The sequence below is a fragment of the Opisthocomus hoazin genome, chromosome 4 (genome assembly GCF_030867145.1).
Source record: "Opisthocomus hoazin isolate bOpiHoa1 chromosome 4, bOpiHoa1.hap1, whole genome shotgun sequence".
In the NCBI taxonomy this organism is placed as follows: Eukaryota; Metazoa; Chordata; class Aves; order Opisthocomiformes; family Opisthocomidae; genus Opisthocomus; species Opisthocomus hoazin.
Window position 1 is genome coordinate 94,809,354 of NC_134417.1, and position 69,325 is coordinate 94,878,678.

Consider the following 69,325-nt stretch of genomic DNA (forward strand, 5'->3'; position numbering starts at 1 on the left):
GTCAAGGTGTGATCAGCAGGACTCGCTTATCCTTTACCACTCCCTTATGGCCAGGGCAAAAGTGTAATGGAGAGTAGAGACTTGACAGTGGTCTATGGTGGCCTGAATGAAGTCACGCTGCCCCTGAGTACTGCCATGACGGACATGCGAGAACTTTGATATCAACTGGAGTCCAAGGCAGCCAAGTGGTATGCCACCACTGACATCGCTGATGCATTTGTCTCAAGCCCTTTGGCTGCAGAGTGCAGGCCAGCGCTTGCTTTCACTTGGAGGGGCGTCCAGTACACCTGGAACCGACTGCCCCAGGGGTGAACACACAGCCCCATCATTTGCCATGGACTGATCCAGACTCTGCTGGAACAGGGTGAAGCTCCGCAACACCTGCCACCTGCCATGCATTGAAAACATCCTTGTGTTGGGCAATACAGCAGCAGCAGTTTTTGAGAAAGGGGAGAAAATAATCCAAATCGTTCTGAAAGCCAGTTCTGCCCAGTCCAGACTTCCACATCCTGTAGCAGGGGATAAAGTCCCCGCAGTGCACCTGAAGAATATGTTAGGGCAGCCAGGCTTGGTTAGTCATGCCACGGGCAAAGGCCAGCCCAGCTGTGGGATCGCTTTTGCTCAAGAACCTGGGTGCATTTGGTGGGTGATGCGGCAGGATGGGGAAGTCCAATGTGTACTTCAAGGGGATGTGATTTTGGGTGAGAATAGCCCATCATTTAAACTCTATGATGTTAATTCAGCTTAGTTCAGCTTTTGAGGTTTGTTCTGCTTAGAGAAGAGAAAACTGAGCAGTGCATCAACATCTTCAAACCACAGACTGTGGGCATGGGCCGCACCAGATACACTAGCCACGAGTTCCAGATGCAGCATGTGACCATCCAACAGCACCCACCATCTCTCCTGCCCTGCAGGACTGTTATGGCAGATGGAGCCCAAAGTCATGGACTAAATGGACTCAACGGACAGTTTAGAGGGATGGCCCGTAGACTAAGGGATGATATCTCTGGGTGGGTATCTATCTCTCTCTCTGTCTCTCAAAGACAGGAGAAGTGGTGGTGATTTATTGGAAAGTACAAGAACATAGAATCATAGAATGCTTTGGGTTGGAAGTAACATGCGGAAAGCAGACTCCACTATCTGTAAGACTGTAAAGTACGTATGTTGATTCAGCGCCAGGCAGCACGGGGGGTAGTCCCACCAAAGTCGTGCGCGCCGAGCAGCAACTTGTCTCTTCAATTTATACAATCGAATATTACATATACATTAGATTTCCCAATACCCCTACACATATGCATCTATCCCCATTTCATATCAAAATCAGTTCCAAGAAGTAATTTCCATAGACTTCTCCCAGCTGCACTTGCGCAGTGCCTCCTGGTAGTGGTCGTTGGGGGTCCTAAGATGAAGGCCCATCCACTTCATCACGGTGTTAGCTGATTGACCTTTGTTTCTGCGCAAACTCAGTTCTCTTCTGGCTCCCATCCATACAGCAGGGTCAGTCTTAACCGGTTCTAGGCGACTCCCAGCCCCTATCAGGAACTGACCCCTTTGTATGGAGATGCAAGACTCTGCTTCAGTTAATTTAGACAATAGATAGGCACTATCAGTTCTCTTTAAATGCACCTCAACTATTAGATAATTGTAGTTCTACCAAAATCCCTTTTAACCCCTTCCTTCAGAAGGAACCTTTGGAAGCCATGTGGCAGAACCCGCTGCAGTGAGCAGGGACATCTTCAACTGGATCAGGTTGCTCAGAGCCCCGTCCAACCTGGCCTGGAGTGTTTCCAGGGTTGGGGCCTCCACTACCTCTCTGGGCAACCTGGGCTAGTGTTTCACCACCCTCAATGTAAAAAAATTCCTTCTCATATCCAGTCTAAATCTACCCTCCTTTAGTTTAAAACCATTAATCCCTGTAGATCTGAGCATGGGAGGGGACACAGCCAGGAGGGCTGACCCACAGCACCCAAACAAATTTGGTATTCGGTACCATGTGACGTCTTGCCCACGACTGAGCTGGCGGAGCTGGTGGGGTAGAGGAAAGGCTGCTCCGGAGGGAGCTGGGCATCGGGCGGGGAGAAAACAGCATTGTGTGTTCCTGGCTTTGTGTGTTCCTTTTATCAGTATTACTGTTGTTACCGCTCCCTCCCTTTGCTGTTCCGTCGAGCTGTCTCCATCCCCACCCCCGAGTCTCGCCTCTTCCTTCCCATTGCCCTCCCCACCCCAGCGCGGGAGCAGCGGGCGAGCGGCCGTGTGGTTCTTTGGTGCTGCCCGGGCTGAAGCCAAAGCTCAGCAAGTGCAAGCAAAAACGCGCCAGCTGGTTTTCCCCTGGGAAGAAGGAAGGAATGGCTCTCCCCGAGGCAGCCTCTTTGGAGTGGGCCGAGGTGGGCTCGGAGGTGACGGCGGCAGCTCCGGAGGGTGGATTCAGGGATCGGGGCGGGAGCAGTGGGGATATGGTGCTGCTGGCTTTTGCCGAGCCCCTGGGAGCGGGGTGTGGAAAGGTGGGTGGTGAAAAGCATGCGGGGGGCACTGGCTGGTCCCCACCACACCAACCCCTTTCCTGGCTGCATTAGCCCAGTGCTGCAGCAGCCCGGATAGCTGCCGAGGGGCTACCAGGCTGCGGACGGGGAACAGACGGGACCCGCCGTGCCCGCGTAGGGGGTTGATTCGAAGGTCTGATAGGAAAAACCTAACAGTACAATGTATACTGTTAAGCACGTATTCTTTATTGCGGCGCCGGGCACACGGGTGATTTCTCCTCCAAACGTGCGCGCCAGACACCCTGTTGCTTCAGGTTAAATACAATCACACATGTAAATATTCATTATATTTCTAGGAACTAATTAGCATATGTAAATATCTTTCACGCATGTCTGTTAGCATCTTTTGGTGGTCTTTGGAGGTCCCAAGATGAAGGCCCATCCTCTTTATCATGCTGTTCACTGATTGACATTTGTTTCTGCGCAAACTCAGTTCCAGGATCACGTATATCATGTCCTTCAGGTTGTTTTGCTCCGGTCTTGTTGCTCTCTTGGTGCGTCCTTATCTCTGTAGCGTGGCGCATTTGCCCTCCCAAGGCCGAGCTATCTGGAGTGGAATTATTTAGGAGTCTCTTTTATCCCACAATTATCCCAATTATTTGCTGAAAACCAAGACCGCTATTGTTTCACTTAATTATTTTGTCTAACAACTAAGTGATAGCTTGTGCCCATGTCCTTCTACTACATTTCTTAATGAGAAAGCAGGGATTAGTGTAACAGTTATATTGTTAGATCACCATGCATGCAGAAATACAAGTTACAGTACTAAAGACTACTAAAAACTAGAAAATATTAAGGCTTTTTGTTATAGTTTCACATTTCTTACAATCCCCTCTATCATTCCCCCCTTTTCTTTTAAGACTTTTGTTTCTTTTAGATCAAAAAGTCTTAGTAATCATCAGATCAGTCCATTCTTACATTCCCAACATAATCGATTACAGCACTTGCAGCATTGAATCATTATGCAAGCCAAAACACATACACCTACTATCACAAGAGCTAGGAAAAACAGGTTCTTTATATAGTGCATCTGCTCCCCAGCGAGTTTTGTTGTGTTCTCTTCTGACTGCTTCCCATACTAGATTTGAAGGTATAACTATACGATTATCTGGTGTTAAATACATCTTACCTTGTTCACTTGCTCCCAAATCTTTTACTAATTTCATATCTTCTTTTGAATATTTAAATTCCATTTCTGTATCTACGAGTTTACCGCCTGGTACCAGTGCCAAGGTTTTTACAGAATTTCTTTCTGCTGCCCTTTTAGCCTCTTGATCTGCTACCCTTTTAGCCTCTTGATCTGCTAGTTTATTTCCCAGTTCCTGTTCAGTGTTACCTTTTTGATGCCCTCTGCAATGCATTATTGCCACTTGTTCTGGTAGATTTATAGCTTCCAAAAGCTGTAAGATTTCTTTTGCATGTTTGATCTGTTTACCTTGAGCTGTGAGCAGTCCTCGTTCTTTCCACAATGCTCCATGAGCATGGATGACCCCGAAGGCGTATTTGGAGTCTGTCCAAATATTTATTTTCTTTCCTTTCGCCAGTTCTAAGGCTCTGGTTAAAGCGATTATCTCTGCCTTTTGAGCAGACGTACCTGCAGGTAAAGGTTCTGCCTCGATTACCTTGTGTGCGGTAGTTACTGCATACCCTGCTTTACGAGCTCCATCTTTTATGAAGCTGCTTCCATTGGTGAACCAGGAGTCCTCTGTGCTTTCCAGCGGTTCGTCCTTTAAATCAGGTCTGCTGGAATAGACTGTTTCAATAGTCTCCAAGCAGTCGTGCGTTAGAGGTTCCATAGTGGCGGAATCTTTACTAAGAAAAGATGCTGGATTTACAATGTTGGCTGTCACAATATTAACATCATCTTGTTCCACCAAAATAGCCTGGTACTTTAGGAATCGGGATGGTGAGAGCCAATGGCCCCCCTTTTGTTCCAATATTGCAGAAACTGTATGTGAGACTATGACTGTCATTTTCTGGCCCATAGTGAACTTACGAGCTTCTTGAATGTTAAGGACAACTGCTGCAACAGCTCGCAGACACCCAGGCCATCCTTTGCTTACCTCATCCAATTGCTTGGAGAAATATGCCACTGCTCTCTTGTACGGCCCCAGCTGTTGAGCGAGCACTCCCAGGGCAATGCCTTGTCTCTCGTGAGAAAATAGCCAAAAGAGTTTTACAACATTTGGAAGTCCAAGAGCCAGGGCTCTCATAAGTTCCTTTTTTAACTGTTCAAAAGCCCTTTTTGCATCTCCGGTCCAAATCAGGTATCTGGCATTATTTTTCAACAGTTCATACAAGGGCTTTACCATTAGTCCATAATTATATATCCATAGTCTGCACCATCCTGTCATTCCTAAAAAGGTTCTTAGTTCTTTTACCGTTTGTGGTTCTGGAGTCCGGCAGATTGCTTCTTTCCTCTCTCTTCCCAGTTCTCGTTGTCCTCTTGAGATTTTGAGTCCGAGGTAAGTCACTTGTTGTTGAATTATCTGAGCTTTCTGTTGAGAAACTCGATAACAATTAAGTCCCAGAAAATTAAGAAGACTCACTGTCCATTTTTTGTAATCCCCCTCTGTTTCTACAGCGATGAGGGGATCATCGACATATTGTAACAAAGTCCCCTTTTGTGTCGGAGGATTTCATTTTTCGAGATCCCGAGCTAGCTGATTTCCAAAGATGGTAGGGCTATTTTTGAAACCTTGGGGTAACACTGTCCAGTTCAACTGTGTTTTTCGTCCAGAATCTGGATTTTCCCATTCAAAAGCGAATAGGTTCTGACTGTTTGAGGCCAGAGGTAAACAGAAAAAGGCATCTTTTAAATCCAGTACGGTAAACCAGCCCTGGCTATCTTCCAGTTTATTCAACAAGGTATAGGGATTAGCTACTACTGGGTAGAGATCTTCCACGATTTTATTAATTGCCCTCAAATCTTGTACTAACCTGTAACTTTTCCCATCCGACTTTTTCACTGGCAAAATGGGGGTGTTGTATTCAGATTCACATTCTATTAACAATCCAAAATTTATAAAACTATTAATTATTTTCTTAATACCTCTTCGGTCCTCTAGCTTAAGGGGGTATTGTTTGATCTTAACTGGTCGAGCTCCAGGCTTCAATTTTATCTCTATTTGGGTCTGCATTTTTGGCTCTGCCTGGAGTTCCCGAAGCCCATACACCTGGATACACTTGGTCCAGTATATCCTGAGGTATTTCTCCTTTTTCTATAATTTGAATCAATGCCAGGCTCAGAATTTCAGTTAATTTAGTATTCTCAATTTTAAATTCTATTTGTCCCTTTCTGAAAATTATTGTGGCATTCAGTTGTTCCAATAGGTCTCGTCCTAGAAGGGACTTAGGGGCCCCAGGCAGGTACAAAAATCTGTGTATTCCAATGTGTTTACCTAATTTGTACTTTAATGGTTTTAGAAAATAGGCCTTTTCTGATTGGCCTGTAGTGCCCACAACGGTTATAAAATCCTTATCCAAAGGCATCAGTTGTTGATTTAAAGCAGAAAACGACGCACCAGTGTCTACCAAAAATTCCACATTCTGTTTCCCTAGCTTTATGTTAGCCAGTGGATCCGCTAGGGTGGATTCCCCAGGTCCCCGTCATTCAGTATCCTGTAGGTCAGCAACTATTCTGGGGCAGGGTGCCTTTTTCTTCTGTGGACATTCCCTCTGCCAATGTCCGAATCCCTTACAACCAGTGCACTGATTGCTTTTTAGTCTCCTTTGATCGTAATTCCTCTTATTGTTCTCATCCCTGTTACGATACACTCGCCACGCCTCTTCCACTAGTTTCTCTAAATTCCTTACATCTGGTTCTTTAAGTTTCTGCAGCTTCTTTCTAATATCATTATCAGTCTGTCCTATAAACAGAGATACCAGCTGCTGTCTAGCTGCATCTGATGCTGGATCTATGGTAGTGTATTTCCGCACTGCTGTTCGTAATCTATCCAAGAATTCTGTTGGAGTTTCTGTCGGACCTTGTTTTACTTCATACAAGGCTGACCAGTTTACTGCTTTTGGGATCCCGTGTTCCAGCCCATACTGAACCCAAATACGGTATTGCTGTAACAGTCGATACTGGGTTTGATCATTAGGGCCCCACCCCGGGTCTCTGAGTGGAACATGTTGTTCCTCAGTCCCTTGTAAAGTACCTGCACTAATTTGTGCCCTCACATGATCCCTTGCTGTTTTTAACACAATTCCTTTCTCAGTCTCTGTCATTGCTTCTAACATCAAATCCACATCTTTCCAATCCGGATCCAAATTCTTAACTATCCATTCAAATTTCTTGGCTACCCCGCTAGGATCTTCCCTGTATTCCCTTACAGTTTCTCTCCATTTGTCTGTATCTTCCATTTGGAAGGGTGTTCTTATCAGGGTTGGCCCCCCCCGGCCCCATCGCCTGTCTTAAAGGGGCTTGGATGATGGGTCCCACCCTACTACGAGTCCGAGCAGTGATGGGACTTGACCCGCTAGATGGCGTTCCGCCCTCATCAGAGGCCTCGTCCCCGTCTGCGCGGGCGGGGGTTCCCGCAGCCGACCCAGCATCAGGGAGGGGGGCGGTGACACAAAATCCTCCATACGCTCCTCTAATTTCTTCCGATTCCCTTTTGGTTTTAGACACCTTTGCCCTATGCTGCACGCAGAACAACACCGCTTAAGTTTTCCCGGCTCTTTCTTTCTATCCCTTTCTAATGACAACACAAGCAGATCCTGCGGGGCTAGATTTATACCACTTTCTTTTTGCCACTCGGGGTGATTTCACAAAGTGAAAAACGTATCGGCATATGAGACCTCATCCCATTTTCCTTCTCTTCTCAAGAACAACATTAGCTGTAGCAAAGTATTATAATCCAGGGTCCCATTCTCAGGCCACTTTGCCTCATCATCTAACTTGTATAATGACCACCATTGATTACAATACTTAACTAACATCCTTTTATTCACACTACCTCCCGGGGGTCCCCCTATCTCCTTCCAATGTTGCAAAATACAGCCCAAGGGGCTCTTCTTCAGAATCTCTTTGCTCTGTGAAGTTCCCATTATGCAGCATATCCACCTCTTTGTTCCCCAATCAATGTACAGCAAACCCTAACAAACAAACCTAAACAAATCCTTCTAACGCCGATAGCTCTAATTACTTAACCAAAATTCTGTACTTTAAGCTAAGAGAAATAGTTACTGAACCGCGATTTTACACCAGAACGTTATAACACTTATAACAAAAACAACTATTATAATTATCACTAGTAGTATTCCGTCAATAACAACAATGGGATAATTACTTTAAAATAAACATTCACTGTTTTCGTTCTTTACCGGCTGCTTCCCTCGCGGTAGAACACAACCGCAGGTCAAAACTCCACACTCACCCTTGTTTATATGTCTCATTCACACAGAGGCCTCACACACAGTCACACAACTTTAACCCGGAGTTACCGCAATCCGAACTGTTTGCCAGAATCGTAGTCAATTTCCAGAATAATGATCCATATATCAGTAAAGACTGTGTCCAGTGGGGACTCAAACCCCTCCAGTGGGGACTCAAACCCCTCCAGTGGGGACTTGAACCCCTATATACCTCTAAGGTGCTAGCAGCCCGGTATACTCTCCCTGCGTAATTAAATTACAACTTAGGGGACTCGAACCCCGTTGCTTAGTAAAAAGTAGTAAAAGAATACCTTTACTCACGGATGGTCCTTGTCTGTTCCCGTGGTGATCCAGATAAGGCGAGGAGCCCCTTCGGGAAAAGGCTCCCGAGGGCCCAAGGGGGTCCTGTTCTTACCGGGTCCCGCAGCCGAACAGAGCTGTTCGAATTATTTTGTCTAATGACTAAGTGATAGCTTGTGCCCATGTCCTTCCACTACATTCCTTAATGAGAAAACAGGGATTAGTGTAACAGTTACATTGTTAGAACACTATGCATGCAGAAATACAAATTACAGTACTAAAGACTACAAAAACTAGAAAATATTAAGGCTTTTTGTTATAGTTTCACATTTCTTACAATCCCCTCTATCACTGCGTAGGGGGTAGAGATTGGCCCCAACAGGCCGGGTCCCCTGAAGAAATGCAGACAGTCCTGGGGCACCCCGGCCTTCCCACTGCACCCACTGCTCCCCCACGCAGCCGGCGCTGGGTGATCTGCACCGCTGCCCCACGCCCTGCAACCCCAGCACCCACAGCCCCCCATAGCTCAGCAGCTACTCCGCCCATGCCCTGGGCACCCCTGAAAAGCCAAGGTGCCTTTGCACGCCTGAAGCCAAACCTAGGACCCAGGCTTTGAGGGACGTGGCCTCCAACTTCACCTCCAGCCGTTTGCGCGAATAGAGGGAAACTTTGGGCAGAAGTGAATTTGTGCTCCTGTCTGACTGAAAAATAAAATTAAAAGCTGATGGGAAAAGCAGGCGGTTCCCAGCGAGGTCGTGAGGCCCCAGCACAGTTGCTTCCTCTCGTGGAGATGAGCCCTCACCCACATCCTCACAGCTCCCTCGGGACCCTGCTTCAGCCCCAGCTGCCCACTGCAGCCCCCTGGCAGATCCCAGCCTCTCGCTGTGTTCCAACAAGAAGGGGCCAGCAAAGGGCTTCTCTGCTCACGAGCAAGGGGACGTCAGCCCTGAGGTGCTGCCACCAGAGAGCAGTAACACACGCTGTGCTGCCATGGAGCTCACTGCTTCTTGTCAGCAGCAAGAAGCTTTTCATTTACTATCTGGGAGCCAAAATAAAGCAGCATCTTCCCCTCTGTCCCACAAACCATTCTGACTGCATTGTGATTCATTTATTGTATTTCTCCTGCCCTGGCAGCCAGTCCTGCACCCACGTCTCTCCCGCAGAAGCTGCCGGCACCACGGGGCTCAGCAGAGGGGAAGAGGCGCTGGTGACTACCCTACTCCAGCTGGCGAGTGTGATGGTGGCTGTGCAGGACATCCCAAGGCAGCAGCAAAGGACGATCCAACCCACGCCAGTGAGGAGGCTTCTCAGGCAGCAGCTGGAGCTGGACGCAGTGCTGAAGGGGACACGGCCACCACTCTCTCCCAGCCCATGGGTGGATACTCTGGTGGAGATTGAAGTCCTTACTCTGGGTGACTCCCATGCAGACACCCCTGCAGTCGCCCCCACTGCCATGTGGGACTGTCAGTGGCTGTTTTGGGGGGCACCTGGGTGCAGAGGTGGCCACAGGCTGGGTGTGCTGGGGCTCTACTGGTGACCCAGCACGATAACCTCATCCCGCAACTGCTTCTCACAGCCACCGCACTTGAAGGCCTTGGGCTCCACCTGCCCTCCCACCAGGGATGGACACCCCTCATCCCAACGGATGCCCTCCGGAACCACCAATGGCCCTGATGCACCCGCTGGTGGCTCTTCTGGTGCTGCTTCTGACTGCAGGTCTTGCCACACTCACTGCACTTGCAAGGCTCCTCATCGGTGTGGAGGAGCTGGTTGGTGGTGAGGGTCTCCTCATCCTGGAAGGCCTTGGGGAAGTGGGCACAGGCAAAAGGATGCTACCAGGAGTGGATGCACTGGTGCCTGACTAGGCGGCACTTCCAGGTGAAGCTCTTGCCACACTGACCACACTTGTAGGGCTTCTCACCTGTGTGGATGCGCTGGTGGGCACTGAGGACACTCTTGGATCTGAAGGCCTTGGGGCAGTGGGCGCAGGTGAAGGGGTGCTCCCCACTGTGGATGCTCTGGTGCCTGACCAGGTGGCCCTTCTGGGTGAACTTCTTGCCACACTGACCACACTTGTAGGGCTTCTCACCTGTGTGGATGCGCTGGTGGTCTGTGAGGAGCTTCTTGGATCTGAAGGCCTTGGGGCAGTGGGCACAGGTGAAGGGTTGCTCCCCAGTGTGGATGCGCTGGTGGCTGACCAGGTTTCGCTTCTGGGTGAACCTCTTGCCACACTGACCACACTTGTAGGGCTTCTCACCTGTGTGGATGCGCTGGTGAGCAGTGAGGTCATTCTTGGCTCTGAAAGCCTTGGGGCAGTGGGCGCAGGTGAAGGGGCGCTCCCCGGTGTGGATCAGCTGATGTCTGAGCAGGTGGCTCTTCTGGGTGAAGCTCTTGCCACACTGACCACACTTGTAGGGCTTCTCACCCGTGTGGATGCGCTGGTGGGCAGTGAGTTCATTCTTGGCTCTGAAAGCCTTTGGGCAGTGGGCGCAGGCAAAGGGACGCTCCCCGGTGTGGATCAGCTGATGTCTGAGCAGGTTGATCTTCTGGCTGAAGCTCTTGCCACAGTGACCACATTTGTAGGGCTTGTCACCCGTGTGGATGCGCTGGTGGGCAGTGAGGACATTCTTGGTTCTGAAGGGCTTGGGGCAGTGGGCGCAGGTGAAGCAACGCTCCATGGTGTGGATGCGCTGGTGGCTGACCAGGTTGCGCTTCTCGACGAACCTCTTGCCACAGTGACCACATTTGTAGGGCTTCTCACTTGTGTGGATGCGCTGGTGGGCAGTGAGGACATTCTTGAATCTGAAGGCCTTGGGGCAGTGGGCGCAGGCAAAGAGACGCTCCCCGGTGTGGATGAGCTGATGTCTGAGCAGGCTGTCCTTCTGTGTGAACCTCTTGCCACACTGACCACACTTGTAGGGCTTCTCACCTGTGTGGATGCGCTGGTGGGCAGTGAGGACATTCTTGAATCTGAAGGCCTTGGGGCAGTGCGCACAGGCGAAAGGACGCTCCCCTGTGTGGATGCGCTGGTGGATGGTGAAGGTCCTGCTGTCCCTGAAGGCCCTGGGGCAGTGCACACAAACAAAAGGACGCTCCCCTGTGTGGATGCGCTGGTGGACGATGAGACCCTTCCTTTCCCTGAAGGCCTTGGGGCAGTGGCTGCAGGCGAAGGGCTTCTCACCGGTGTGCACACGCTGGTGCCTGGCCATGTTATGCCTGGAGGTGAACCGCTTGCCGCAGTCCGTGCAGCTGAAGGGCCGCCCGATTGTGTGCCTCCGCTTGTGCTTGGTCAGCGTAGTCTGGCTCTTGAAGCTCTTGCCGCACTCGGGGCATGTGGCAGAGGTCTTCTCCATCCGACCAGGGGCCGGGATGGGATGGAACAGGGAGCAGCCCAACAGGACCTCCTGGCTCCCACCCGGCTTGGGCATCCCCAGGACCAGGGCACTGGGTGCTGACAGCTCCTCAAGGACTTCCTCAGCCTCCCTCCTCACTCCAGGGCCACCAGCTGCTGCAGAAGAGAGGCCGGGGTCACAGTCAGTGACAGGGCAGGACGTGGGACGCTGCACCATGGGAACTGGCACAAGCACCAAGCCAGCCACCCACTCTTCCTGCCTGAAGCACACAGCTGATGGTCAGCAGCTCCCTGCACCATGGGACAGCAAAGGAACCTCACCTGGCAGCACCCGGGCACGGAGCATCTAGTGCCAAGGGGACAGTGCTACAAGAACCCCTCACCCCACCATATGCCCCCCCCGGTACCCACCTGCAAAAGGGGTCTGGTGCATTCGCTGCGCACTGAGAGGGTCTGGCATGCACTGCATCTCTTCCTGCTCCATCTTGCAGATGATCCCTGGCTTGGGGGTGGGCCAGCCTGTCCAGAGCAAAGACAGAAGCAACCTCTCCTGCACTGCTGGGACAGCAGCACCAGCTCTCCCCTGCCTGCAGCCCCAGCATCTCCCCTTGCTCTGCTCCTCTCTCCTGCCCCACTTCCCGGCTCCTATAGCCTCCTCTCGCCTTGCCCTTGTCACCTCAGCCACTCTCCTGCAGACTGGACGCCTCGGAACGGCACAGACCTGCGCCAGGGGAGGTTTCAGCTGGACACGAAGAAGCATTTCTTTACCGAGAGTGTGGTCAAACACTGCAACAGGCTTCCTGCAGAGTTGGCTGATGCCCCAGTCCTGACAGTGTTTGAGAGGCGCTTGGACCATGCCCTTAGTGACACGCTTTAACTTTTGGCCAGCCCTGAAGTGGTCAGGGAGTTGGACTAGATGATCCTTGTATGTTCCTTCCAACTGAAGCAGTCCATTGTATATTATTCTATTCTATTCTGTTCTGTCGTATCCTATTCTCCATACCAATGACCACTCTCTGCACGGTAACACCTGCCATCACAACAGCTACGTCAGGACTTGGCCAGTAACAGCAGCAGCGGGATTTTCCCTTTCAAGGGCTCCAGCTCAGTCAAAGACCTGAGCTCCGGATCCACCCACGCCCGGCAGTGCCAGAGAGAGTCCTCACCCAGAGAGACGACCGCCTGGTAGTTCTCCAGCATCACCTCCCGGTACAGTCGCCGCTGCCAGCCCGCCAGCTCTGCCCACTCCTCGGGGGAGAAGTAGATGGCCACATCCTCAAACGTCACCGACATCTGCAGCAAGAAGCACCACCGGCTCAGCACACTCTGCCTCACACTCGCTGAACACCTCTGCCCAAATCCTGCCGCTGTCGGGCAGGGCCCCGGCAGCACCGGGGGCTCCGGCATCCCAAGGGCAGCACTGGGAGAGCTCGGAGCACCCCGTGCAAGGGAAGGGCCAGGGCAGAGGGGCGGTGGGTGCACAGCCAGCCCACACAGCAGGGTCACCGGGGCTGCGCCTGACCCCCACCTTGCCGCAGCAGCCCGGAGCCCTCCCGTGCCGCTGGCTCTCGGCGGGGAGACGGAGGCACACACAAAGAGCGATCGGCAAGACGCAGCTGGGATGCTCCGGAGGCCGCAGGAGGGGCCTCTCCCGTCACCAGCCGCCCCGGCGCAGCACGGACAGACGGTCCCTGCCAAGCACAGGATTGCCGTGAGCACAGCGGGCCAGAAGCTCACTCACCTGCCAGCAGCTGCCTTCCCTTGCCCCCAAGGCCTTCAAACCTGCTGCCACCAGCACCGACCGCGGGCACGGCCAAAGGCGGCCCCGGGAGCAGCGTGGCCGCGTCAGCCCGGGAGCCCGCCCGCCGCCGGTGCAGCACGGGAGGTGTAGTCCTGCCGCCCGCCCGGCCTCGCCCGGCCCCGCTCGGCTCGGATCGGTTTGGGGGGCGGCTGCTGCCCAGGGCCCCCGGAGGAGATGCGGTTCCCCTCCCCAACCTTGCGTGCTGGAGGAAGGCGGCTGCGGAGCCGTGCGGGTTCTTCACTGCCCGACTTTTCGCATCTACATCGTACCCAGATCTTACAGCTTCCAGTGAATCACCACCACTTATAGAATCATAGAATCATAGAATCATACAAAGTTTTGGGTTGGAAGGGACCCCTAGAGGTCATCTAGTCCAACCCCCCTGCAGCGAGCAGGGATACCACTAACTAGATCAAGTTGCTCAGAGCCCTGTCCAGCCTGGCCTGGAATGTTTCCATGAATGGGACCTCCACTACCTCTCTGGGCAACCCGTTCCAGTGTTTCATAACCCTCATTGTAAAGAATTTCTGCCTTATATCTAACCTAAACCTACCCTGTTTTAGTTTAAAACAAACCCCTCGTCCTGTCACTGCTGCCTCTACTAAAAAGATTGTCCCCATCTTTCCTATAGGCTCCCTTTAACTACTGAAATGCTGCAATCGGGTCTCCCCGCATCGTTCTCTTCTCCAGGCTGAATAAGCCCAACTCTCTCAGCCTGTCCTCATAGGAGAGGTGCTCCAGCCCTCGGATCATTTTTGTAGCCCTCCTTTGGACCCGCTCCAACAGTTCCATGTCCTTCTTGTGCTCAGGGCTCCCCAGCTGAACGCAGTACTCCAGGTGAGGTCTCACCAGAGCAGAGTAGAGGGGCAGAATCACCTCTCTTGACCTGCTGGCCACGCTTCTCCTGATGCAGCCCAGGACACGGTTGGCCCTCTGGGCTGCCAGCGCACATTGCCGGCTCACGTCCAGCCTTTCGTCTATCAGTACCCCCAAGTCCCTCTCAGCAGAGCTACTCTCGATCCTTTCATCCCCCAGCCTGTATTGATACCGGGGATTACCCCGACCCAGGTGTAGGACCTTGCACTTGGCCCTGTTGAACCTCATGAGGTTCACACAGGCCTACCTCTCCACCTTGTCCAGGTCCCTCTGGATGGCATCCTGTCCTTCTGGTGTCTCGACCGTACCACTCAGTTTGGTGTCATCTGCAAACTTGCTGAGGGTACACTCGATGTCACTGTCCATGTCATTGATGAATATATTGAACAGCACTGGTCCCAGTACAGACCCCTGAGGGACTCCAGTCGTCATTGGTCTCCATCTGGACATTGAGCCGTTGACCACTACCCTTTGGCTGCGACCATCCAACCAATTCCTTATCCACCGAACGGTCCACCCATCAAATCCATGGCTCTCCAATTTAGAGAGAAGGATGTTGTGGGGGACCGTGTCAAAGGCTTTACAAAAATCCAGATAGATGATGTCCATTGGTTTTCCCTTGTCCACCCTTGTTGTTACACCATCATAGAAAGCACTAGGTTGGTGAGGCAGGACTTGCCCTTGGTGAAGCCATGCTGGCTGTCTCGAGTCACCTCCCTGGCCTCCATGTGCCTTAGCATATCTTCTAGGAGGATCTGTTCCATGATCTTCCCAGGCACAGAGGTGAGGCTGACAGGTCGGTAGTTCCCAGGGTCTTCCTTTCTACCCTTTTTGAAAAGGGGCACAACGTTTCCCTTTTTCCAGTCACTGGGAACTTCCCCTAACTGCCATGACTTTTCAAATATCATGGAGAGTGGCTTGGCAACTACGTCAGCCAGTTCCCTCAGGACTCTGGGATGCATCTCATCAGGTCCCATGGACTTCTGTACATTTAGGTTCCTCAGGAGGTCCCGAACCTGGTCTTCACTTACAGCTGGAGAGATTTTACTCTCCTGGTCTCCTTCATGACATTTGTCGACTCGGGAGGGGTCGAGGAGAGAGGCTGCCAGTGAAGACTGAGGCAAAAAAGTTGTTGAGTACCTCGGCTTTCTCCTCATCTGCTGTTGCCAGTTTGCCGGTCTCGCTCATGAGCGGGAGTACGCTTTGTTTGACCATCTTTTTCCGACTGACATACCTGTAGAAGCCCTTCTTGTTATTTTTCATATCCCTTGCCAAGTTCAGCTCCAGCTGTGCCTTGGCCTTCCTGACCACATCCCTACACAACCGGGCAGCTTCCCTATACTCTTCCCAGGAAGCCAGTCCCTGCTTCACTGCCTGTGCAGTTCCCTCTTCTTCCTTAGTTTGACCAGCATCTCCTGCCTCAGCCATGCCGGTCTCTTCCCTTCTCTGCCCGACTTCTTACACTTGGCGATCGAGAGCTCTTGTGCTCTGTGGAATACATCCTTCAAGACCTGCCAGCTCTGTTCTGTTCCCCTGTCCCTGAGGACCGTTTCCCAGGGAGTCCTTCTGACTATCTCCTTGAAGAGCTGGAAGTTTGCCCTCCTAAAATTTAGGGTCCTGACTATGCTCTTCGTTATTCCCATTTCCCTCCGTAGCGTTAGTTCCACCAGCGCGTGGTCACTGCAGCCCAGGCTACCTCCGATCTTGACATCCCCAACGAGCTCACTCGCACTGGTGACTACCAGGTCTAGTATCGGATCCCCTCAGGTAGGGGTGCTTATTACCTGGCTTAAGAAGTTGTCTTCAATGCATTCTAGGAACCTGCTGGATTGCCTACAGCTTGCCGTGTTGCTTTTCCAGCAGATGTCAGGGTGGTTGAAGTCCCCCAGTAGGACGAGAGCCTGCGAGCGCGAAGCCTCCTGGAGTTGGAGGAAGAACGCTTCCTCTATCAGCTCCTCTTGATCTGGTGGCCTGTAGTAGACACCAACCACTAGGTTCCCTTTGTTGCCTCTCTCTCCGATTCTTACCCATAAGCTTTCGACCTGCTCTTCTTCAGGGACAGCTCTTCACTCTGTAGTGTTTTCTTGATGTAAAGGGCAACGCCCCCGCCCCTCCTTCCTCGCCTGTCCCTTCTGAACAGCCTGTAGCCATCAAGAGCCACATTACAGTCGTGGGATTCATCCCACCAAGTTTCCGTGATGGCAATCAGGTCGTAGCTTTCCAGCAGCACGACTGCTTCCAACTCCTCCTGTTTCTTTCCCATGCTGCGTGCGTTTGTACAGAGGCATTTCATCTGAGCTGTCGGCCTTGTTACCTTCATAGCAGAGCACTCCTTTTTTCCCTTGAGGTGCTTCATGGGTATTTTCTTGTTGGCACCTGATACCTCAGGCGCCTCCAGCTCCCCTCGGCAATACTTCCACATTGCTGCAGTGTCCCTCACCTGCTGCTGGGCAACGGGTTGAGGGCTCCTACTAGCCCCCCATCCCTCTAACCATTGTGTATCCTCCCCTAGCCTGTCGCTGGCAAGCCTCATAGGTTCCCCTTCCCCCTTCACCTCTAGTTTAAAGTCTTGTCAATGAGCCCCGCAAGGTTTTGGGCAAAGATCCTCTTCCCCCTTTGAGAAAGCTGGCCCCCATTTGATGCCAGCAAGCTTGGTGCTGTGTATGTCGTCCCATGGTCAAAGAACTCAAAGCTGTGGTGGTGACACCAGTCACGGAGCCATGTGTTAATAGACTGAGTCTGCCTATGTCGCTCAACGTCTCTGCCCACCACTGGAAGGAGCGATGAAAAGATAACCTGTCCTCCAGATTCCATTACTAATCGTCCTAGGGCTTTGAATTCTTTTTTAATTGCCTTTGGGCTACTTACTGCAACTCGAAGGCAATTAAAAAAGAATTCAAAGCCCTAGGATTTCTACTGCCTTTGAGAGACAGAGAGAGAGAGAAAGAGAGATCCACCCAGAGATATCATCCCTTACACACCTACATGGTTTTTGAACTCTCTCAGCCATGACATTTGTCACAATCTCCAAGCTGAACCTCCCCTGACGCAGCTTGAGGCCGTTGCCTCTCATCCTGTCACTGGTTCCTGGGGAGCAGAGACCAACCCCTCAAGAAGCAGAGAAGGTCTCCCCTCAGCCTCCTCTTCTCCAGCCTGAACAGCCCCAGCTCCCTCAGCCGCTCCTCAGCAGACTTGTTCTCCAGACCCCTCCCCAGCCTCGCTGCCCTTCTCTGGACACGCTCCAGCCCCTCCAGGTCCTTCTCGGACTCAGGGGCCCAGCACTGCACACAGGACTGGAGGGGCGGCCTCAGCAGTGCCCAGTCCAGGGGCACCATCCCTGCCCTGCTCCTGCTGGCCACCCCATTGCTGATCCAAGCCAATATGCCAGTGGCCTTCTTGGCCACCTGGGCACACTGCTGGCTCCTGGTCAGCCGGCTGTCGCCCAGCACCCCCAGGGCCTTTTCCGCCGGGCAGCTCTCCAGCCACTCCTCCCCAAGCCTGCAGCGCTTCTGGGGTTGGTGTGACCCAAGGGCAGGACGTGGCCCTTGGCCTTGTTGACCCTCACACAGTTGGCCTCAGCCCATGGATCCAGCCTGTCCAGACCCCTCTGCAGAGCCTTCCTGCCCTCGAGCACATTGACGCTCCCGCCCAGCATGGTGTCACCTGCAGACTGACCGAGGGTGCACTCAGTCCCCTCATCCAGATCACTGATAAAGATGTTAAACAGGACCGGACCCAAAACTGCGCCCTGGGGAACACCACTGGTGACCGGCCGCCAGCTGGCTTTAACTCCATTCACCACCGCTCTCTGCACTCGGCCGTCCAGCCAGTTCTTTATCCAGCAGAGAGTGCACCCATCCAGACCATGGGCAGCTGGTTTCTGCAGGAGGATGCTGTGGGGAACAGTGTCAGAGGCCTTACTAAAGTCCAGGTAGACAACATCCATAGCTTTATCTTTGTCCACTGGGCAGGTCACCTGGTCATAGAAGGAGACCAAGTTGGTCAAGCAGGACCTGCCTTTCATGAACCAATGCTGGCTGGGCCTGATCCCCTGGTTGTCCTTCACATGCCCAGTGAGTGCACTCAGGGTGAATTGCTCCATAATCTTGCCCGGCACTGAGGTCATGCTGACAGGCCTGTGGTTCCTGGGATCCTCCTTCTGGCACTTCTAGTAGATGGGTATCACACTGGCGATCCTCCAGTCATCTGGGACCTCCCAGATGCCAGGACTGCTGATGGAGAGTGGCTTGGCCAGCTCCTCGGCCACTTCCCTCAGCACTCTTGGGTGGATCCCATCAGGCCCCATGGACTTGTAAGTGTCCAGGTGGCACAGCAGTTTGTTAACTGCTTCCTCCTGGATTATGGGAGGTTTGTTCTGCTCTTCATCCCTATCTTCCAGCACTGGGGGCTGAGTACCCTGCGAATAACCAGTCTGACTGTAAAAGACTGAGGCAAAGAAGGCATTAAGTACCTCAGCTTCTTCCTCATCCTTGTTGGCAATGTTCCTCTCCGCATCCAGTCGGGGATGGAGACTCTTCTTGGTCCTCTTTTTGTTGCTGATGTATTTCACAGAATGACAGAATGGTCGGGGTTGGAGGGGACCTCTGGGGATCCCCCAGTCCAACCCCCTGCCGAAGCAGGGTCACCCAGAGCAGGCTGCACAGGACCGCGTCCAGGCACAGTTTGAGTATCTCCAGAGAAGGAGACTCCACAGCCCCTCTGGGCAGCCTGGGCCAGGGCTCCGTCACCCTCAGAGGGAAGAAGTTCTTCCTCGGGTTCAGCTGGAACTTCCTCTGCTTCAGTTTGTGCCCATTGCCCCTTGTCCTGTCGCTGGGCACCACTGCAAAGAGTCTGGCCCCATCCTCCTGACCCCCACCCTGAAGATACTTGGAGGCATTTCGAAGGTCCCCTCTCAACAGACCTCTGTTGTTGTCTCCTTGGTGATTACCGAAATTAGAGCACCCGTACCAATAACAAAATTTACAGAAATTTCCCTTGGTCCCACCAGAGTGGCAATGACAGGCTCGGGAGTTCTACCAGAGAGCCACTGTACAGCCAGTACCCTCTGGGCAGGGTGGCTCAGAGCCCTCCTCGGGGATACGTGTTTTCGCCCAAGCATCTGCTGAATCGCTGAGCTCCTGCTGTGGATCTCAGGGGGTGTTTTTAAAAGGGGTTGCTTCTTTTCTGCCAGTTGACCTTTCTCTGTTGGACTGAATTTGTGGCTTAATGCCTGTACCAGAACTCTGGCGTCAGTCGTGAGTGTTCCAATCAACACGTGCCGTGGTACCCCCATAGCTCGGGCTTTACGCCAGAGCTCATTACACTCCATATCAAATTTGAATTTGAACTTGGGCTTAGTCTTAGGGCTGTGAATCTGGTCAACTCGACAGGGTGAAGGACCAGATAACTGGGAGGATCCGACCCATTCAATCCGATGCCCATAGCTCTCTGTGTCTTCTACAAATTCACTCCAAGTGATTACTTGATTTCGATCTTGGTCCTGATCCCGATCTTGCCCTCGATGTGGGTGTCGGCCTCGTCTGAGTCGAGTGATTTGAAGTTGATCTTGTACATTGGCCACCTATGTTTTTAAACTGCCTGGGAGGCCACAGATCAGCGGAGTTAATCTTGCCGGATCTATCGGGGCTGACACTGGGGACCTTGCTAACACATCCTGCCCATGCATTGCTTGTGTGAGGGCGGCAGCCTTGTGTACAGGTGTCACCAAACCAGAGAATCCTGAGGTTTTATAAGAAGAGGTTCTCCTCCACCTTGGGGGTTTATGCCAGCAGCCCAATAAGCAGCCCACGTAGTTAATTATGATCACCTGGAATAATAGTTAGTAGTAGTTCCTCCAGGACCCCAGCAGCCTCCTGCTTCTTCCTCATCTAAGAGGATTTGGTGTCCCCCGGTGAGGGAGACTCGACATACAGATTCCATCTCAAACTCCTCCGGACGCCTGGAGGATTTTTCCTGCCATTTTGCCAATTCAGCAGGAGACCACAGCACGGTTCGTACAGTAGTACGAGCCTGTTCTCCGCCCTCTTCGGTGGTTTCTGTTTTAACCAATGGTCGAGAAGGTCTAAGTTCTGGGGCCAAATCATAATCAGAATTTTCCTCCAGTTCATCATTATCATCATTGTCTCAGCTGTTTCCGTCTCACATCTCGAGATCCGGACACCGTATTGCTTTGTGGATTTGTTTAGCTGAGACCAAGGAAGGTATCTGCCTTAACGAGAGACTGAACTTTTCCTGTACATGCCTTACTCACTTCTCGGCCCAAGACAACTGCAATTTGAGTTTACTAATTTCTTTTTTCAGGGTGTCTGTCTGCGTCTCCAATTTCTCTCAACATTCATTTGCGAAAGTCAGGGAAGCTTCTAATACTTCTTTCTCTGATTTTGGTGCAGCATATTCCACATCTGCCATTTTTCTGAGGTGTGGGGACTCTTTAATTTCCTTTTGTGCACGGGATAGGCAAGCCCCTAACACAGCGCAAACATTTCTTTTGCCTTTAGATTTTTGGTCTTTTGCTCACTTTGACATTGCTTTATCCATTCCACCACTTTATCTTCATCTTCCCAGACTTTCAGGGCCCATTCGATTCCCGCTTGTGATGGTGCACACTTACATTTTTGTAGCAGTTTATCCACGGCGATCCTGCCGACTACGCCAATTTTACTGTCGCTTTAAAGGGTTAAAGAGTTTCAAGGTGTCTGAAAAGTGGGAAAGGAGGGGGAAAGCCCTCCCGTAGAGTCATGGTCCCTCTTGCTTTCTAAACCCTTCTCAGAGAGACGATCTTTGGTGCGGCTGAATCCACCCCCAGTCCCAGACTTGGTCAACGGTTTATGTCTAAGGGGTTAGGTGTGTGGTCATATATCACAGTCGACGTTTGCATGTCAGAGCCCTTCCAAGGACTTTCACTGAGACAGTTTTGCAAAGTCGAAACCATAGGTAATTTATTCAGCGCCAGGTATCTCAGACTGGGGATTGCCGTTGATAAATGCACGGTCTACAAAAAAATTGAGACCTGGTTACCCCGGATGTGGAGAAAGCTGAGGTGCTTAAGGACTATTTTGCCTCAGTCTTGAACAGCAAGTGCTCCAGCCACACGGCCCAAGTTGCAGAAGACAAAAGCAGGGACTGGGAGAATGAAGAACCACCCACTGTAGGAGAAGACCAGGTTCGAGACTGCCTAAGGAACCTGAAAGTGCACAAGTCCATGGGGCCTGATGAGATGCATCCACGGGTCCTGAGGGAAATGGCGGATGAAGTTGCCAAACCACTATCCATCGTATTTGAGAGGTCATGCGGTCTGGGGAGGTCCCCACCGACTGGAGAAGGGGCAACATCACCCCCATTTTTAAAAAGGGAGAAAAGGAAGACCCAGGGAACTTTAGACCAGTCAGTCTCACCTCTGTGCCTGGCAAGATGATGGAGCAGATCCTGCTCAAAACCACGCTAAGGCACATGGATAACAAGGAGGTGACTGGGGACAGCCAACATGGTTCATCAAGGGCAAATCGTGCCTGACCAACTTGGTGGCTTTCTATGACAGGGTTACAGCGTTGGTGGACAAAGGGCGGGCAACTGACGTCATCTACCTGGACTTGTGCAAGGCATTCGACACTGTCCCACATGATGTCCTTGTCTCTAAATTGGAAGGACATGGATTTGACAGATGGACCACTCGTTGGATAAGGAACTGGCTTGATGGACGCATTCAAAGAGTTGCAGTCAATGGCTTGATGTGCAGGTGGAGACCAGTGATGAGTGGTGCGCCTCAGGGGTCAGTACTGGGGCCGGTGCTGTTTCATATCTTTGTCAGCGACATGGACAGTGGGATTGAGTGCACCCTCAGCAAGTTTGTCGACGACACCAAGCTGTGTGGTGTGGTTGACATGCTGGAGGGAAGGGAGGCCATTCCGAGGGACCTTGACAGGCTGGAGAGGTGGGCCTGCGTGAACCACATCAAGTTCAACAAGGCCAAGTGCAAGGTCCTGCACGTGGGTCTGGGCAATCCCAAACACAAGTATAGGCTGAGCAGAGAGTGGCTCGAGAGCAGCCCTGAGGAGAAGGACTTGGGGGTACTGGTGCATGAGAAGCTCAACACGAGCCGGCAATGTGCGCTGGCAGCCCAGAAAGCCAACCGTACCCTGGGCTGCATCAAGAGCAGCGTGGCCAGCAGGGTGAGGGAGGGGATTCTGCCCCTTTACTCCGCTCTCATCAGACCCCACCTGGAGTCCTGTGTCCAGCTCTGGAGCCCCCAACATAAGAAGGACATGGATGTGTTGGAGCGGGGCCAGAGGAGGGCCACGAAGATGATCCGAGGCCTGGAGCACCTGCCCTACGAGGACAGGCTGAGGGAGTTGGGGCTGTTCAGTCTGGAGAAGAGAAGGCTCCGGGGTGACCTTAGAGCAGCCTGCCAGTGCCTGAAGGGGCCGACAGGAAGGACGGAGAGGGGCTTTTCACAAGGGGATGTAGTGATAGGGCAGGGGGGGATGGCTGTAAACTAAAAGAGGGAAGATTTATGAGAGATATGAGGAAGAAATTCTTCCCCATGAGGGTGATGAGGCCCTGGCCCAGGCTGCCCAGAGAAGCTGTGGCTTCCCCCTCCCTGGCAGTGTTCAAGGCAAGGCTGGATGGAGCTCTGTGCACCCTGGGCTGGTGGAAGATGTCCCTGCTCATGGCAGGGGGGTGGGAACCAGATGAGCTTTAAGGTCCCTGCCAACCCAAACCATTCTATGATTCTATGGCACCCTCAAAAGAATGGAGTCAGGCAACGGGACTCATTTCTGAAACGACCTCAGGAACACCTGGGCCAAAGAACACGTCATCGAGTGGGTGTATCACATCCCCCATCATGCACCAGCCTCCAGGAAAATCCAACGATGCAATGGGCTGCTAAAACCTACTCTGAGAGCGCTGGGGGGTGCGACCTTCCAACACTGGGATACACATTTAGCAAAGGCCCCCTGCTTTGTTAACCCCAGGGGATCTGCCAATCGAGCTGGCCCTGCCCGGTCAAAACTTCCACATCCTGTAGCATGGGATAAAGTCCCCGCAGTGCACCTGAAGAATATGTTGGGGCAGCCAGTCTGGGCTAGTCCTGCCCATTGGTGGGACTGCTTTTCCTCAAGGACCTGGGTGCACTTGGTGGGTGATGTGGCAGGATGGGGAAGTCCGATGTATACCTCAAGGGGATGTGATTTTCGGTGAGAACAGCCAATACTTTAAACTTTATGATGTTGATTGGTACATAATACTGCATGGCATCAATACCATCAGTTGCTGTATGTTCTATCAAAGGTCTTACAGTAAAATAGTCCAGATTAATGAAGGATGAACATTGACAAAACCGAGCAAAGTGCAGCGCTGATAGAATCAGACCTGGCTTCAGTAACTGGCACCCAGCAACTTCCACAAGACTGACATCTTCCAACCACAGACCGTGGGCATGGGCCACACCAGATGCTCCAGCTGTGAGCTCCAGATGCAGCATGTGACCATCCAACAGCACCCACCACCTCTCCTGCCCTGCAGGACTGTTATGACAGATGGAGCCCAAAGTCATGGACTAAATTAACTCAATGGACAGTTTAGAGGGATGGCCCGTAGATAAAGGGACGGTATCTCTGGGTGTATATCTATCTCTCTAACTCTCAAAGACAGGAGAAGTGGTGGTAATTCACTGGAAACTGTAAGATCTGGGCATGACGTAGATGGTACACAATAAGGGCTGCATACTGTCCTGGGTTTCGCTGGCACGGGGTTAATTCTCACAGGCATCTGGGAGGGGACACAGCCAGAAGGGTTGACCCAAAGCACCCAAACAAATCCGGTATTCGGTATAATGTGACATCATGCCCACGATAGAGCTGGCAGAGCTGGCGGGGGAGGGGAATGGCTGCTCCGGAGGGAGCTGGGCATCGGGCGGGGAGAAAACAGTGTTGTGTGTTCCTGGCTTTGTGTGCTCCTTTTATCAGTATTATTGCTGTAACCGCTCCCTCCCATTGCTGTTCCGTCGAGCTGTCTCCATCCCCACCCCCGAGTCCCGCCTCTTCCTTCCCATTGCCCTCCCCAGCCCCAGCGCGGGAGCAGCGGGCGAGCGGCCGCGTGGTTCTTTGGTGCCGCCTGGGCTGAAGCCAAAGCTCAGCAAGTGCAAGCAAAAATGCGCCAGCTGGTTTTCCCCTGGGAAGAAGGAAGGAATGGCTCCCCCCGAGGGAGCCTCTTTGGATTGGGCCGAGGTGGGCTCGGAGGTGACGGCGGCAGCTCCGGCGGGCGGATGCGGGGATCGGGGCGGGAGCAGTGGGGACGCGGCGCTGCTGGCTTCTGCCGAGCCCCTGGGAGCGGGGTGTGGAAAGTCGAGCGGTGAAAAGCATGCGGGGGGCACTGGCTGGTCTCCACCACACCAGCCCCTTTCCTGGCTGCATTAGCCCAGCGCTGCAGCAGCCCGGACGGCTGCCGAGGAGCTACCAGGCCGTTCCTGCGTAGGGGATAGAGATTGGCCCCAACAGGCCGGGTCCCCTAAAGTACCCCCGGCAATGCAGACAGTCCTGGGGCAACCCGGCCTTCCCGCTGCACCCACTGCTCCCCCACGCAGCCGGCGCTGGGTTATCTGCACCGCTGTCCGAGGCCCCACTACCCCAGCACCCACAGCCCGCCACTGCTCAGCAGCTACTCCCCCATGCGGTGGGCACCCCTGAAAAGCCAAGGTGCCTTTGCACGCCTGAAGCCAAACCTAGGACCCAGGCTTTGAGGGACGTGGCCACCAACTTCACCTCCAGCCGTTTGCACGAACGGAGAGAAACTTTGGGCACAAGTGAATTTGTGCTCCTGTCTGATGAAAAAATAAATTTAAAAGCTGATGGGAAGAGCAGGCGGTTCCCAGTGAGGTCGGGAGGCCCCAGCACGGTTGGTTCCTCTCGTGGAGATGAGCCCTCACCCACATCCCCACAGCTCCCTCGGGACCCTGCTTCAGCCCCAGCTGCCCACTGCAGCCCCCAGGCAGATCCCAGCCTCTCGCTGTGTCCCAACAAGAAGGGGCCAGCAAAGGGGTTCTCTGCTCACGAGCAAGGGGACGTCAGCCATGAGGTGCTGCCACCAGAGAGCAGTAACACCCGCTGTGCTGCCATGGTGATCACTGCTTGTTGTCAGCAGCAAGAAGCTTTTCATTTACTACCCGGGAGCCAAAATACAGCAGCGTCTTCCCCTCTGTCCCATAAACCATTCTGACTGCATTGTGATTCATTTATTGTATTTCCCTTGCCCTGGCAGCCAGTCCTGCACCCACGTCTCTCCCGCAGAAGCTGCTGGCACCACGGGGCTCAGCAGAGGGGAAGGGGCACTGGTGACAACCCTGCCCCAGCTGGCGAGTGTGATGGTGGCTGTGCAGGACATCCCAAGGCGGCAGCAAAGGAGGATCCAATCCACGCCAGTGAGGAGGCTTCTCAGGCAGCAGCTGGAGCTGGACCCAGTGGTGAAGGGGACACGGCCGCCACTCTCTCCCAGCCCATGGGTGGATGCTCTGGTGGAGACTGAAGTCCTTACTCTGGGTGACTCCCATGCAGACACTCCTGCAGCCACCCCCCACTGCCCCGTGGGACCGTCAGTGGCTGTTTTGGGGGGCACCTGGGTACAGAGGTGGCCACAGGATGGGTGTGCTGGGGCTATATTGGTGACCCAGCACAATCCCCTCATCCCGCAACTGCTTGTCACAGCCACCGCACTCGAAGGCCTTGGGCTCCAGCTGCCCCCCCACCAGGGATGGACACCCCTCATCCCAACGGATGCCCTCCGGAACCGCCAATGGCCCCTGCTGCACCCGCTGGTGGCTCTTCTGGTTCTGCTTCTGACTGCAGGTCTTGCCACACTCACTGCACTTGCAAGGCTCCTCATCGGTGTGGAGGAGCTGGTTGGTGGTGAGGGTCTCCTCATCCTGGAAGGCCTTGGGGAAGTGGGCACAGGCAAAAGGATGCTACCAGGAGTGGATGCGCTGGTGCCTGACCAGGCAGCCCTTCCAGGTGAAGCTCTTGCCACACTGACCACACTTGTAGGGCTTCTCACCTGTGTGGATGCGCTGGTGGGCAGTGAGGACCTTCTTCGATCTGAAGGCCTTGGGGCAGTGGGCGCAGGTGAAGGGTTGATCCCCAGTGTGGATGCGTTGGTGGCTGACCAGGTGGCCCTTCTGGGTGAAGCTCTGGCCACACTGACCACACTTGTAGAGCTTCTCACCTGTGTGGATGCGCTGGTGGGCAGTGAGTTCATTCTTGGTTCTGAAAGCCTTGGGGCAGTGGCCGCAGGCAAAGGGGTACTCCCCGGTGTGGATGAGCTGATGTCTGACCAGGGTACACTTCTGCCTGAAGCTCTTGCCACACTCACCACACTTGTAGGGCTTCTCACCCGTGTGGATGCGCTGGTGGGCAGTGAGGATATTCTTGGTTCTGAAGGCCTTGGGGCAGTGGGCGCAGGTGAAGCAACGCTCCCTGGTGTGGATACGCTGGTGGCTGACCAGGCTGTCCTTCCGGGTGAACCACTTGCCACACTGACCACACTTGTAGGGCTTCTCACCCGTGTGGATGCGCTGGTGGGCAGTGAGTTCATTCTTGGCTCTGAAAGACTTGGGGCAGTGGGCGCAGGCAAAGGGGCGCTCCCCAGTGTGGATGAGCTGATGTGTGAGCAGGGTGCACTTCTGGCTAAAGCTCTTGCCACACTGACCACACTTGTAGGGCTTCTCACCTGTGTGGATGCGCTGGTGGACATTCAGGTCATTCTTGGATCTGAAGGCCTTCGGGCAGTGGGCACAGGTGAAGGGGTGCTCCCCACTGTGGATGCGTTGGTGGCTGACCAGATTGCCCTTCCAGGTGAAGCTCTTGCCACACTGACCACACTTGAAGGGCTTCTCACCCGTGTGGATGCGCTGGTGGGCAGTGAGGACATTCTTGAATCTGAAGGCCTTGGGGCAGTGGGCGCAGGTGAATGGGCGCTCCCCAGTGTGGATGCTCTGGTGGCTGACTAGGTTGACCTTCCAGGTGAACCTCTTGCCACACTGACCACATTTGTAGGGCTTCTCACCTGTGTGGATGCGCTGGTGGGCAGTGAGGACATTCTTGAATCTGAAGGCCTTGGGGCAGTGCGCACAGGCGAAGGGACGCTCCCCGGTGTGGATGCTCTGGTGGCTGACCAGGCTGCCCTTCTGGGTGAACATGTTGCCACACTCACCACACTTGTAGGGCTTCTCACCTGTGTGGATGCGCTGGTGGTCAGTGAGGACATTCTTGAATCTGAAGGCCTTGGGGCAGTGCGCACAGGCGAAGGGACGCTCCCCTGTGTGGATGCGCTGGTGGATGGTGAAGTTCATCCTGTCTCTGAAGGCTTTGGGGCAGTGTACACAAACAAAAGGACGCTCCCCTGTGTGGATGCGCTCGTGGACGATGAGACCCTTCCTTTCCCTGAAGGCCTTGGGGCAGTGGCTGCAGGCGAAGGGCTTCTCACCGGTGTGCACACGCTGGTGCCTGGCCAGGTGATGCCTGGAGGTGAACCGCTTGCTGCAGTCGGTGCAGCTGAAGGGCCGCCCGATTGTGTGCCTCCGCTTGTGCTTGGTCAGCGTAGTCTGGCTCTTGAAGCTCTTGCCACACTCGGGGCACGTGGCAGGGGTCTTCTCCATCCGACCAGGGGCCGGGATGGGATGGAGCAGGGAGCAGCCCAACAGGACCTCCTGGCTCCCACCCGGCTTGGGCATCCCCAGGACCAGGGCACTGGGTGCCGACAGCTCCTCAAGGACTTCCTCAGCCTCCCTCCTCACTCCAGGGCCACCAGCTGCCGCAGAAGAGAGGCCAGGGTCACTGTCAGTGACAGGACCCTTCCTGCCTGAAGCACACAGCTGATGGTCAGCAGCTCCCTGCACCATGGGACAGAAGAGGAACCGCACCTGGCAGCACCCGGGCACAGAGCATCTAGTGCCAAGGGGACAGTGCTGCAAGAACCCCTCACCCCACCATATGCCACCACCCGGTACCCACCTGCAAAAGAGGTCTGGTGCATTCGCTGCGCACTGAGAGGGTCTGGCATGCACTGCATCTCTTCCCGCTCCATCTTGCAGATGATCCCTGGCTTGGGGGTGGGCCAGCCTGTCCAGAGCAAAGACAGAAGCAACCTCTCCTGCACTGCTGGGACAGCAGCACCAGCTCCCCCCTGCCCGCAGCCCCACCATCTCCCCTTGCTCTGCTCCTCTCTCCTGCCCCACTTCCCGGCACCTACAGCCTCCTCTCGCTTCGCCTTTGTCACCTCAGCCACTCTCCTGCAGACTGGATGCCTCGGAACGGCACAGACCTGCGCCAGGGGAGGTTTCAGCTGGACATGAGGAAGCATTTCTTTACCAAGAGGGTGGTCAAACACTGCAACAGGCTTCCTGCAGAGTTGGCTGATGCCCCAGTCCTGACAGTGTTTGAGAGGCGCTTGGACCATGCCCTTAGTGACACGCTTTAACTTTTGGCCAGCCCTGAAGTGGTCAGGGAGTTGGACCAGATAAGCCTTGTATGTTCCTTCCAACTGAAGCAGTCCATTGTATATTATTCTATTCTATTCTGTTCTGTCGTATCCTATTCTCCATACCAATGACCACTCTCTGCAGGGTAACACCTGCCATCACAACAGCTACGCCTTGACTTGGCCAGTAACAGCAGCAGCGGGATTTTCCCTTTCAAGGGCTCCAGCTCAGTCAAACAGCTGAACTCCGGCTCCACCCCAGCCCAGCAGTGCCAGAGACAGTCCTCACCCAGTGAGGCGACCGCCTGGTAGTTCTCCAGCATCACCTCCCGGTACAGTCGCCGCTGCCAGCCCGCCAGCTCTGCCCACTCCTCGGGGGAGAAGTAGATGGCCACGTCCTCAAACGTCACCGACATCTGCAGCAAGAAGCACCACTGGCTCAGCACACTCTGCCTCACACTCGCTGAACACCTCTGCCCAAATCCTGCCGCTGTTGGGCAGGGCCCCGGCAGCACCGGGGGCTCCGGCATCCCAAGGGCAGCACTGGGAGAGCTCGCAGCATCCTGTGCAAGGGAAGGGCCAGGGCAGAGGGGCGGTGGGTGCACAGCCAGCCCACACAGCAGGGTCACCGGGGCTGCGCCTGACCCCCACCTTGCCGCAGCAGCCCGGAGCCCTCCCGTGCCGCTGGCTCTCGGCGGGGAGACGGAGGCACACACAAAGAGCGATCGGCAAGACGCAGCTGGGATGCTCCGGAGCCCGCAGGAGGGGCCTCTCCCGTCACCAGCCGCCCCGGCGCAGCACGGACAGACGGTCCCTGCCAAGCACAGCACTGCCGTGAGCACAGCGGGCCAGAAGCTCACTCACCTGCCAGCAGCTGCCTTCCCTTGCCCCCAAGGCCTTCAAACCTGCCGCCACCAGCACCGACCTCGCAAACGGAAAAGGCGGCCCCGGGAGCAGCGTGACCGCGTCAGCCCAGGAGCCCGCCCGCTGCCGGTGCAGCACGGGAGGTGTAGTCCTGCCGCCCGCCCGGCCCCGCTCGGCTCGGCTCGGTTTGGGGGGCGACTGCTGCCCAGGGCCCCCGGCGCGGATGCGGTTCCCCCCCCCAGCCTTGCGTGCTGGAGGAAGGCGGCTGCGGAGCTGTGCGGGCTTTTCACTGCCCGACTTTTCGCATCTACGTCGTACCCAGATCTTACAGCTTCCAGTGAATCACCACCACTTCTACTGCCTTTGAGAGACAGAGAGAGATACAGAGAGAGAGAGAGAGAGAGAGAGAGAGAGAGAGAAAGAGAAAGAGAGAGAGAGATCCACCCAGAGATATCATCCCTTACACATCTACACGGTTTTTGAACTCTCTCAGCAAAGATATTTGTCCCAATCTCCAAGCTGAACCTCCCCTGACGCAGCTTGAGGCCGTTGCTTCTCATCCTGTCGCTGGTTCCTGGGGAGCAGAGACCAACCCCTCAAGAAGAAGAGAAGGTCTCCCCTCAGCCTCCTCTTCTCCAGCCTCAACATCCCCAGCTCCCTCAGCCGCTCCTCAGCAGACTTGTTCTCCAGACCCCTCCCCAGCCTCGCTGCCCTTCTCTGGACACGCTCCAGCCCCTCCAGGTCCTGCTTGCAGTGAGGGGCCCAGCACTGCACACAGGACTGGAGGGGCGGCCTCAGCAGTGCCCAGTCCAGGGGCATCATCCCTGCCCTTCTCCTGCTGGCCACCCCATTGCTGATCCAAGCCAGGATGGCGGTGGCCTTCTTGGCCACCTGGGCACACTGCTGGCTCCTGGTCAACCGGCTGTCGCCCAGCACCCCCAGGGCCTTTTCCGCCGGGCAGCTCTCCAGCCACTCCTCCCCAAGCCTGCAGTGCTGCTGGGGTTGGTGTGACCCAAGGGCAGGACGTGGCCCTTGGCCTTGTTGACCCTCACACAGTTGGCCTCAGCCCATGGATCCAGCCTGTCCAGACCCCTCTGCAGAGCCTTCCTGCCCTTGAGCAGATCGACGCTCCCACCCAGCGTGGTGTCACCTGCAGACTGACCGAGGGTGCACTCAGTCCCCTCATCCAGATCACTGATAAAGATGTTAAACAGGACCGGACCCAAAACTGCACCCCGGGGAACACCACTGGTGCCCGGCCACCAGCTGGCTTTAACTCCATTCACCACCGCTCTCTGCGCTCGGCCATCCAGCCAGTTCTTTATCCACCAGAGAGTGCACCCGTCCAGACCATGGGCAGCTGGTTTCTGCAGGAGGATGCTGTGGGGAACAGTGTCAGAGGCCTTACTAAAGTCCAGGTAGACAACATCCATAGCTTTATCTTTGTCCACTGGGCAGGTCACCTGGTCATAGAAGGAGACCAAGTTGGTCAAGCAGGACCTGCCTTTCATGAACCAATGCTGGCTGGGCCTGATCCCCTGGTTGTCCTTCACATGGCTGGTGAGTGCACTCAGGGTGAATTGCTCCATAATCTTGCCCGGCACTGAGGTCATGCTGACAGGCCTGTGGTTCCTGGGATCCTCCTTCTGGCACTTCTAGTAGATGGGTATCACACTGGCGATCCTCCAGTCATCTGGGACCTCCCAGATGCCAGGACTGCTGATGGAGAGTGGCTTGGCCAGCTCCTCGGCCACTTCCCTCAGCACTCTTGGGTGGATCCCATCAGGCCCCATGGACTTGTAAGTGTCCAGGTGGCACAGCAGTTTGTTAACTGCTTCCTCCTGGATTATGGGAGGTTTGTTCTGCTCTTCATCCCTATCTTCCAGCACTGGGGGCTGAGTACCCTGCGAATAACCAGTCTGACTGTAAAAGACTGAGGCAAAGAAGGCATTAAGTACCTCAGCTTCTTCCTCATCCTTGTTGGCAATGTTCCTCTCCGCATCCAGTTGGGGATGGAGACTCTTCTTGGTCCTCTTTTTGTTGCTGATGTATTTCACAGAATGACAGAATGGTCAGGGTTGGAGGGGACCTCTGGGGATCCCCCAGTCCAACCCCCCTGCCGAAGCAGGGTCACCCAGAGCAGGCTGCACAGCACCGCGTCCAGGCACGGTTTGAGTATCTCCAGAGAAGGAGACTCCACAGCCCCTCTGGGCAGCCTGGGCCAGGGCTCCGTCACCCTCAGAGGGAAGAAGTTCTTCCTCGGGTTCAGCTGGAACTTCCTCTGCTTCAGTTTGTGCCCATTGCCCCTTGTCCTGTCGCTGGGCACCACTGCAAAGAGTCTGGCCCCATCCTCCTGACCCCCACCCTGAAGATACTTGGAGGCATTTCGAAGGTCCCCTCTCAACAGACCTCTGTTGTTGTCTCCTTGGTGATTACTGAAATTAGAGCACCCGTATCAATAACAAAATTTACAGAAATTTCCCTTGGTCCCACCAGAGTGGCAATGACAGGCTCGGGAGTTCTACCAGAGAGCCACTGTACAGCCGGTACCCTCTGGGCAGGGTGGCTCAGAGCCCTCCTTGGGGATACGTGTTTTCACCCAAGCATCTGCTGAATCGCTGAGCTCCTGCTGTGGAGCTCAGGGGGCATTTTTAAAAGGGGTTGCTTCTTTTCTGCCAGCTGACCTTTCTCTGTTGGACTGAATTTGTGGCTTAATGCCTGTACCAGAACTCTGGGGTCAGTTGTGAGTGTGCCAATCAACACGTGCCGTGGTATCCCCATAACTCGGGCTTTACAGAAACACAGAATCACAGAATCACAGAATAGCAGGGGTTGGAAGGGACCTCTGTGGGCCATCTAGTCCAACCCCCCTGCCGAAGCAGGGTCACCTACAGCTGGCTGCACAGGACCTTGTCCAGGCAGGTCTTGAATATCTCCAGAGAAGGAGACTCCACAACCTCCCTGGGCAGCCTGTTCCAGTACTCCGTCACCCTCAGAGGGAAGAAGTTCTTCCTCATGTTCAGACGGAACTTCCTGTGCCTCAGTTTGTGCCCATTGCCCCTTGTCCTGTCACTGGGCACCACTGCGAAGAGCTTGGCCCCATCCTCCTGACACCCACCCTTCAGATATTTGTAGGCATTTATAAGGTCCCCTCTCAGCCTTCTCTTCTTCAGGCTGAACAAGCCCAGTTCCCTTAACCTCTCCTCGTAGGGGAGATGTTCCAGTCCCCTCATCATCCTCGTAGCCCTCCGCTGGACTCTCTCCTGTAGCTCTTCATCTTTCTTGAACTGAGGAGCCCAGAACTGGACACAGTACTCTAGATGAGGCCTCACTAGGGCAGTGTAGAGGGGAAGGAGAACCTCCCTCATCCTGCTGGCCACACTCTTCTTGATGCACCCCAGGATCCCATTGGCTTTCTTGGCAGCCAGGGCACACTGCTGGCTCATGGTTAACCTGTCGTCCACCAGGACGCCCAGGTCCCTCTCCGCAGAGCTGCTCTCCAGCAGGTCCACCCCAAGCCTGTACTGGTGCATGAGGTTGTTCCTCCCCAGGTGCAGGACCCTGCATTTGGCTTTGTTGAACCTCATCAGGTTCCTCTCTGCCCAGCTTTCCAGCCTATCCAGGTCACGCTGAATGGCAGCACAGCCTTCTGGTGTATCTACCACACCTCCCAGTTTGGTGTCATAAGTCCATGGGGCCTGATGAGATGCATCCACGGGTCCTGAGGGAAATGGCGGATGAAGTTGCCAAACCACTATCCATCGTATTTGAGAGGTCATGCGGTCTGGGGAGGTCCCCACCGACTGGAGAAGGGGCAACATCACCCCCATTGTTAAAAAGGGAGAAAAGGAAGACCCAGGGAACTTTAGACCAGTCAGTCTCACCTCTGTGCCTGGCAAGATGATGGAGCAGATCCTGCTCAAAACCACACTAAGGCACATGGATAACAAGGAGGTGACTGGGGACAGCCAACATGGTTCACCAAGGGCAAATCGTGCCTGACCAACTTGGTGGCTTTCTATGACGGGGTGGACAAAGGGCGGGCAACTGACGTCATCTACCTGGACTTGTGCAAGGCATTCGACACTGTCCCACATGATGTCCTTGTCTCTAAATTGGAAGGACATGGATTTGACAGATGGACCACTCGTTGGATAAGGAACTGGCTTGATGGACGCATTCAAAGAGTTGCAGTCAATGGCTTGATGTGCAGGTGGAGACCAGTGATGAGTGGTGCGCCTCAGGGGTCAGTACTGGGGCCGGTGCTGTTTCATATCTTTGTCAGCGACATGGACAGTGGGATTGAGTGCACCCTCAGCAAGTTTGTCGACGACACCAAGCTGTGTGGTGTGATTGACATGCTGGAGGGAAGGGAGGCCATTCCGAGGGACCTTGACAGGCTGGAGAGGTGGGCCTGCGTGAACCACATGAAGTTCAACAAGGCCAAGTGCAAGGTCCTGCACGTGGGTCTGGGCAATCCCAAACACAAGTATAGGCTGAGCAGAGAGTGGCTCGAGAGCAGCCCTGAGGAGAAGGACTCGGGGGTACTGGTGCATGAGAAGCTCAACATGAGCCGGCAATGTGCGCTGGCAGCCCAGAAAGCCAACCGTACCCTGGGCTGCATCAAGAGCAGCGTGGCCAGCAGGGTGAGGGAGGGGATTCTGCCCCTTTACTCCACTCTCATCAGACCCCACCTGGAGTCCTACGTCCAGCTCTGGAGCCCCCAACATAAGAAGGACATGGATGTGTTGGAGCGGGGCCAGAAGAGGGCCACGAAGATGATCCGAGGCCTGGAGCACCTGCCCTACGAGGACAGGCTGAGGGAGTTGGGGCTGTTCAGTCTGGAGAAGAGAAGGCTCCGGGGTGACCTTAGAGCAGCCTGCCAGCGCCTGAAGGGGCCGACAGGAAGGATGGAGAGGGGCTTTTCACAAGGGGATGTAGTGATAGGGCAGGGGGGGATGGCTGTAAACTAAAAGAGGGAAGATTTATGAGAGATATGAGGAAGAAATTCTTCCCCATGAGGGTGATGAGGCCCTGGCCCAGGCTGCCCAGAGAAGCTGTGGCTGCCCCCTCCCTGGCAGTGTTCAAAGCAAGGCTGGATGGAGCTCTGTGCACCCTGGGCTGGTGGAAGATGTCCCTGCTCATGGCAGGGGGGTGGGAACCAGATGAGCTTTAAGGTCCCTGCCAACCCAAACCATTCTATGATTCTATGGCACCCTCAAAAGAATGGAGTCAGGTAACGGGACTCATTTCTGAAACGACCTCAGGAACACCTGGGCCAAAGAACACGTCATCGAGTGGGTGTATCACATCCCCCATCATGCACCAGCCTCCAGGAAAATCCAACGATGCAATGGGCTGCTAAAACCTACTCTGAGAGCGCTGGGGGGTGGGACCTTCAAAACACTGGGATACACATTTAGCAAAGGCCCCCTGCTTTGTTAACCCCAGGGGATCTGCCAATCGAGCTGGCCCTGCCTGGTCAAAACTTCCACATCCTGTAGCATGGGATAAAGTCCCCGCAGTGCACCTGAAGAATATGTTGGGGCAGCCAGTCTGGGCTAGTCCTGCCCATCGGTGGGACTGCTTTTGCTCAAAGACCTGGGTGCACTTGGTAGGTGATGTGGCAGGATGGGGAAGTCCGATGTATACCTCAAGGGGATGTGATTTTCGGTAAGAACAGCCAATACTTTAAACTTTATGATGTTGATTGGTACATAATACTGCATGGCATCAATACCATCAGTTGCTGTATGTTCTATCAAAGGTCTTACAGTAAAATAGTCCAGATTAATGAAGGATGAACATTGACAAAACCGAGCAAAGTGCAGCGCTGATAGAATCAGACCTGGCTTCAGTAACTGACACCCAGCAACTTCCGCAAGACTGACATCTTCAAACCACAGACCGTGGGCATGGGCCACACCAGATGCTCCAGCTGTGAGCTCCAGATGCAGCATGTGACCATCCAACAGCACCCACCACCTCTCCTGCCCTGCAGGACTGTTATGACAGATGGAGCCCAAAGTCATGGACTAAATTAACTCAACGGACAGTTTAGAGGGATGGCCCGTAGAATAAGGGACGGTATCTCTGGGTGTATATCTATCTCTCTAACTCTCAAAGACAGGAGAAGTGGTGGTGATTCACTGGAAACTGTATGATCTGGGCATGACGTAGATGGTACACAATAAGGGCTGCATACTGTCCTGGGTTTCGCTGGCACGGGGTTAATTCTCACAGGCATCTGGGAGGGGACACAGCCAGGAGGGCTGACCCAAAGCACCCAAACATATCAGGTATTTGGTACAATGTGATATCATGCCCACGACTGAGCTGGCGGAGCTGGCGGGGGAGGGGAATCACTGCTCCGGAGGGAGCTGGGCATCGGGCGGGGAGAAAACAGCGTTGTGTGTTCCTGGCTTTGTGTGCTCCTTTTATCAGTATTACTGTTGTTACCGCTCCCTCCCTTTGCTGTTCGGTCGAGCTGTCTCCATCCCCACCCCCGAGTCCCGCCTCTTCCTTCCCATTGCCCTCCCCAGCCCAGCGCGGGAGCAGCGGGCGAGCGGCCGCGTGGTTCTTTGGTGCCGCCCGGGCTGAAGCCAAAGCTCAGCAAGTGCAAGCAAAAACGCGCCAGCTGTTTTTCCCCTGGGAAGGAGGAAGGAATGGCTCTCCCCGAGGCAGCCTCTTTGGAATGGGCCGAGGTGGGCTCGGAGGTGACGGCGGCAGCTCCGTCGGGCGAATGCCGGCATCGGGGCGGGAGCAGTGGGGACGCGGCGCTGCTGGCTTCTGCCGAGCCCCTGGGAGGGGGGTGCGGACAGTCGGGTGGTGAAAAGCCCGCACGTGGGGGGCACTGGCTGGTCTCCACCACACCAACCCCTTTCCTGGCTGCATTAGCCCAGCGCTGCAGCAGCCCGGACGGCTGCCGAGGAGCTACCAGGCCGCGGACAGGGACCCGCCGTGCCTGCATAGGGGATAGACATTGGCCCCAACAGGCCGGGTCCCCTGAAGTACCCCCGGCAATGGAGACAGTCCTGGGGCACCCCGGCCTTCCCGCTGCACCCACTGCTCCCCCACGCAGCCGGCGCTGGGTGATCTGCACCGCTGTCCGAGGCCCCACTACCCCAGCAACCACAGCCGACCACTGCTCAGCAGCTACTCCCCCATGCGGTGGGCACCCCTGAAAAGCGAAGGTGCCTTTGCACGCCTGAAGCCAAACCTAGGACCCAGGCTTTGAGGGACGTGGCCACCAACTTCACCTCCAGCCGTTTGCGCGAATAGAGAGAAACTTTGGGCACAAGTGAATTTGTGCTCCTGTCTGATGAAAAAATAAATTTAAAAAGCTGATGGGAAGAGCAGGCAGTTCCCAGCGAGGTCGTGAGGCCCCAGCACGGTTGGTTCCTCTCGTGGAGATGAGCCCTCACCCACATCCCCACGGCTCCCTCGGGACCCTGCTTCAGCCCCAGCTGCCCACTGCAGCCCCCAGGCAGATCCCAGCCTCTCGCTGTGTCCCAACAAGAAGGGGATAGCGAAAGGGTTCTCTACTCTCGAGCAAGGAGACGTCAGCCCTCAGGTGCTGCCGCCAGAGAGCAGTAACACCCGCTGTGCTGCCATGGAGCTCACTGCTTGTTGTCAGCAGCAAGAAGCTTTTCATTTACTATCTGGGAGCCAAAATAAAGCAGCATCTTCCCCTCTGTCCCATAAACCATTCTGACTGCATTGTGATTCATTTATTGTATTTCCCCTGCCCTGGGAGCCAGTCTTGCACCCATGCCTCTCCTGCAGAAGCTGCCGGCACCGCGGGGCTCAGCAGAGGGGAAGGGGCACTGCTGACAACCCTACCCCAGCTGGCGAGTGTGATGGTGGCTGTGCAGGACATCCCAAGGCAGCAGCAAAGGAGGATCCAATCCACGCCAGCGAGGAGGCTTCTCAGGCAGCAGCTGGAGCTGGACCCAGTGCTGAAGGGGACACGGCCGCCACTCTCTCCCAGCCCATGGGTGGATGCTCTGGTGGAGACTGAAGTCCTTACTCTGGGTGACTCCCACGTAGACACCCCTGCAGCCGCCCCCCACTGCCCCGTGGGACCATCAGTGGCTGTTTTGGGGGGCACCTGGGTGCAGAGGTGGCCACAGGATGGGTGTGCTGGGGCTCTATTGGTGACCCAGCACGATCCCCTCATCCCGCAACTGCTTCTCACAGCCACCGCACTCCAAGGCCTTGGGCTCCACCTGATAGAGGGGATTGTAAGAAATGTGAAACTATAACAAACTATAACAAAAAGCCTTGTATTTGTAGTTTTGTAGTTTTTAGTAGTCTTTAGTACTTGTATTCCTGCATGCCTAGTGATCTAACGATGTAACTGTTACACTAATCCCTGTTTTCTCATTAAGGAATGTAGTAGAAGGACATGGGCACAAGCTATCACTTAGTCGTTAGACAAAATAATTAAGTGAAACAATAGTGGTCTTGGTTCTCAGCAAATAATTGGGATAATTGTGTGATAAAAGAGACTCCTAAATAATTCCACTCCAGACAGCTCGGCCTTGGGAGGGCAAATGCGCCAAGCTACAGAGATAAGGAGGCACCAACAGAGTAAGAAGACCAGAGCAAAACAACATGAAGGACATGATATACGTGATCCTGGAACTGAATATGCGCAGAAACAAATGTCAATCAGTGAACAGCGTGATGAAGAGGATGGGCCTTCATCTTGGGACCCCCGAAGACCACCCAGAGATGCTAACAGACATGCGTGAAAGATATTTATATATGCTAATTACTTCATAGAAATATAATGAATATTTACATGTGTGATTGTATTTAACCTGAAGCAACAGGGTGTCTGGCGCACACATTTCGAGGAGAAATCCCCCGTGTGCCCGGCACCGCAATAAAGAATACCTGCTTAACAGTATACATTGTAATGCTAGGTTTTTCCTACCAGATCTTCGAATCACACCTGCCCCGCCACCAGGGATGGACACCCCTCATCCCAACGGATGCCCTCCGGAACCGCCAATGGCCCCTGCTGCACCCGCTGGTGGCTCTTCTGGTGCTGCTTCTGACTGCAGGTCTTGCCGCACTCACTGCACTTGCAACGCTCCTCATTGGTGTGGAGGAGCTGGTTGGTGGTGAGGGTCTCCTCATCCTGGAAGGCCTTGGAGAAGTGGGCACAGGCAAAAGGATGCTACCAGGAGTGGATGTGCTGGTGGCTGACCAGGCGGCACTTCCAGGTGAAGCTCTTGCCACACTGACCACACATGTAGGGCTTCTCACCCATTTGGTTGCGCTGGTGGGCATTGAGGAGATTCTTGGATCTGAAGGCCTTCGGGCAGTGGGAACAGGTGAAGGGTTGCTCCCCAGTGTGGATGCTCTGGTGGCTGACCAGGTTGTGCTTCTGGGTGAAGCTCTGGCCACACTGACCACACTTGTAGGGCTTCTCACCCGTGTGGATGCGCTGGTGGGCAGTGAGGACATTCTTGGCTCTGAAAGACTTGGGGCAGTGGGCGCAGGCAAAGGGGCGCTCCCCAGTGTGGATGAGCTGATGTCTGAGCAGGTTGCTCTTCTGGCTGAAGCTCTTGCCACATTGACCACACTTGTAGGGCTTCTCACCCGTGTGGATGCGCTGGTGGGCAGTGAGGACATTCTTGAATCTGAAGGCCTTCGGGCAGTGGGCACAGGTGAAGCAACGCTCCCTAGTGTGGATGCGCTGGTGGCTGACCAGGTTGCGCTTCTCAATGAAGCTCTTGCCACACTGACCACACTTGTAGGGCTTCTCACCCGTGTGGATGCGCTGGTGGGCAGTGAGTTCATTCTGGGCTCTGAAAGCCTTGGGACAGTGGGCGCAGGCAAAGGGACACTCTCCGGTGTGGATGAGCTGATGTCTGAGCAGGCTGCTCTTCTGGGTGAACCTCCTGCTACACTGACCACACTTGTAGGGCTTCTCACCCGTGTGGATGTGCTGGTGCGCAGTGAGGTCATTCTTGGTTCTGAAGGCCTTAGGGCAGTGCAAGCAGCCGAAGGGACGCTCCCCTGTGTGGATGCGCTGGTGGACGATGAGACCCTTCCTTTCCCTGAAGGCCTTGGGGCAGTGGCTGCAGGCGAAGGGCTTCTCTCCGGTGTGCACACGCTGGTGCCTGGCCAGGTGATGCCTGGAGGTGAACCGCTTGCTGCAGTCGGTGCAGCTGAAGGGCCGCCCGATTGTGTGCCTCCGCTTGTGCTTGGTCAGCATAGTCTGGCTCTTGAAGCTCTTGCCGCACTCGGGGCACGTGGCACGAGTCTTCTCCACCCGACCAGGGGCCGGGATGGGATGGAACAGGGAGCAGCCCAACAGGACCTCCTGGCTCCCACCCGGCTTGGGCATCCCCAGGACCAGGGCACTGGGTGCCGACAGCTCCTCAACCACTTCCTCAGCCTCCCTCCTCACTCCAGGGCCACCAGCTGCTGCAGAAGAGAGGCCGGGGTCACTGTCAGTGACAGGAAAGGACGTGGGACGCTTCACCATGGGAACTGGTACAAGCACCAAGCCAGCCCCCACCCTTCCTGCCTGCAGCACACAGCTGATGGTCAGCAGCTCCCTGCACCATGGGACAGCAGAGGAACCTCACCTGGCAGCACGGAGCATCTAGTGCCAAGGGGGCAGTACTGCAACAACCCTTCACCCCACCACATGCGCCCCCCCGGTACCCACCTGCAAAAGGGGTCTGGTGCATTCGCTGTGCACTGAGAGGGTCTGGCATGCACTGCATCTCTTCCCGCTCCATCTTGCAGATGATCTCTGGCTTGGGGGTGGGCCAGCCTGTCCAGAGCAAAGACAGAAGCAACCTCTCCTGCACTGCTGGGACAGCAGCACTAGCTGCCCCCTGCCCGCAGCCCCACCATCTCCCCTTGCTCTGCTCCTCTCTCCTGCCCCACTTCCTGGCTCCTACAGCCTCCTCTCGCATCGTCCTTGTCACCTCGGCCACTCTCCTGCAGACTGGATGCCTGGGAACAGCCCAAACCTGTGCCAGGGGAGGTTTCAGCTCAACACGAGGAAGCATTTCTTTCCGAGAGGGTGGTCAATTACTGCAACAGGCTTTATGCAGAGTTGACTGATGCCCTAGTCCTGACAGTGTTTGAGAGGCGCTTGGACCATGCCCTTAGTGACACACTTTAACATTTGGCCAGCCCTGAAGTGGTCAGGGAGTTGGACTAGATGATCCTTGTGTGTTCCTTCCAACTGAAGCAGTCCATTGTATATTATTCTATTCTATTCTGTTCTGTCGTATCCTATTCTCCATACCAATGACCACTCTCTGCAGGGTAACACCTGCCATCACAACAGCTACGTCAGGACTTGGCCAGTAACAGCAGCAGCAGGATTTTCCCTTTCAAGGGCTCCAGCTCAGTCAAACAGCTGAGCTCTGGCTCCACCCCAGCCCGGCAGTGCCAGAGACAGTCCTCACCCAGCGAGGCGACCGCCTGGTAGTTCTCCAGCATCACCTCCCGGTACAGTCGCCGCTGCCAGCCCCCCAGCTCTGCCCACTCCTCGGGGGAGAAGTAGATGGCCACATCCTCAAACGTCACCAACATCTGCAGCAAGAAGCACCTCCGGCTCAGCACACTCTGCCTCACACTCGCTGAACACCTCTGCCCAAATCCTGCCACTGTCGGGCAGGGCCCCAGCAGCACCGGGGGCTCTGGCATCCCAAGGGCAGCACCGGGAGAGCTCGGAGCATCCCGTGCAAGGGAAGTGCCAGGGCAGAGGGGCGGTGGGTGCACAGCCAGCCCACACAGCAGGGTCACCGGGGCTGCGCCTGACCCCCACCTTGCCGCAGCAGCCCGGAGCCCTCCCGTGCCGCTGGCTCTCGGCGGGGAGACGGAGGCACACACAAAGAGCGATCGGCAAGACGCAGCTGGGATGCTCCGGAGGCCGCAGGAGGGGCCTCTCCCGTCACCAGCCGCCCCGGCGCAGCACGGACAGACGGTCCCTGCCAAGCACAGCATTGCCGTGAGCACAGCGGGCCAGAAGCTCACTCACCTGCCAGCAGCTGCCTTCCCTTCCCCCCAAGGCCTCCAAACCTGCTGCCACCAGCACCGACCGCGGGCACGGCCAAAGGCGGCCCCGGGAGCAGCGTGGCCGCGTCAGCCCGGGAGCCCGCCCGCCGCCGGTGCAGCACGGGAGGTGTAGTCCTGCCGCCCGCCCGGCCCCGCCCGGCCCCGCTCGGCTCGGATCGGTTTGGGGAGCGGCTGCTTCCCACGGCCCCCGGCGGGGATGCAGTTCCCCCCCCCCAACCTTGCGTGCTGGAGGAAGGCGGCTGTGGAGCCGTGCGAGCTTTTCACCGCCCGACTGTCCGCACCCCGCTCCCAGGGGCTCGGCAGAAGCCGGCGGCGCCGCGTCCCCACCGCTCCTGCCCCGATCCCCGCATCCGCCCGCCGGAGCTACCGCCGTCACCTCCGAGCCCACCTCGGCCCATTCCAAAGAGGCTGCCTCGGGGGGAGCCATTCCTTCCTTCTTCCCAGGGGAAAACCAGCTGGCGCGTTTTTGCTTGCACTTGCTGAGCTTTGGCTTCAGCCCGGGCGGCACCGAAGAACCACGCGGCCGCTCGCCCGCTGCTCCCGCGCTGGGCTGGGGAGGGCAATGGGAAGGAAGAGGCGGGACTCGGGGGTGGGGATGGAGACAGCTCGACCGAACAGCAAAGGGAGGGAGCGGTAACAACAGTAATACTGATAAAAGGAACACACAAAGCCAGGAACACATAACGCTGTTTTCTCCCCGCCCGATGCCCAGCTCCCTCCGGAGCAGCGATTCCCCTCCCCCGCCAGCTCCGCCAGCTCAGTCCTGGGCATGACGTCACATGGTACCGAATGCCCGATTTGTCTGGGTGCTTTGGGTCAGCCCTTCTGGCTGTGTCCCCTCCCAGATGCCTGTAAGAATTAACCGTGTGGCAGCCAAACCCAGGACAGTATCCAGCCCTTATTCTGTACCATCTATGTCATGCCCAGATCTTACAGTTTCCAGTGAACCACCATCACTTCTCCTGCCTTTGAGAGACAGAGACAGAGACAGACCCAGAGATATAATCCCTTATACATCTATACGGTTTTTGAACTCCTTCAGCGATGGGGACTTCCCCACTGCCCTGGGCAGCCTGGCCCAAGGCCTGACCACTCAGCAAAGAAGTTTTTACCAATATCCAATCTGAACCTTCCCTGACGCAGCTTGAGCCCATTGCCTCTCGTCCTCTTGCTGGTTACTTGGGAGAAGAGACCAATCCCCCCTCACTACACCCTCCTGTCAGGTAGTTGTAGAGAGCAAGAAGGTCTCCCCTCTGCCTCCTCTTCTCCAGACTGAAAAGCCCCAGCTCCCTCAGCCTCTCCTCAGCAGACTTCTTCTCCAGACACTTCACCAGCCTCGCTCCCCTTCTCTGGACACGCTCCAGCCCCTCCATGTCTTTCTTGTATGTAGTCATGAACCCATGCTGGCTGGGCCTGATCCCCTGGTTGTCCTTCACATGCCTGGTGAGTGCACTCAGCATGAATCGCTCCATAATCTTCCCTGGCCCCGAGGTCAGGCTGACAGAGCTAAAAGGACAGCATTTGTTCTTTAATTGAAACAGCATCTGGCTGTAAGGCCTTTGCCTCAGCCCAGGTGTCACACAGTGGATTTGAGTGTTGGACCATCACCCTTTACTTCTGTCTGAAAAGAAAAGCTGAGCTCCTTGCTCGAGTTGAACCACTCCCTTTTGTTAACTCTTTGGTATTTGACACACGAGTCCAAGCAAGTCCCCTTCTGGCATTGACAAGTCCGGCAAGTCCACCGACCCACACTGAGGGATTGGCTGTGCAGGGGCTGATTTATTATGGCCTGGACAACCCGTAGTCACCCACAGACCCTGATGAAATCCAATGCGCATGATCCATGTGGCGGAAGTTCGTACACAGTGCACCTTCATCATACGCCCATTCATGGGCAGCAATAGGCTGGAAAGCAGAAGAGGCACCAACAGTGGATGAAGAGGCTGGCCACCTCCAGCAACACAAAGACAATCTCTCTTCTTCCCTACACGTCTGGTTTCTGCTGTGGAAAGGCTCTCCGAGCAGTGCAAAAACCTGTTCAAAAAAGTGTTTGAAAAGTTGGATAGGTCCTACTCCCCACCTGTACAGATCAGTGTCTCAGCTACTACGAGAAAACATTCCCTGGCTCAAGAGAGATGGTACACACCATGAGGCAGCCTGTGGTTTTACCTGCGTGACCAGGGAGAGGACATGAGGAGGTGGGATGGAGAAATATCTCAGTGCAAAAGGCACAAGTGTGCGAGTTGCAAGGAGAAACAATCAGAAATGGGGGCTCTCCCAAGAACGTTGCTGCTCCAGTTTACAGTGGGCAGCTCCCCAGACAAAGTAGAAGGGTGGAATTTACTGCTGACCCTAGGCAAGGAGCTGCAAGGCAGCTAGGCAAGGTTTTTACAAGATGTGAGTACCAAGGGTGGGGTAACCCACGCGTGCCACATGAACTCATTCCTCCACAACAACTGCTATGGCCAGGACTAGAGGGGCCCTGCCTCCAGCCAGGTGGAGGAGAAGAACAACCGGGTTTACTGGTCTGTATGGATTTGATGGCCTGGCATGTCAGCTCCACAGGAGTATAAGCTTGTAGTGTACCCTAATGCCATCAGATTACAAAAGGTCAGAACCCATCGGTATTTCTGGAGTGACAGGGGGATCCCAACAGCTGACTGTGTTGGAGGCTGAAGTGAGCCTAACTGGGAACGAGTGGTAAAAGCACCATGGTGTGACTGGCCCCAAGGCTCCGTGCATCTTTGGCACAGACTGCCTCAGGAGAGGGGATTTCAAGGACCCTGAAGGGCACCGGTGGGCTTTTGATATAGCTGGCTTGAAGACGGAGTGCCGAGTTTCAGCATCCGTGCAGGAACAGAAATGACTCTAACACATTCATGCAATGCACCGTCAGTTCCCTTTATTGCTCTGCTTGCGTGGTTATATACATTTTTCCACATCTGTACACGCGATCACGCTTATTTGGATAGGCTACAGACATAAATCACGCGCTGCTCATGCACCCCATATTCTCTTATGATTGGTAACTATGCACTAACGCCAATAGCAACAGACCGCCTCCACGTCCTTGAACACATCTTGTTTTTGCTAACCCACATCATGTGCACTATCAGAACTTTCTCAATTGCTATTCTTAGCTGCCCTTTCCAGCGGCCTGTTCAGTTATGCTAACTGTTTTGCTTAAGCGGCCTAGTCATGCTAACTCTCAAGCTATATCAACCCCAACAATGGAGGACAATGAACAGCTGTCCACCTTGTCCGGTCTCTTGAGGATCCTTCTGTTGTGGGGATGCTGAGGGCTGAAGAACAACAGGTGCCGACCCCTATCACAGCAGTGCACCAGTGGCAATATTATACCAACCGAGACTCCCTGATGCCCATCCAGAAGCTGATTCATCAACTGGAGAGTCAAGGTGTGATCAGCAGGACTCGCTCATCCTTTACCACTCCCTTATGGCCAGGGCAAAAGTGTAATGGAGAGTAGAGACTTGACAGTGGTCTATGGTGGCCTGAATGAAGTCACGCTGCCCCTGAGTACTGCCATGACGGACATGCGAGAACTTTGATATCAACTGGAGTCCAAGGCAGCCAAGTGGTATGCCACCACTGACATCGCTGATGCATTTATCTCAAGCCCTTTGGCTGCAGACTGCAGGCCAGCGCTTGCTTTCACTTGGAGAGGCGTCCAGTACACCTGGAACCGACTGCCCCAGGGGTGAAAACACAGCCCCATCATTTGCCATGGACTGATCCAGACTCTGCTGGAACAGAGTGAAGCTCCGCAACACCTGCCATGCATTGAAAACATCCTTGTGTTGGGCAATAGAGCAGCAGCAGTTTTTGAGAAAGGGGAGAAAATAATCCAAATCGTTCTGAAAGCCTGTTCTGCCCAGTCCAGGCTTCCACATCCTGTAGCAGGGGATAAAGTCCCCGCAGTGCACCTGAAGAATATGTTAGGACAGCCAGGCTTGGTTAGCCCTGCCACAGGCAAAGGCCAACCCAGCTGTGGGATCGATTTTGCTCAAGGACCTGGGTACATTTGGTGGGTGATGCGGCAGGATGAGGAAGTCCAATGTGTACTTCAAGAGGATGTGATTTTGGGTGAGAATAGCCCATCATTTAAACTCTATGATGTTAATTCAGCTTTGTTCAGCTTTTGAGGTTTGTTCAGCTTGGAGAAGAGAAAACTGAGCAGTGCATCAACATCTTCAAACCACAGACCGTGGGCATGGGCCGCACCAAATACACTAGCCACGAGTTCCAGATGCAGCATGTGACCATCCAACAGCACCCACCATCTCTCCTGCCCTGCAGGACTGTTATGACAGATGGAGCCCAAAGTCATGGACTAAATTAACTCAACGGACAGTTTAGAGGGATGGCCCGTAGACTAAGGGATGATATCTCTGGGTGGGTATCTATCTCTCTCTCTGTCTCTCAAAGACAGGAGAAGTGGTGGTGATTTATTGGAAAGTACAAGAACATAGAATCATAGAATGCTTTGGGTTGGAAGTGACGTGCGGAAAGCAGACTCCACTATCTGTAAGACTGTAAAGTAGGTATGTTTATTCGGCGCCGGGCAGCACGGGGGTAGTCCCACCAAAGTCGTGCGCGCCGAGCAGCAACTCCTCTCTTCAATTTATACGATCGAATATTACATATACATTAGATTTCCCAATACTTCTATACATATGCATCTATCTCCATTTCATAACAAAATCAGTTTCAAGAAAAGACTTCCATATTATAAATACTTCTAAGAAGTAATTTCCATATTAAAATCAGTTCCAAGAAGTCATTTCCATAGACTCCTCCCAGCTGCGCTTGCGCAGTGCCTCCTGGTGGTTGTCGTCGGGGGTCCGAAGAGGAAGGCCCATCCTCTTCATCACCTTGTTAGCTGATTGACCTTTGTTTCTGCGCAAACTCAGTTCTCTTCTGGCTCCCATCCATACAGCAGGGTCGGTCTTAACCGGCTCTAGGGGACTCCCAGCCCCTATCAGGAACTGACCCCTTTGTATGGAGATGCAAGACTCTGCTTCAGTTAATTTAGACAATAGATAGGCACTATCAGTTCTCTTTAAATGCACCTCAGCTATTAGATAATGGTACTTCTACTAAAATCCCTTTTAAGCCCTTCCTTCAGAAGGAACCTTTGGAATCCATGTGGCAGAACCCCCTGCAGTGATCAGGGACATCTTCAACTGGATCAGGTTGCTCAGAGCCCCATCCAACCTGGCCTGGAATGTTTCCAGGGATGGGGCCTCCACTACCTCTCTGGGCAACCGGGGCCAGTCTTTCACCACCCTCAATGCAAAAAAATTCCTTCTCATAACCAGTCCAATTCTACCACCCCGTAGTTTAAGACCATTACTCCCTGAAGACTTGGGCATGATGTAGCTGGTACAGAATAAGGGCTGGATACTGTCCTGGGTTCAGCTGGCACAGGGTTCATTCTCACAGGCATCTGGGAGGGGACACAGCCAGGAGGGCTGACCCAAAGCAGCCAAACAAATCGGGCATTCGGTACCATGTGACGTCATGCCCACGACTGAGCTGGCGGAGCTGGCGGGGGAGGGGAAACGCTGCTCTGGAGGGAGCCGGACATTGCGTAGGGAGAAAACAGCATTGTGTGTTCCTGGCTTTGTGTGTTCCTTTTATCAGTATTAGTGCTGTTACCGCTCCCTCCCTTTGCTGTTCCGTCGAGCTGTCTCCATCCCCACCCCCGAGTCTCGTCTCTTCCTTCCCATTGCCCTCCCCAGCCCAGCGCGGGAGCAGCGGGCGAGCGGCCGCGTGGTTCTTTAGTGCCGCCCGGGGCTGAAGCCAAAGCTCAGCAAGTGCAAGCAAAAACGCGCCAGCTGTTTTTCCCCTGGGAAGAAGGAAGGAATGGCTCCCCCCGAGGCAGCCTCTTTGGAATGGGCCGAGGTGGGCTCGGAGGTGACGGTGGCAGCTCCGGCGGGCGGATGCGGGGAGCGGGGCGGGAGCGGTGGGGACACGGCGCTGCTGGCTTCTGCCGAGCCCCCGGGAGCGGGGTGTGGAAAGTCGGGCAGTGAAAAGCACGCGGGGGGCACCGGCTTGTCCCCACCACACCAATCCCTTTCCTGGCTGCATTAGCCCACTGCTCCCCCACGCAGCCGGCTCTGGGTGATCTGCACCGCTGTTCCACACCCTGCAACCCCAGCACCCACAGCCCCCCACAGCTCAGCAGCTACTCCCCCCATGCCCTGGGCACCCCTGAAAAGCCAAGGTGCCTTTGCACGCCTGAAGCCAAACATAGGACCCAGGCTTTGAGGGACGTGGCCACCAACTCCACCTCCAGCCGTTTGCGCGAATAGAGAGAAACTTTGGGCACAAGTGAATTTGTGCTCCTGTCTGACTGAAAAATAAATTTAAAAGCTGATGGGAAGAGCAGGCGGTTCCCAGCGAGGTCGTGAGGCCCCAGCACGGTTGGTTCCTCTCTTGGAGATGAGCCCTCACGCACATCCCCACGGCTCCCTCGGGACCCTGCTTCAGCCCCAGCTGCCCACTGCAGCCCCCAGGCAGATCCCAGCCTCTCGCTGTGTTCCAACAAGAAGGGGCCAGAGAAGGGGTTCTCTACTCGAGAGCAAGGAGACGTCAGCCCTCAGGTGCTGCCGCCAGAGAGCAGTAACACACGCTGTGCTGCCATGGAGCTCACTGCTTATTGTCAGCAGCAAGAAGCTTTTCATTTACTACCCGGGAGCCAAAATAAAGCAGCATCTTCCCCTCTGTCCCATAAACCATTCTGACTGCATTGTGATTCATTTATTGTATTTCCCCTGCCCTGGCAGCCAGTCCTGCACCCATGCCTCTCCTGCAGAAGCTGCCAGCACCGCGGGGCTCAGCAGAGGGGAAGGGGCACTGCTGACAACCCTACCCCAGCTGGCGAGTGTGATGGTGGCTGTGCAGGACATCCCAAGGCAGCAGCAAAGGAGGATCCAACCCATGCCAGCGAGGAGGCTTCTCAGGCAGCAGCTGGAGCTGGGCCCAGTGCTGAAGGGGACACGGCCGCCACTCTCTCCCAGCCCATGGGCGGATGCTCTGGTGGAGACTGAAGTCCTTACTCTGGGTGACTCCCACGTAGACACCCCTGCAGCCGCCCCCCACTGCCCCGTGGGACCATCAGTGGCTGTTTTGGGGGGCACCTGGGTGCAGAGGTGGCCACAGGATGGGTGTGCTGGGGCTCTATTGGTGACCCAGCACGATAACCTCATCCCGCAACTGCTTCTCGCAGCCACCGCACTCCAAGGCCTTGGGCTCCACCTGATAGAGGGGATTGTAAGAAATGTGAAACTATAACAAACTATAACAAAAAGCCTTGTATTTGTAGTTTTGTAGTTTTTAGTAGTCTTTAGTACTTGTATTCCTGCATGCCTAGTGATCTAACGATGTAACTGTTACACTAATCCCTGTTTTCTCATTAAGGAATGTAGTAGAAGGACATGGGCACAAGCTATCACTTAGTCGTTAGACAAAATAATTAAGTGAAACAATAGTGGTCTTGGTTCTCAGCAAACAATTGGGATAATTGTGTGATAAAAGAGACTCCTAAATAATTCCACTCCAGACAGCTCGGCCTTGGGAGGGCAAATGCGCCAAGCTACAGAGATAAGGAGGCACCAACAGAGTAAGAAGACCAGAGCAAAACAACATGAAGGACATGATATACGTGATCCTGGAACTGAATATGCGCAGAAACAAATGTCAATCAGTGAACAGCGTGATGAAGAGGATGGGCCTTCATCTTGGGACCCCCGAAGACCACCCAGAGATGCTAACAGACATGCGTGAAAGATATTTATATATGCTAATTACTTCATAGAAATATAATGAATATTTACATGTGTGATTGTATTTAACCTGAAGCAACAGGGTGTCTGGCGCACACATTTCGAGGAGAAATCCCCCGTGTGCCCGGCACCGCAATAAAGAATACCTGCTTAACAGTATACATTGTAATGCTAGGTTTTTCCTACCAGATCTTCGAATCACACCTGCCCCGCCACCAGGGATGGACACCCCTCATCCCAACAGATGCCCTCCAGAACCGCCAATGGCCCCTGCTGCACTCGCTGGTGGATCTTCTGGTGCTGCTTCTGACTGCAGGTCTTGCCGCACTCACTGCACTTGCAACGCTCCTCATCGGTGTGGAGGAGCTGGTTGGTGGTGAGGGTCTCCTCATCCTGGAAGGCCTTGGAGAAGTGGGCACAGGCAAAAGGATGCTACCAGGAGTGGATGCGCTGGTGCCTGACCAGGCGGCACTTCCAGGTGAAGCTCTTGCCACACTGACCACACATGTAGGGCTTCTCACCCATTTGGATGCGCTGGTGGGCATTGAGGAGATTCTTGGATCTGAAGGCCTTCGGGCAGTGGGAACAGGTGAAGGGTTGCTCCCCAGTGTGGATGCTCTGGTGGCTGACCAGGTTGTACTTCTGGGTGAAGCTCTGGCCACACTGACCACACTTGTAGGGCTTCTCACCCGTGTGGATGCGCTGGTGGGCAGTGAGTTCATTCTTGGCTCTGAAAGCCTTGGGACAGTGGGCGCAGGCAAAGAGACACTCCTCGGTGTGGATGAGCTGATGTCTGAGCAGGCTGCTCTTCTGGGTGAACCTCCTGCGACACTGACCACACTTGTAGGGCTTCTCACCCGTGTGGATGTGCTGGTGCGCAGTGAGGTCATTCTTGGTTCTGAAGGCCTTGGGGCAGTGCACGCAGGTGAAGGGACGCTCCCCTGTGTGGATGCGCTGGTGGATGGTGAAGGTCCTGCTGTCCCTGAAGGCCTTGGGGCAGTGCACACAAACAAAAGGACGCTCCCCTGTGTGGATGCACTGGTAGACGATGAGACCCTTCCTTTCCCTGAAGGCCTTGGGGCAGTGGCTGCAGGCGAAGGGCTTCTCTCCGGTGTGCACATGCTGGTGCCTGGCCATGTTATGCCTGGAGTTGAACCGCTTGCCGCAGTTGGTGCAGCTGAAGGGCCGCCCGATTGTGTGCCTCCGCTTGTGCTTGGTCAGCGCAGTCTGGCTCTTGAAGCTCTTGCCACACTCGGGGCACGTGGCAGGGGTCTTCTCCATCCAACCAGCGGCCAGGATGGGATGGAGTAGGGAGCAGCCCAACATGACCTCCTGGCTCCCACCCGGCTTGGGCATCCCCAGGACCAGGGCACTGGGTGCCGACAGCTCCTCAAGGACTTCCTCAGCCTCCCTCCTCACTCCAGGTCCACCAGTTGCTGCAGAAGAGAGGCCGGGGTCACTGTCAGTGACAGGAAAGGACGTGGGACGCTTCACCATGGGAACTGGCACAAGCACCAAGCCAGCCCCCACCCTTCCTGCCTGAAGCACACAGCTGATGGTCAGCAGCTCCCTGCACCATGGGACAGCAGAGGAACCTCACCTGGCAGCACCCGGCCATGGAGCATCTAGTGCCAAGGGGACAGTGCTGCAAGAACCCCTCACCCCACCACATGCGCCCCCTGGTGCCCACCTGCAAAAGGGGTCTGGTGCATTCGCTGCGCACTGAGAGGGTCTGGAATGCACTGCATCTCTTCCCGCTCCATCTTGCAGATGATCCCTGGCTTGGGGGTGGGCCAGCCTGTCCAGAGCAAAGACAGAAGCAACCTCTCCTGCACTGCTGGGACAACAGCACTAGCTCCCCCCTGCCCGCAGCCCCACCATCTCCCCTTGCTCTGCTCCTCTCTCCTGCCCCACTTCCTGGCTCCTACAGCCTCCTCTCGCCTCGCCCTTGTCACCTCGGCCACTCTCCTGAAGACTGGACACCTGGGAACAGCCCAAACCTGCGCCAGGGGAGGTTTCAGCTGGACACGAGGAAGCATTTCTTTCCGAGAGGGTGGTCAAACACTGAAACAGGCTTCCTGCAGAGTTGGCTGATGCCCCAGTCCTGTCAGTGTTTGAGAGGCACTTGGACCATGCCCTTAGTGACACTCACTTTTGGCCAGCCCTGAAGTGGTCAGGGAGTTGGACTAGATGATCCTTGCACGTTCCCTCCAACTGAAGCAGTCCACTGTATATTATTCTATTCTATTCTGTTCTGTCGTATCCTATTCTCCATACCAATGACCACTCTCTGCAGGGTAACACCTGCTGTCACAACAGCTACGTCAGGACTTGGCCAGTAACAGCAGCAGCGGGATTTTCCCTTTGAAGGGCTCCAGCTCAGTCAAAGAGCTGAGCTCCGGCTCCACCCCAGCCCAGCAGTGCCAGAGAGAGTCCTCACCCAGCGAGGCGACTGCCTGGTAGTTCTCCAGCATCACCTCCCGGTACAGTCGCCGCTGCCAGCCCGCCAGCTCTGCCCACTCCTCGGGGGAGAAGTAGATGGCCACGTCCTCAGACGACACCGACATCTGCAGCAAGAAGCACCACCGGCTCAGCACACTCTGCCTCACACTCGCTGAACACCTCTGCCTAAATCCTGCCGCTGTCGGGCAGGGCCCCGGCAGCACCGGGGACTCCAGCATCCCAAGGGCAGCACTGGGAGAGCTCGCAGCATCCCGTACAAGGGAAGGGCCAGGGCAGAGGGGTGGTGGGTGCACAGCCAGCCCACACAGCAGGGTCACCGGGGCTGCGCCTGACCCCCACCTTGCCGCAGCAGCCCGGAGCCCTCCCGTGCCACTGGCTCTCAGCGGGGAGATGGAGGCACACACAAAGAGCGATCAGCAAGACGCAGCTGGGATGCTCCTGTTATAGATGCTCGCCTCCCATGACGAATCCAAATTGAGGAGCCAATTGTTAATTAATCAAGTGTGAATTTATTAGCAATAGAATTTATTTAAGCAAGCGATGAAGCAGGCAAAACAGCACTGGGCGGCCGGGGAGTCTCTTGCTCCGCCAACGGTCTGCACCCCACCTCCCCCAGAGTCCCTTTTTATAGTTCAGTAGTTCCGGTTCCACGTAGCACATCCTCGTCTCCTTCTGTGTCTGCGCATGCTGTTGCTAGGGGGTCGCTCTGGTCCCTCTGGTGGTCGTGAGGATGAAGGCCATAGTCTTCCTCCGCGTTGGGGATCAGTTCCTTTCCTTATTTGGTCATGTTGACCCAGCACATAGAAATCCCCGCTTTATTCTTTCGACAATGATTAAGGAAGTAGTTATGCAAGGGTTGCGCATTAACAATACAGCAAATACCAAGGTAAGAGGGAAGGGGGGGGGACCTCCTTCACCTTCCAACCAGTTTGAGAACAAATCTGATATGCTTTGGTTTATTACAACTTCCCCCTCTTTTAATTTGTACTAATTTGTTCTTCAAACTGTGCAACTGTCTCTCGTGCTAAAGAGAGAACTAAGGTTTCTTCCTTGCTGGTTTCTTCTCCCTCCAGGTGCTCGTATTGTCTTTTTAACAGCATCAAATGCGCTGCTTCTAATTTGCCTTTTATTAACCCAATTACTTTATTCAGGATACAGGGCTCAAAGGTTAAAACAAGTATTAACAATATCAAGGGTCCAGCAATGGTTAACAATAGGGTAGTTAACCAGGGGGAATGATTAAACCACGATTCGTACCATCCTTGCTGAGTCTCTCTTTCCCTTTTGCGTTTTTCGAGACCCTCTCTTAGTTTAGCCATGGTATCTTGCACAACTCCAGTGTGATCAGCATAAAAGCAACACTCTTCTCCTAATGCAGCACAGAGCCCCCTCCCGCTGTAAGAAAAGTATATCCATGCCCCTTCTGTTTTGCAGCACAACTTCTGATAGTGAGGTCAGGGACTTTCCTAATGCCGTAATTGACTTTTCTATTCGTTTCAACTCTTCGTCCACAGCGGCTCTTAAGGAGCTAAAACCTTGCTGTTGTTGTATGAGATTCCTGTCCCGGCCCCTACCGCCCCAATACCCAATAAGGTGGCTATTGTGATAGCAGTGATGGGTTCCCTTTTTGTAATGCGGGGTTTTTCCGCATCGCAATGGTCATAGATTATTTTCTCTTCATGATACAAGATTCTCGGGACAATAATAACTTGGATACAATATTCTCTAGAAGCATTAAACACAGCCAGAGATACGCATGGAGTAAGGCCCGTTTCGGAACAGATCCATTGAGCTCCTTCAGAGGGAATAACCCATTTTTCATTGGTTTTCCCCACTGGATGAGACAGAACTACAGAGCTTCCATTTTTGTCCCCACACTTTGCCTATACAGACTCCAGATCCAGAAACATATTGCATGGTTATTTCCTTTTTCCTATCTCTTCAATAACACTGGGGTGGTGCGGTTCGGGTGTCTAAGTTATATGTAGTATTTACCCCTATTGCCTCATAGAAAGAGGGTTTCACATCATAACACAACCAACAGTGTGTAGTTAGATTTGGGTTGGTTTGGTTCAAGGCGTCATAGGTAGCTTGCATTACTTTCCACAGGGGGAGTTCTCCCGTTCTATCGAGGGAGAGTGTTACAGTATTTCTGGTGGTTTTCATGGGGCTAGTAGCTACCTCTGGTCCACTAATAATTGCATTGGGGCCAGCTCCTTGAGGAGGACTTTTTACTTTCTCCTTCCTTATAAATATCAATCCACCTCGATCTGTTCCAGGTTCCCATAACCTTACACCCCAGGTCCTTCCTACAGTCCACCCTAAATCCGAGGGATTTTGTACCGTCAGGCTTACATTCTTGCATTCTCCCACTAAGTTCATGCCTCCAGCATAATCATAGGTTGGATGCCTACACCCTTTTGGACCCCATTCAACCACTAAGTTTTTATCTTTGATTGGCACTTCCCATTCAGTAGCTATGGTTTCACATCCCCAATACGCACAGTAAAAGTGTCTTGGGAGACTACAGTAACCTCTCCCTGGGTTGGAATTTGGACACCAATAAGTACCTTTTAAATTGTTTACTCCCCAGCACTGTTCTCCTACAGCAGGCCTTAATAAGTCACAATTAGTGACACTAAATGTGGGAGCTCCAGGGGTGATACTGGTACGGATAACCTTTGAGTCTTCCATACGGGTTAAAGTCCACTGAAAAGGTTGATGACTAGCACTAGCCCCTGATCTTACAACCATAAACTCACATTCAAAGAATAGCAATATTACCCAAATACGGACTGCTGGTGGGGGCCTTGGGGGAGTCCAAATTTGGAAGGAGGCCAATTCCCTTGTACTTGCGGCTTGGGGCACGGTAGAGTGGTTTAGACTCCTTCCCTCTCTGTCCCTTATAGGGTCACCCTGTGAGGGACTGGTTCCGCATCCCACCTTACATGCGTCTCTGCCTCCTTCGCCTACTCCGGTGCCTGGAGCAGCGAGGTTAGTCATCTTCTCGGCAGCAGCCGCAGTCTTCAGGAATGGGTTTTCCGGACCTCCTGGGACCTGAACAGGTCCACACGCTTTTGTCAGCAGGGCCCTAAGGACAATAAATGAAATCCGGGAAAATGGAGTTCTAGGGTTGTTAGATCCACCGCTGCCCTCTTTAGGTTCCTCTCGAATAGGAGGTGTGATAACAATTTCCCAGTGAACGCTCCCACCCTTGATCCTACCTCAGTTAGTCCCTTCTCCCCTGTGGTTGTTGCCACCAGCAGTCTCCTTTAAATAGTCTTAATACTCCGCTTGGCTTGCTTCCACGCAAACCTGGCAGTATTCCAATTTGTATTTCATTTACAAACTACCCAGCACAAATGTCCAGAAGTGGGACATTTTATACAAGGTATTCCTAAATGTTTCTATTTTTGAGCGTCTTAGGTACTTCTGTTTCTACTTCACAGCATAGAGGGGGGACTTGAGATGTTCCTAGTAACTTATACAGTCCAGCCTCTCCTGTTTGATCAGGTATTTTCCCTTTACTCCAGGGTGCAAAGTGTACTTTCCGTAAAGTACCTGCGGGGGGGGGGGGGTATTTGAAACCACTAGTGTAGATTGTCTCTCACTTCCCTTCTAGGATGGTTCATTCGCTGGTGCCGATCTTTTTCATCCCTATCCGAAGGTCTCTTGGTTCAGATGTTACAATCCAGTTGGTGGGAGTGGATTCCACCGGCCCCTTGACTCGAGATGCATGAGTCCAACCCCGCTTAGCCGTAGAATTGCCGTATCTGTGGTGAGAAGAACAACAAAAGGCCCTTCCCAACGAGGGGTTAATGAGGATTCTCTCCATGTTTTTATCAATACTTGATCTCCCGGCTGAATTTTATGTATAGATATATCTAAGGGAGGTCGTTGTACCACCAGCCCTTTTTTTCTTTTTTCTCAATTCTTGTCTTCCTTTTATTAATTCAATTATATATTCCCTTAGAAGGGTATTTTCTACCTTTGGATCCTCTATTGGGTTTCCGAAATCATATGGCATTTCATACATCATCTCAAATGATGAGATCCCTGTGTCAGTGCGTGGCTGGGTTCGGATATATAGTAAAGCTAATCACAGAATCACAGAATGTTCAGGGTTGGAAGGGACCTCTGTGGGTCATCTAGTCCAACCCCCCTGCTGAAGCAGGGTCACCTACAGCAGGCTGCACAGGACCTTGTCCAGGCGGGTCTTGAATATCTCCAGAGAAGGAGACTCCACAACCTCCCTGGGTTGGTAAACACTTTACCCAATTCATTTTGGTTTTAATCATTAATTTAGTTAAATGCCTTTTTTCATTTCTCCATTCATTCGTTCGATTTCACCAGAGCTTTGTGGATGCCAAGGGGTATGACATTCCTACTTAGTTCTAAAAAGCTCCGGATCCGCTAGGATAAATCCCCCAGGTCCCCGTCAATCCTCCTTGACGTGGGCCTATATTTTTTTCTTTTTTCCTCCTGCTCTGCCTTTCTGGACACCCATTTTTTTTAATGTCCCCTCTGCCTACAACACGCACATTGGTTTCTTTTCAAGGGCCTCTCAGGTCCTTCACTTCTGAATCTTTCACTGTTTTGTAACACCACTACTAACATCTGCTTCTTTTACTCTCTTGTAACGCTGCTAACAACATCTGCTTATCTTTTTTTTTTTCCTCCTCCCTGTTACTAAACACTCTCCAAGCCTCGTCTAGTAAACTTTCCAAATTCCTGCCGCTCTCAGTTTCTGCATTACTTGCTCACTGCCCAATGAATAATGTTCTGGCAGGTCAGATACATGATCCCTCCAGGATCTTTCATTTTATCCAACTTAGTACATCTCTGCCCTATACTACACGCTGAGCAACATCCTTTCAACTTTCTTGTTCTTCTTTCTTATTTTATGCAAAATACAGCCCAAAGGGCTTTAACCAAACTTTTATACTTTAAGTACCGAGTCACAATAACATCAATTGCAACAAAGTATTATAATTCAGGATTCCATTAGGGGGCTATTTTCTTTAATATCTAATTTATACTAAAGCCATCACTGACTACAATACTTTATTAAGGTCTCCTTTTGTCCACACTCCTGCCTGGTGGTCCTCCTATATCTTTCCAGTGAACCAAAATACAGCCTAAAAGGCTCTTTTCCACTGTCTCTCCACTTTGTTTACTTCTTCTAATTAAACCGACAGCACTAATAACTTATCCAAAAGAGAAGGTGCAGAAGTGTACTCACCCCACAGCAAATACACCTAAATTCAAGAAAATTATTTACCTAAAACCCCTGTCTTCCGTTTGACAAAAATAATGTACTTCTAACACTTTGAACACTGAGTGTGAACAAATAGGCAACAGTAGTGACAAAGTGGACAGGAGCTAGTACGAGCTCCACATTGAGGGACCACAGTGCTACTCTGTCTTATGTCCCTTCCCATGTAACAACAAGAACTCTGTAGCTATACTTTTATTGCCTGAATTTCACTGATTATTAATTTTTCCTAAATTTCCTCAAATCGCTTGCTTAAGTCCGCCTGAGCGATCAACCCTGTCCCAGTCAGACTAATTTCCACATTATGTACACTGTCTCTAAATAGTACTTAAACGTTTTTCTCACAAGCAAAACACTTAAAAATCGAGTTACATGAAAAATCCCCCTGTACAGAACACCAGGGGTTAATACCTGATTCAAGTAACCCTGTTTCACAGTCTGCCACACACTTCCTTAGTCTCCGGCGCTTCCTTAGTCTCCGGCTTGCTCTCCTCGCAGAGAACACAAAACCGTGGATCAGAACTCTGCTCTCACTTTGCAGCCAGGCTGCCTCTCACTCGCCCAGTCACTCACCCAGCACTTTTTAACACACAATAACAACACAATAATACACATACATTCTGGGGCTAGCCCGGCACTTCATACAAACATCAAGGCCCCATTTTTAGGTGCTACAATAGTGTTAGATGGTATGATCCTTCACACAACACAGGGCACCAAACTTTCACAGCCTATAACAATAACCATGGCAATACCAAATATAACTCCTGCTTCTGCTTCTTCTTGTCTTTTAAAGGGAATAAATGAGTTCTAGTATCCGATCCTATCCACATACTTGCGTATTCCCTTTCCTCAGGACTGGTTGGTGGTCTCTTATTATTCACCCATATACTTAACTACTGGCACTCGCAGTCCTCAAATGACCCAAAAATGGGCCAAAGTACATGGGGTTTTATGAAAGGCTTCCCTTCCTAGATCTCAATATAATAATGGATCATCTTTTCCTTAGACTTTTCCTTCCTCTTTGGCGAGCTAGTCCAATACTTTATCATCTTTTCTTTAGACTTATTGTTCTTCCTCAGTGAGCTATCCCAATACCTCATCACCAGCTCTAGAGGGCTTCCTGGGGGTATTCCTCCCCCTCCCCATGGGTCCAGAGGGCTTGCTTTTCCCCTGTCCCATCTTCCGAGGTGCCTCCGTACACTCACACACGTTCCCCTTGTTCATGGCCCACGCCCTCGCGGGCAATGGGAACCGCATTATAAGAGGGTCCGCACTCACTTCGCCCAGTGGACTACTAAGTCCGGTGGACGTCTCGGTCAATCGCACCTCAGGAAACCCACCCCAACTGAACAGAAACCTTTTAATAGTACTCACGCGTCCGGGAGTCTTCGTTCGGCTCTTCGTGCACAAAAATTACGGGGTACTGCAGTTTCTTTTGCCTGCTTCCTTAAATTTAGGGTTCGGAAGTACAGGTGTTGGAACAAGGAGTCGTCCACCCAGGGGCCATCCGAAGATGGGATGGGGCACCTCCCCAGGGTGTGGATCCCGAACCAAATTAACCTGTATCCGAGTCATGGCACCAAATTGTTATAGATGCTCGCCTCCCGTGACGAATCCAAATTGAGGAGCCAATTGTTAATTAATCAAGTGTGAATTTATTAGCAATAGAATTTATTTAAGCAAGCAATGAAGCAGGCAAAACAGCACTGGGCGGCCGGGGAGTCTCTTGCTCCGCCAACGGTCCGCACCCCACCTCCCCCAGAGTCCCTTTTTATAGTTCAGTAGTTCCAGTTCCAGGTAGCACATCCTGGTCTCCTTCTGTGTCTGCGCATGCTGTTGCTAGGGGGTCGCTCTGGTCCCTCTGGTGGTCGTGAGGATGAAGGCCATAGTCTTCCTCCGCGTTGGGGATCAGTTCCTTTCCTTATTTGGTCATGTTGACCCAGCACATAGAACAATGATTAAGAAAGTGGTTATGCAAGGGTTGCGCATTAACAATACAGCAAATACCAAGGTAAGAGGGAAGGGAGGGGGGGACACCTCCTTCACCTTCCAACCGGTATGAGAACAAATCTTATATGCTTTGGTTTATTACAGGAGGGGCCTCTCCCGTCACCAGCCGCCCCGGCACAGCAAGGACAGACGGTCCCTGCCAAGCACAGCGTTTTCGTGAGCACAGCGGGCCAGAAGCTCACTCATCTGCCAGCGGCTGCCTTCCCTTCACCCCAAGGCCTTCAAACCTGCTGCCACCAGCACCGACCGCGGGCACGGCCAAAGGCGGCCCCGGGAGCAGCGTGGCCGCATCAGCCCGGGAGCCCGCCCGCCACCGGTGCAGCACGGGAGGTGTAGTCCTGCCGCCCGCCCGGCCCCGCCCGGCCCCGCTCGGCTCGGCTCGGCTGGGGGGCGGCTGCTGCCCAGGACCCACTCGCGGGGATGCGGTTCGCCCCCCACGCCTTGCGGGCTGGAGGAAGGCGGCTGCGGAGCCGTGCGGGCTTTTCACCGCCCGACTGTCCGCACCCCGCTCCCAGGGGCTCGGCAGAAGCCGGCGGCGCCGCGTCCCCACCGCTCCCGCCCCGCTCCCCGCATCTGCCCGCCGGAGCTGCCGCCGTCACCTCCGAGCCCACCTCGGCCCATTCCAAAGAGGCTGCCTCGGGGAGACCCTTTCCTTCCTTCTTCACAGGGGAAAACCAGCTCGCGCGTTTTTGCTTGCACTTGCTGAGCTTTGGCTTCAGCCCGGGCGGCACCAAAGAACCACGCGGCCGCTCGCCCGCTGCTCCCGCGCTGGGCTGGGGAGGGCAAAGGGAGGGAGCAGTAACAGCAACAACAATGACAGAAAAACTATACAAAACGAGCAATAATGCCATTTTCTCACCGTCAGATGCCCAGCTCCCTCCGGAGCAGCGATTCCCTTCCCTGGCCAGCTCCCTCAGCTCTATCGTGGGCATGACGTCACATGGTACCGAATACCCGATTTGCTTGGCTGCTTTGGGCCAGCCCTCCTGGCTGTGTCCCCTCCCAGATGTCTGTGAGAATGAACCCTGTGCCAGCCGAACCCAGGACAGCATCCAGCCCTAATTCTGTACCATCTACATCATGCCCAGGTGTTCTGGGAGTAATGGTTTTACTCTAAAGGAGGGTAGATTTAAACTGGATATGATGAAGAATTTTTTTACATTGAGGGTGGTGAAACACTGGCCCAGGTTGCCCAGAGAGGTAGTGGAGGCCCCATCCCTGGAAACATTCCAGGCCAGGTTGGACGGAGCTCTGAGCAACCTGATCCAGTTAAAGATGTCCCTGCTCACTGCAGGGGCCTTCTGCTAGATGACTTCCAAAGGTTCCTTCCTACCCAAAGTGTTCTATGATTCTATGATCTTGCACTTTCAATAAATCACCACCACTTCTCCTGCCTTTGAGAGACAGAGAGAGAGACATAGATACCCACCCAGAGAGATCATCCCTTAGTGTATGGGCGAGCCCTCTAAACTGTCTGTTGAGTTCATGTAGTCCGTGACTTGTGGAGTTCAGGATCCTGCGTGGAGGAAGCAGGGCGATAAGTAGGATCAAAACCTTGGACTTCAGGAGGGCTAACTTTGGCCTCTTCAAGGAGCTACTGGCAGAAATCCCGTGGGCCAGGGCTCTCAAAGGCAGGGGGGTCCAAGAGTGCTGGTCGCTGTTTAAACGTCACTTCCTCCACGCTCAGGAGCGGTGCATCCCCCTGAGAAAGAAATCTAGCAAAGAGGCAGGAGACCTGCATGGTTGAACAAGGAGCTTCTAGCGGAGCTCAGGTGGAAGAGAGGTACATGGAATGTGGAAAGAGGGGCAGGCCACTTGGGAAGAACACAGGAATGTGGTCAGAGCTTGCCAAGGCCCACCTGGAACTGAAGCTGGCAAGGGCTGCCAAAAACAACAAGAAGGGCTCTTCAACTACATCAGTAGCGAAAGGAAGGCTAGGGAAAATGTGGGGCCACTGCTGAATGAGGTGGGTGTCCTGGTGATGAAGGATGCAGAGAAGGCAGAGCTGCTGAATGCCTTCTTTGTTTCAGTCTTCAGTGCCAACGCAGGCCCTCAGGAATCCCGTGCCCCAGAGGTAAAAGAAGAAGCCCACAGAGAGGATGACTTTCACTTGGTCGAGGAGGACTGCGTGATGGATCACTTAAGCAATCTGGACACCCACAAATCCATGAGCCCCAATGGAATGCACCACGAGTGCTGAGGGAGCTGGCGGATGTCATTGCTGAGCCACTCTCCATCATCTTTGAGAGGTCCTGGAGGACAGGAGAGGTGCCCGAGGACTGGAGAAAGGCCAATGTCACTCCAATCTTCAAAAAGGGCAAGAAGGAGGACCCAGGAAACTACAGGCTGGTAAGCCTCACCTCCATCCCGGGAAAGGTGATGGAGCAGCTCATCCTGGAGGTCCTCATCGAGCAAGTGGAGGAAAAGAAGGTTATCAGGAGTAGTCAGCATGGATTCATCAAGGGGAGACCATGCCTGACCAATGTGATAGCTTTCTACGATGGCATGACTGGCTGGGTAGATGAGGGGAGAGCCGTGATGTTGTCTACCTGGGCTTCAGCAAGGCTTTCGACACTGTCTCCCACAGCATCCTCCTAGGGAAGCTCAGGAAGTGTGGGCTAGAAGAGTGGTCGGTGAGGTGGATAAGGAACTGGCTGAACGGCAGAACTCAGACGGCTGTCGTCAGTGGCGCTGAGTCTAGTCGGAGGCCGGTAACTAGTGGTGTCACCCAGGTCTTGTTTAACTTCTTCATCAATGACCTGGATGAAGAGTTAGAGCGTACCCTCATCAAGTTTGCTGATGACACAGAACTGGGAGGTGTGGTAGGTACACTGGCAGGCTGTGCTGCCATCCAGCGAGACCTGGACAGGCTGGAGAGTTGGGCAGAGAAGAACCTGATGAGGTTCAACGAGGGCAAATGCAGCGTCCTGCACCTGGGGAGGAACAACCCCATGCACCAGTACAGGCTTGGGGCGGACCTGCTGGAGAGCAGCTCTGTGGAGAGGGACCTGGGTGTCCTGGTGGACGATAGGTTGACCATGAGCCAGCAGTGTGCCCTGGCTGCCAAGAAAGCCAATGGGATCCTGGGATGCATTAGGAGGAGTGTGGCCAGCAGGACGAGGGAGGTTCTCCTTCCCCTCTACACTGCCCTAGGGAGACCCCATCTGGAGTACTGTGTCCAGTGCTGGGCTCCCCACTTCAAGAAAGATGAGGAGCTACTAGAGAGAGTCCAGCGGAGGGCTATGAGGATGATGAGGGGACTGGAGCATCTCTTCTAGGAGGAAACGCTGAGGGAGCTGGGCTTGTTCAGCCTGAAGAAGAGAAGGCTGCGAGGGGACCTAATAAATGCTTATAAATATCTGCAGGGTGGGGGTCAGGAGGATGGGGCCAAGCTCTTTTCAGTGGTGCCCAGCGACAGGACAAACGGAAACGGGCACAAACTGAAGCAGAGGAAGTTCCGTCTGAACATGAGGAAGAACTTCTTCCCTCTGAGGGTGACGGAGCCCTGGAACAGGCTGCCCAGGGAGGTTGTGGAGTCTCCTTCTCTGGAGATATTCAAGCCCCGCCTGGCTGCGGTCCTGTGCAGCCTGCTGTAGGTGACCCTGCTTGGGCACGGGGTTGCACTAGATGACCCACAGAGGGCCCTTCCATCCCTGAACATTCTGTGATTCTGTGCTTCTGTGACTTTGGGCTCCACCTGTCATAACAGTCCTTCAGGGCAGGAGAGATGGTGAGTGCTGTTGAATGGTCACATGCTGCATCTGGAGCTCGTGGCTCAAGTATCTGTCATGGCCCATGCCCACAGTCTGTGGTTTGAAGATGTCAATCTCAAGGAAGTTGTTGGGCACTGTTATGTTTGGGCTGCAGCTGCCAAGAAAAGCACCACGCGACCACCCCTTCCCCCGCCGGGGTGCGGAGGAGAATGGAAAGAAACAGGCAGAAACTGGTGGGTCGGGATAAGGGCAGTTATACAGAACAGCAAACAAAGGGAACAGTAACAACAGCGATAAAGATAAGGAGAAAACACAACACAAACCGCACAACCCAGAGAGCTGCTCTCCCGGACGGGACCGATGCCCTTCCTCTCAAGCCGCGAGGGTGTTCCCACCGCCCTGCTCCCCCTCACCGGAACCCAGCATGAGGGCACACAGTATGAAACACCCTGCTCTGTTTGGCCAGATGGGGTCAGCCCGCCCAGCTGTGCCCCTTCCTGGATTCCAGTGAAAATTAACCCTGTCCTGGCCAAACCCAGGACAGGCACCAGTTGCTGAAGCCAAGTCTGATTCTATCAGCGCTGCACTTTGCTTGGTTTCATCAAAGTTGATCCCTCATTAATCTGGACTATTTTACTGTAAGACCTTTGATATGACATACAGCAACTGTGGTAGTGATCACACACGCCGGCAGGCGTAATTAGCAATTAGAATCATAGAATCATAGAACCATAGAATGTCTCCAGTTGGAAGGACTAACTAAAATTAAACCACATGGCTAAGACAGTCTTCCAGATGCTCCTTGAACTCTGACAGGCTTGGTGCCATGACCACTTCTCTGGGTAGCCTGTTTCAGTGACCAGCCGCCCTCTCAGTGAAGAACCTTTTCCTAAAGTCCAGTCTGAACTTCTCCTGATGCAACTTCATTCCCTTTCCTTGTGTCCTAGCACTGGTCACCAGAGAGTGTAAGCAGTGATGAGGTCACCGCTCAGGCTTCTCTTCTCCAAGCTAAACAAACCTCAAAAGCTGAACGATGCTGAATTGACATCATAGAGTTAAAATGATTGGCTATTCTCACCCAAAATCACATCCCCTTGAGGTACACATTGGAATTCCCCATCCTTCCACATCACGAGGTCCTATGCAGCCTGCTCTGGGTGACCCTGCTTCGGCAGGGAGTTGGACTGGGTGATCCCCAGAGGTCCCTTCCAACCCCTGCGATTCTCTGATTCTGTGATTCTGTGATCACCCACCAAAGGCACCCAGGTCCTTGAGCAAAAGCGATCCCACCAATGGGTTGGCCTTTGCCCGTGGCAGGACTAACTCACACTGGCTGCCCTAACATGTTCTTCAGGTGCGCTATGGGGACTTCATCCCCTGGTACAGGACCTGGAAGTTTGGACTGGGCAGGGCCAGCTCGATTGGCAGATCCCCTGGGGTTAATGAACCAGGTGGCCTTTGCTAAATGCATATCCCAGTGTTGGAAGTTCCCACCACCCATTGCTCTCAGAGTAGTTTTTAGCAGTCCATTGCATCGTTGGATTTTGCTGGAGGCTGGTGCATGATGGGGGATGTGATACACCCACCCGATGCCATGCTCTTTGGCCTGGGTGTCCATGAGGTTGTTTTGGAAATGAGTCCCGATTTCTGACTCATTTCTTTCTGGGGTGCAATGTCTCCACAGGACTTGCTTTTCAAGGCCCAGAATGGTGTTCCAGGTGGTGGCATGGGACACAGGATAGGTTTCCAGCCATCCGGTGATTGCTTCCACCACTGTGAGCACATGGCACTTGCCCTGGCAGGTTTGTAGGAGTGTGATAGAATCAACCTGCCAGGCGTCCCCAGATTTATATTTCAGCCATCATCCTCCATATCACTGAGGCTTTGCCTGCTTGGCTTTCTTGATTGCAGTGCACGTTTCGCATTCACGGATGACCTGTGTGATAGCGTCCATGGTCAAGTCCAGCCCTTGGTCACAAGCCCATCTACATGTTGCATTTCTTCCTTGATGGCCTGAGGTGCCACGGGCCCACCGAGCTATGAATAATTCACCTTTATGTTGCCCGTCCAGATCCACCTGAGCCACTTCAATCTTAGCAGCCTGATCCACCTGCTCATTGTTTTGATGTTCCTACAGAGGCTCAACTCTTGTTGACGTGGGCATCCATGTGATGCACTTTTACAGCCAGCTTCTCTAGCTGGGCAGCAATGTCTTGCCGCAATGGGGAAGCCCGGATGGGTTTGCCTCTGTGCTGCCAGTTGCTCTGCTCCCATTGCTGTAGCTACCCCCGCAGGATTTTGCCCATGCTACCCCATACACCCCACCTCCCATAACTATCCAGCCTCGGGGCAGATCTCCAGATGATATTGTTGAAAAGCTTGCTAACCTTAGGTAAAACTGAAACTCTATTCCAAACAGATAATAATAGAAGTAGTTTTACTACACAAGGACGTTCAAGATATGGAAAATCTAGTGTAATAAGAAAGTGTCATCTTAAGCGTTTAAAGAGTTTCATGGAGTCTGACAAGTGACAAGCAGGGGGGAAGCCCTCCTGTTGAGTCACGAGGTCCAGAGTGGATGCCCTTGCTTTCTAAAGTCTGCTCAGAGAGAGGAGCCTTGGTTCAACTGCATCCAGTCCCAGTTCAAGACTTGGTCAACAGTTTACACGGAAGGGGTTAGGTATGTGGCCACTTACTGGAGTCAATGTTTGCCTGTCAGAACCCTCCCAGGGACTTTCACTGAGACAGTTTCGCAATGTTGAAACAATAGGTAATTTATTCAAGTGACAGATATCACAGATATGGGATTGCCATTGGTAACTGCGCAGTCTACAAAAATTGAGCTCATCTTATTAGTTCAGTGCTGTAGTTAATAACATTTTCCTGTGGATACATCTGACAAAGTCAGAGGTGTGACTCTGTTACGGTCCGGGAAGACCCGAGCTGTAGAGATTCGTTGTTATTCCCAGAATGAGATTACGACACAAATGAGGTCAAATACCACCAATCAAACATGTTTATTGATCACTTGTTCAAATGAAGGCATGAGGAAACAGGGACAGGAGAGTGGAAAAGACAGGAAAGAAAGAAACCTAGCAAGCAGTCCGGATAGAGTCACAAGAGATAGTCACCACCATGGATCCAGCAGCGTCCATTGGTCCGTAGTTCCTGTGTGTGTCTTTAAACAAACCAAACCCCATACATTATTAAGCTGTTTTCGAGTGAGGGGGTCTCCCCCTACTTTTCCCAATGTTTCTCCATACATCCTAGGAGAGACTGTCTCAAAATTCCCCACCCCACCCCCCCACCACCCCCGCTTAGGGAAGACTCTGCACTGATACTTAAGAAAGTATAAACCTCAGCCCCAGTGAATCAGAGTCCAAATACAACAGTCCCAAGTCAAAAACTAGAAATAATCAATACCTGCAGAATGTACCAATCATACGTTGGTTTTGTGTTTGCTTTTTTTTTTCTTTTTTTTTCATTTAAATGCTTCATTTGTCTCCGGTTGTTTGTCTCACAGGAGAGCTACTTTGCTGTCCCTCCATTTTACTTTACTGATTTTAGACTTCTGTTAGCTTTCTACAGATTGTCTTAACAATTTTAACTTGTCATCCCCTTCTGTCCTGCTCTGCCCACGTTCCACCAATGTCATAATTAATATTCTGGTTGCAGATAAGAGAATTTACGAGAAAAAGAGGATCCAGGTGAAATGCGCAGTTTTACAAGTTGTTTTGGTTTTCTTTTCCCCACCTCCACTTTACAACTCTATTGCTTTTAACTCACATTCACACTCCATTGTCGGTTATAGGATGCCTGATGGTTATGTTAACAAGCCAGTATCCCAGATATCCCATATCCGAGTTCAATACCAACAAAGCCCTATTGCCAGAAGTACAACTTAAGCAGGTTTCCTAAGCGTACCAATACCAATATTACGTTATTACAGAAGTGCAAAGCTTAACCCATGCTTGTACCAAAGTACCAAAACGTATACCCTCGGGCACTAGTAGCCTGGTATACAGCGATCAGCGTAGGACCTCTCCTATGACTTACAAGAACTCTCCAAATGAGCGGTCTCAGATTCCAAAGCAGGGAAGGGAAGGGAACGGAAGGCAAGGCAAGGCAAGGCAAGGCAAGGCAAGGCAAGGCAAGGCAAGGCAAGGCAAGGCAAGGCAAGGCAAGGGAAGGCAAGGCAAGGGAAGGGAAGGGAAGGGAAGGCAAGGCAAGGCAAGGCAAGGCAAGGCAAGGCAAGGCAAGGCAAGGCAAGGCAAGGCAAGGCAAAACAAAAATTAAAGAATACCTCTACTCGTTTAGATGGTCCTTGTGTCACTGAAAATCCGGGAATAAAACCTCGTAACACCAATGTAGTGTTAAAAGGCAGGCATTCTTTATTGCAGCGCTGGATGCACGGGGGATAATTCCACCCAACGTACATACCCCATACCTTTTCCGTATAGTTTATATAGATCAAAATATACATATTCATCTGATTACATAAGCTCTTCCTTTCATAGTCAAATCAGTCTATTTCCATACACTCCTCGCAGTTGCGCTTGCGCAGTGCCTCCTAGTGGTGGTCGTCGGGGGTCTCAAGATGAAGGCTCATCCTCTTCATCACCGTTTCTGCGCAAGCTCAGTCCTCTTCTGGCTCTTGTCCCTGCGGCACGGGTCGTCTTGACCAGTTCTAGGCACCTGCTAGTTTTAATTAAAACTAACTTCTTTGGGGGGAGATGTATGACTTTTTGCTTCAGTTAATTTGCACAATAGATAGGTACCACAAATGCACCTGCAACTATTAGGTAACGCTATTTCTGTTAAAAATCCCCCTCCACCATTATTGTTTAACATTAATGATTACCTAGAGACTAGACCCTCTCTTCCCAGACCTAATGTCCAGGTGGGTAGGGCTGTACCAGGAACATAATAGCAGCATTGTTCGTGCTTTATGGTTAGCTGATTCCATCGCCTTGGTTACACTTGTCTGCTCCCACAGTGATCCAAGCGAGGCGAGAAGTCCCTCCGGGAAATCCCGGGGGTACCCTAGGAAGTCCTGTTCTCAGTGGGTCCTGCGGCCGAACAGAGTGGGTCCTACTTGGGGTGCCAGAAAAGATGTCCTGAAAAGCCGGAGTTGAAGACTCACTAGTTGGCAGACTATTAAGCAGGTATTATTTATTTTGGCGCCGGGCACATGGGGGATCTCTCCTCCAGACGTGTGCCCGGAAGAGACACAGTTACTAGGTTTTTATGCTATGTTAATATACATATTCATTACAGCATGACTGGCATGCTGTCATAGATAGCTACAGACTCTTTAGGAAAGACAGACCAACAAGGAGAGGTGGGAGAGTTGCTCTATATGTGAGGGAGCAACTGGAATGCATTGAGCTCGGCCTGGGGGCAAATGAGGAACAAGTTGAAAGCTTGTGGGTTAGAATTAAGGGACAGGCTCAAAAGGGTGACATTACGGTGGGTGTGTACTACAGGCCACCTGACCAGGAGGAGGAGGTTGATGAGGCCTTCTACAGGCAGCTGCAAGCAGCCTCACAGTCACAGGCCCTGGTTCTCATGGGGGACTTCAACCGCCCTGACATCAGCTGGGAAGACCATACAGCTAGGCAGGCGCAATCCAGGAGGCTCCTACAGAGCATTGATGATAACTTTCTGATGCAAGTGGTGGAGGAACCAACAAGGAAAGGCGCGCTGCTGGACCTTGTGTTAACAAACAAGGAGGGACTGGTGGAGGATGTGAAGGTCAGAGGTAGACTCGGCTGCAGTGACCATGAAATGGTTGAGTTCAGGATCCTGCGTGGAGGAAGCAGGGCGATGAGCAGGATCAAAACCCTGGACCTCAGGAGGGCTGACTTTGCCCTCTTCAAGGAGCTACTGGGAGGAATCCCATGGGCCAGGGCTCTCGAAGGCAGGGGGGTCCATGAGTGCTGGTTGCTCTTTAAACGACACTTCTTCCATGCACAGGAGCAATGCATCCCCCTGAGAAAGAAATCTAGCAAAGGAGGCAGGAGACCTGCATGGTTAAACAAGGAGCTTCTAGCGGAGATCAGGCAGAAGAGAAAGGTCCATGGAATGTGGAAAGAGGGTCAGGCCATTTGGGAAGAGTACAGAAACGTGGTGAGAGCATGCAAGGGATGCGACGAGGAAGACCAAGGCTCACCTGGAATTGAAGCTGGCAAGGGATGTCAAAAACAACAAGAAGGGCTTCTTCAACTACATCAGCAGCAAAAGGAAGGCTAGGGACAACGTGGGGCCGCTGCTGAATGAGGCGGGTGTCCTGGTGACGGAGGATGCGGAGAAGGCAGAGCTAATGAATGCCTTCTTTGCTTCAGTCTTCAGTGCTAAGACTGGCCCTCAGGAATCCCAGGCCCCGGAGGTAAGAGAA

General features: G+C 53.5%; 5 protein-coding genes across 11 annotated transcripts; all 5 read right to left on the reverse strand.

Moving 5' to 3' along the window:
* Window positions 1-2,720: 2,720 nt before the first annotated feature.
* On the reverse strand, window positions 2,721-13,385 carry LOC142361213 (uncharacterized). 7 transcript variants are annotated; one of them, XM_075420028.1, is made up of 5 exons: window positions 13,313-13,385; window positions 12,738-12,864; window positions 11,983-12,090; window positions 10,141-11,727; window positions 2,721-3,087 (listed from the first exon to the last, which is right to left on the reverse strand). In XM_075420028.1, exons 2-5 carry the CDS (start codon window positions 12,862-12,864, stop codon window positions 2,864-2,866), a joined length of 2,046 nt encoding a protein of 681 aa, XP_075276143.1. In that variant the 5' UTR covers window positions 13,313-13,385; the 3' UTR covers window positions 2,721-2,863. The 7 variants fall into 7 exon arrangements, 4 of the variants coding, with proteins under 4 accessions (XP_075276143.1, XP_075276142.1, XP_075276140.1 ...); XM_075420027.1 differs by lacking the exon at window positions 13,313-13,385 and having other exon boundaries at window positions 12,738-13,025; XR_012763833.1 differs by lacking the exons at window positions 12,738-12,864; window positions 13,313-13,385 and adding an exon at window positions 8,231-8,420 and having other exon boundaries at window positions 3,013-3,087; window positions 11,983-12,698.
* A 12,313-nt stretch (window positions 13,386-25,698) lies between these two features.
* Window positions 25,699-29,265, reverse strand: LOC142361226 (zinc finger protein 2-like). The gene is made up of 3 exons (XM_075420060.1): window positions 29,025-29,265; window positions 28,270-28,377; window positions 25,699-25,775 (listed from the first exon to the last, which is right to left on the reverse strand). Exons 1-3 carry the CDS (start codon window positions 29,263-29,265, stop codon window positions 25,699-25,701), a joined length of 426 nt encoding a protein of 141 aa, XP_075276175.1.
* On the reverse strand, window positions 25,766-51,184 carry LOC142361234 (uncharacterized). Its single transcript, XM_075420070.1, is given in 4 exon segments — window positions 25,766-27,777; window positions 38,827-39,666; window positions 49,937-50,900; window positions 51,155-51,184. Coding segments are annotated over 4 exon segments (3,747 nt in total). The 5' UTR covers window positions 51,177-51,184; the 3' UTR covers window positions 25,766-25,856.
* LOC142361228 (zinc finger protein 2-like) lies at window positions 39,660-42,166 on the reverse strand. Its single transcript, XM_075420062.1, has 3 exons — window positions 42,045-42,166; window positions 40,290-41,170; window positions 39,660-40,042 (listed from the first exon to the last, which is right to left on the reverse strand). Exons 1-2 carry the CDS (start codon window positions 42,081-42,083, stop codon window positions 40,928-40,930), a joined length of 282 nt encoding a protein of 93 aa, XP_075276177.1. The 5' UTR covers window positions 42,084-42,166; the 3' UTR covers window positions 39,660-40,042; window positions 40,290-40,927.
* Window positions 51,180-52,311, reverse strand: LOC142361113 (KRAB domain-containing protein 1-like; the record flags this gene model as incomplete). The annotated part of the gene is made up of 3 exons (XM_075417952.1): window positions 51,180-51,262; window positions 51,905-52,167; window positions 52,256-52,311. Coding segments are annotated over 3 exons (402 nt in total), but the record flags the coding sequence as incomplete, so codon positions are not given.
* Between the last annotated feature and the right edge of the window lie 17,014 nt (window positions 52,312-69,325).

Coding starts and splice junctions, on each gene's coding strand:
- LOC142361213 (XM_075420024.1), bottom strand. CDS start 12,427: ATGGTCCAAGCGCCTCTCAAACACTGTCAGGACTGGGGCATCAGCCAA. Junction 11,728..11,982: donor GCACCAGACCCCTTTTGCAG/GTGGGTACCGGG, acceptor TCTCTTCTGCAG/CAGCTGGTGGCCCTGGAGTG. Junction 3,088..10,140: donor CCACCAGCGCATCCACACAG/GTGAGAAGCCCT, acceptor ATTCCACTCCAG/ATAGCTCGGCCTTGGGAGGG.
- LOC142361228 (XM_075420062.1), bottom strand. CDS start 42,083: ATGGCTCCCCCCGAGGCAGCCTCTTTGGAATGGGCCGAG. Junction 41,171..42,044: donor CCTCTTTGGAATGGGCCGAG/GTGGGCTCGGAG, acceptor TTCTTGCTGCAG/ATGTTGGTGACGTTTGAGGA.
- LOC142361226 (XM_075420060.1), bottom strand. CDS start 29,265: ATGCCGGAGCCCCCGGTGCTGCCGGGGCCCTGCCCAACAGCGGCAGGA. Junction 28,378..29,024: donor CCAGGCGGTCGCCTCACTGG/GTGAGGACTGTC, acceptor TGCTCTGGACAG/GCTGGCCCACCCCCAAGCCA. Junction 25,776..28,269: donor GCACCAGACCTCTTTTGCAG/GTGGGTACCGGG, acceptor AGTCTCCACCAG/AGCATCCACCCATGGGCTGG.